This window comes from Humulus lupulus, chromosome 5 (assembly GCF_963169125.1).
Source record: "Humulus lupulus chromosome 5, drHumLupu1.1, whole genome shotgun sequence".
Lineage (NCBI taxonomy): Eukaryota > Viridiplantae > Streptophyta > Magnoliopsida > Rosales > Cannabaceae > Humulus > Humulus lupulus.
The window spans coordinates 14,794,357-14,866,445 of NC_084797.1; the positions used below are offsets into that span (position 1 = coordinate 14,794,357).

General features: G+C 39.1%; 2 protein-coding genes and 1 non-coding gene across 4 annotated transcripts; 1 reads left to right on the forward strand and 2 right to left on the reverse strand.

Annotated features, from left to right (window-relative positions):
• Positions 1-26,639: 26,639 nt before the first annotated feature.
• On the reverse strand, positions 26,640-26,712 carry TRNAA-CGC (transfer RNA alanine (anticodon CGC)). The gene has a single exon. It is a non-coding gene; the product is annotated as a tRNA-Ala (tRNA).
• Positions 26,713-27,332: 620 nt separating this feature from the next.
• LOC133834507 (wax ester synthase/diacylglycerol acyltransferase 5-like) lies at positions 27,333-31,431 on the forward strand. The gene is made up of 7 exons (XM_062264145.1): positions 27,333-27,724; positions 29,103-29,696; positions 29,854-29,920; positions 30,123-30,232; positions 30,323-30,532; positions 30,782-30,919; positions 31,157-31,431. Exons 1-7 carry the CDS (start codon positions 27,521-27,523, stop codon positions 31,322-31,324), a joined length of 1,491 nt encoding a protein of 496 aa, XP_062120129.1. The 5' UTR covers positions 27,333-27,520; the 3' UTR covers positions 31,325-31,431.
• A 28,078-nt stretch (positions 31,432-59,509) lies between these two features.
• LOC133780278 (ABC transporter G family member 39-like) lies at positions 59,510-63,814 on the reverse strand. Of its 2 annotated transcripts, none has more exons than XM_062220112.1 (9): positions 62,389-63,814; positions 62,120-62,204; positions 61,338-61,501; positions 61,128-61,192; positions 60,903-61,051; positions 60,668-60,738; positions 60,317-60,583; positions 60,069-60,179; positions 59,510-59,934 (listed from the first exon to the last, which is right to left on the reverse strand). In XM_062220112.1, the coding sequence occupies exons 2-7, from the start codon at positions 62,201-62,203 to the stop codon at positions 60,580-60,582; spliced, it is 537 nt and encodes a 178-aa protein (XP_062076096.1). In that variant the 5' UTR covers position 62,204; positions 62,389-63,814; the 3' UTR covers positions 59,510-59,934; positions 60,069-60,179; positions 60,317-60,579. The 2 variants fall into 2 exon arrangements, with proteins under 2 accessions (XP_062076096.1, XP_062076095.1); XM_062220111.1 differs by having other exon boundaries at positions 59,511-59,934; positions 60,069-60,211.
• Between the last annotated feature and the right edge of the window lie 8,275 nt (positions 63,815-72,089).

A 72,089-nucleotide genomic window follows, 5' to 3' on the forward strand; every position in this document is an offset into this window, starting at 1 on the left:
ATCGCATATAAAGCCGTAGCATTCTTCTTCGTCCAAGAATTACTCTTCATTCCAATTTCATGCTCTTCCCCTTTCGAAGCACACGAATCTGGGGTTGCTCTTGCTGATTCAATCACATCCCAAACTTTGTGAGCCTCTAGATACGTTTAATGCTCCAATCAACGTAATCTTTCAGACCACAAAGTATTTCAGAAATGATAGGCATATTCATGTTTGATATGATCAATCTGTTTTACACATATATATATGCATCCACTACAACAAAATAGATGTTTTACGACTTTAATTGGGAGACATTGGAAGTCTACAATGTCTCCCACTTAGTGAGACGTTGTTGCTAGGGTCATTGTAGGTATATATCCTACGTCTCCCAATGGGAGACGTGCCTCACTTCCCACGTCTCCCACTGGCAGAGATGGAAAGTCAAATATTGACTTCCCACCTCTCCCATTGGGAGATGTGGGAAGTGACTCACCTCTCTCAATGGGAAACGTGGGAAGTCCCTAGGAGACATCCCACGTCTCCCATTGGGAGAGGTGAGTCACTTCCCACGTCTCCCAATGGGAGACATTGAAAGTCTGTCACATTTAAAAAAAAAAAAAATAATAAATTTATAATTAATATTATTTTAATTTGATTTAATAATTAATTAATTAAATTGAAATTATTTTAATTTAAATTGAAATTATTTTAATTTAAATTGAAATGATTTTAATCTAAATTTAAATTAATTTAATAATCAATTAAATTGAAATAATATTAATTTAAATTTAAATTATTTTAATCTAAATTTAAATTAATTTAATAATCAATTAAATTGAAAGAAAAAAATATATTTGTTAGATATATACAAGAAATACAATATTTGTTAGAAATATTCAAAATGAACAAATATTGCATTGTGTATGAAGAAAGAGTTAAAAAATTAAAAAAAAAAACCTATCAACAAGGTTGGTAACTTTGGATTATCGGCAACATATATGTCACCTATTCTTGTCGCAACTCATCAATTTATGCCTCTGTATATGATGTGATTGTTAGCTGCAAGAAATATAAAGTAAAATATATTAATTAATTATTTGATTACATTTATAGTTTCAAAAATAATTTGTAAATTTTAATTAATAATACCGTTCTCAAGTAATGCCCGGGACTCGCATGTTCAATCAAATCCTTCAACATCCTCATTAAGTAGTATCCACATGCCACATTGTCCGGTTGGTGTGGACACTAATTATTTAAAAATATGAGTAATTTATTATTAAATTGAAACTTTTTAAAAAATGCATACATATTATTCTGCTTAATTATTATAAATGTTCAAAAATTTCTGCTAAAGTTACTTACCTGAGGTTGCTTAATGCGTAGAGTATCAGGGATCTCGACAAGGCTAACACCACTGTTTTGTGTGTTTCTGTTGTTATCGCACTCCCTAGTGTTAAATAGAGTACCGTTAATCATGTATGATGAAAACTTTATGACATTAACCGAAGGTCCTCGAGAAATCCACTTAACAATGTCTGAAACATTATTAGATGTGTTTTGTAATTCTGACACAACCTATCAAATCAACATACCAAAAATGTCATCTTGTAATTAAGTACTAATTAATGACAACTTTCAATAATCAACACAATTGACCTTTTGTTCAATCCAACTACTAAAAGTTCGATAATGTTCGTCTTGTAACCATTTTGAGTTCCTTGACTTGGATGGAAATTTGGTCTTTATCCAATTAAAATGTTCCCTTCAATTATAAATATGCTATTAAACAATTGAATATATGAAATTACACAACTTAAACTTAATGTATTATATGAATATAACTCACTCGATATAAGGTTGAATTTCATTTATATTCTGCAACACAAGACGATGCGCTTCATCTAGAAGATCTCGACTTACTGTGCATACAACGCTACCACGACGATTCTGAATCTCAACATTTTCAACATCATTTAACCCAATTTTCTGTACACCAGTCATGTATTCATAACAAAATTCAACTGCCTCTTCTGCAATATAGCATTCGACGATGCATCCTTCTGGCCGACTTCTATTCCTAACATACCCCTTAAGAATCTTCATATATCGCTCAAATGGATACATCCATCTTAAATAAACTGGACCACAATATCTTAGTTCTCTAACCAAGTGAACTGTCAAATGGATCATTATATCAAAAAATGCCGGCGGGAAATATTTCTCCAACTCACACAATACCTCAACAATTTCATCTCTTAGGTAACTTTAGCGGATCAATCACCTTACAACACAGTGACTTGAAAAACAAGCATAACCTTGTGATTACATCTCGAACTCTCCTAGGCAACACAGATCGAATGACAACTGGTAGCAAATGTTGCATTAGAATATGACAATCGTGAGATTTCATGCTAGTCAAAATACAACTTTTCATGTCTACCAATGACCTTATATTTGAGGAATATCCGTCTGGAACTTTTATATTAAACAAACATCTGCAAATTTCCATTCTTTCCTCTTTAGTAAGAGTGTAAGCTGCAGGAGGTAAATATGTTCGTCTCTTATCTGGTTTTGGAGTTAATTCATCTCTTATACCCATTGCAACCAAGTCTTGTCTAGCCTTAATTCCATCCTTAGTTTTCCCAGGAATATTCAACAAAGTGCCAATCAAACTATCACATACATTTTTCTCTATGTGCATAACATCTAAATTATGACGTATAAGTAAGAAAGGCCAATATTCAAGTTCGAAGAAAACAGATTTCTTTTTATAACACCCTTTTGGCTCCTCCACAACCTTGGCCTTGCGACTACGTTTCATCTTTGTAGGTGTACGAACTTTGGGCTTCCCTAACTTGAACACAATTTTAGACATCTTCTCAAGTACTTGGATCCCATTCAATGGCTCAGGAGCCTCTTCAAACTCTTGTTTACCATTGAATGCCTTCTTCCAAGTCCGAAGTTTATGCGTATTAGGCAAGAACTTCCTATGTCTCATATAACATATTTTCCGAGAGTGTTTCAAGTATTCAGAACATGTTTTTTCTTGACAAACAGGGCAAGCTTTATATCCTTTCACACTAAACCCAGATAAATTTCCATAAGCAGGAAAGTCATTAATTGTCCACAATAAGACCGTTCTAAGATTAAATTCTTCCTGCCTATACGCATCATAAACCTTAACCCCTTCATCCCACAAAGTTTTCAAGTCATCTATAAGAATAGCTAGATAGACGTCAATATCATTACCAGGTTGTTTAGGTCCTGGTATCAACAAGATCAAAATCGTAAACTTTCTCTTCATACACAACCATGGGGGTAGATTGTAAATAACAAGCATAACAGGCCAGCAACTGTACTTACTGCTAAGGGATGCATGTGGATTAAACCCGTCAGTCGAAAGACCTAGACGAATATTACGAGATTCATTTCCAAAAGAAGGCCACTTCAAATCAACTCTCTTCCAAGCAAGGGTGTCAGCTGGATGTCTTAATTTACCATCCTTTATTCTTTCATTAGCATGCCACGACAAACTTTTAGCATGTTCGACATTTCTAAACAATCGAATGAAACGAGGAATTGGCGGAAGGTACCACAAAACTTTGGCAGGTACTCCTTCCTTGACATCATCACCATTTCTTTTCTTTTGCCATCGTAACTCACCACAAGTAGGACACGATTTTGCGTCTGCAAAACTATTTCGATATAATATGCAATCATTAGGACATGCATGAATTTTTTCGTACTGCATGCCTAATGAGCATAACGTCTTCTTTGCCTCATAAAATGAAATTGGAATTTCATTATCTTCAGGCAATAACTCCTTCAAAAAACCAAATAATTCAGTAATGCTTTTATCACTCCAGCCATGTTTAGCTTTTAGATTGTACAACCTAAGAAGCGCAGATAATTTTGTAAATCTTGTACAACCAGGGTAAATTGGTTTCTCGGCATCATTAAGGAGTGTCTCAAACTTATTTGAGTCTACTCCTGATCCATAATGTGCGTCGTCAATCATTTCATCTAATGGATCCCAGTTCTCCTCCACTATATTCCTCCTCACTCCTTTTGGTCTACCTGGCAGAGTTGGAGCAATCGAAGCTATCTCCCCATGGTAATACCAAATTATGTAACTCTTGTCGATCTCATTGAAACATAAGTGTTTAATCTTTTTAAGATCCATCTTTTTAACATTTCCACACTTAAGACATGGACAATAAGTAAAATTTGGGTCTTTCACATTTTCCGAACAAAACCTTAAGAACAAATCGACCTCGTTCCTATATTCCGCAGATAACCTATTCGCTGACATCCACTTTTTATCCATATTGTTATCCCCATTTCCTGCAGGGGCTTTGGGCCTTCGCCCTGGCCCGCGGTCAGAGGGCCAGCTCGGCGCATGGGCCCGGCCCAAGGTCCCTTGGTTTGAAGATTGCCCAAGGGGACTGGTATGGACCAAGGACTCTAGACTGGGCCCATTGGAGGGGTCTGGGACGTCCCTCCGGGTTTTTCCTCAGCAAGAACGGTCCGGACGATGTCCAGAGTGCCCAGACCGTCGCGGCCTACGCGTTCCTGTCCCGGACCCTGGTATGGTCCGGGCCTATGGTAAATGGAGCGGGCCAACGGTAAACGGATCTGGATCACCTCCTCCCCGATCGAAGGGCCAAGCGTCCGGGATCCTGAAGCCGCCTCATTTCGCGTGGGCATTGTCCCCCACTTTTCGCCTGCAGAAAGGGTCGCCTCAAGATTGCACACTGATGTGTCAGGACTGCGCAGCCAAGTACCCTGACCGGTCTTGTCTCCTGAATCAGCCTCGTGACTCGAAGTGGTCAGAGCCAAAGCGCCGTTTTGTCGGGCGAGACTTGCTTCTCAGGTCAACCAATTGGACCTTAGCTGGTTTGAATTTCATGTATTTTATACCTTTTTGTATTGGGCCTCCATTAGAAAGGCCCCTTGTACCCATTTCTCTGATGGGCCCGGGTCGGATCCGGCCCAGACCCGGTATTCCCCTCAGCTTATAAATACAAGCTGTAGAACAATGTAAAGGGGTCTTCGGAGGGAAAAATGGCAGAAACTCTGTTCAGATATTACTAGAAAACTCCATTGTAAAAGCTTCTTCTAGCTCTAATATATATAGACTCGTGGACTAAGGCTAGTTAACGCCCCAACCACGTAAAAACCCCGTGTCGACCTTCTACTTTCATTATTATTACTAGCAAATATTATTCATTAATAGAGTTGCCGAAAATCTCGGTTAACACATATATTCTCCTATGCCTATGAAAAAGAAAAGAAACAACACTAAATAAGCACGTGATAAAGTTGTATGTCTATATAAAACTAATCTTTTATTATCCTAGATAAAATCGGGCAGCATTTCCCCTATAATAGTGACCTAACCATCTGCATGTGAATATCAAAACAAACAATTCAAACAACATACAATAAGTTTCTTCCTTATAGAATGTCTATATAAAACTAATTGTTTATTATCCTAGATAAAATCGGGCAGCATTTCCCCTATAATAGTGACCTAACCATCTGCATGTGAATATCAAAACAAACAATTCAAACAACATACAATAAGTTTCTTCCTTATAGCTCCGCAGCACACAGTCAAATTTCTCAGAACCTACTTCACTAATACACATAAGTTCTCAACCTTCCGTTATCACCGCAGCACACAATTTTAATCTCAGAACCTACTTCACTATGGATGAATATTTAAGATATTCAAACTCCTCTAACATTTGTTTAATAATATTAAAAGTAGAAGTAAGAGAATATATATGTACCTCTTGCAATCTTTAATCCAAAAGCTAGCAAAATTACTTCACTTAGTAATCAAATTCGCTATTAAATCCACAAACCAATAAAATTAAATTAATAAATAATAAATAAAACATCACTAAATATCTAGCAATATATAATGTATTATTGTAATTTTAGAAACTTAATTACCTCAAATGTGTGATTGATATAGGAATTTTGATGCAAAATACTCTCTAAAATCTCACCACAAAAATCACAACCTATATGAAATTAATTTAATTAATATGTTAAACATTACTAAACAAATATCACTAAATATCTAATAATAGTAAATGATATTGGTAAACAAATAAAAAAAATCTCAATGTGCCACTAATTATAACCTCAACCAAAAATCAATATAAAATTTCATAACCTAAAAACTTAATAATAAACAAAAACATAAAAATTTTCATATATTTATATTTTATAAATTATTTAATAAATTTATTTTAACATAACTATATATATAATAAAATAGTTACAATTTAAAAAAAAAAATCAAATATACAAAAATATATCTAAATTTCGAAATAAAAAATGATAAAAATTTAAAAAAATCATGAACATATATACTCTAATGAAATCTATACAATGTGATAGGTTAAATTAAAAAAAAACTAAAAAATCATAAATCCCTAAAAACTTCCATGGAAAAACCACAAAATCCTACAATGTATATAAAAAATGCATAAAAATGTAAAACTAACACAAAATCATGTATAGTACTCATCCTAATACAAAATCTATGATTTATTTGCAAAATAATTAACTAAAAATTAATAAAATAAAATAAAAACTTACCTTAGAACCCTAAAAAACGCAGCCCCAATTTCTCTCTTCTGGTTTGCATGCTCTCGGGTTGGTAGGAAGAGAAAGATTATTTGGTATATATGAAGGAGCACATCCAACGTCTCCCACTGGGAGACGTGGGACACGTGGCACTTCTCCCAGTGGGAGACGTTGGATGTAATCCCATGCACATCCAACATCTCCCACTGAGAGACGTAGGACACGTGGCACGTCTCCCAGTGGGAGACGTTGGATGTAGTCCCATGCACATCCAACGTCTCCCACTGGGAGACGTGCCACGTGTCCCACGTCTCTCAGTGGGAGACGTTGGATGTACCCATAATCACTACCCCAACCTATTTCCAACGTCTTCCACAATTTTTAATGTCTTCTAATTGTAGCCGTTAATATACACTTTCAATGTCTTACACCATTAGACATTTAAAATCCCTGATAAGTTTTAATGTCTTACACCATTGGTGTAAGACATTGTAGGGAGTCATTGTATATCAAATTTGTTGTAGTGATCAGTTTGAAATTCTTTATAAAATTTACTAAAATTGATGAACTTTATACATATCATATATAACTATATCATATATTATAAGAAGTGACATTAGGTTTCGTATATATATATATATATATATATATTAGATACAAGTAACGTACAATATGTATATTTGCTTCGTTTTATTTATATAATTTATTACTTATTTTTATCAAATTTATATTAATATCATATAAATTTGAAATAAATATGCTATTTTAATTAAATAATTTATTTATTTTTGTTTAAGTTTATGTTTGTTATAGTTTGTTCTTGTTTAAGTATATGAGAGTAATAACAATAGATTATATATTATATATTTAATGTAATTATTAAATATTATACGTTAATATTCTGTTAAAGTTAACTTTTAAAAAATAAAAATCGTTAAAACCAAAAGTTAATAAAACCGTTAAAACCAAAAAATTTCCAAATCTACACACTTATTATATATAGAGATATAATAATGGTACATTATTATTCTACTAATACCACGTACGTACTCGTTGCCAAGCAATTTTTTTGGCTGTTGTTATCTCCACTTTCCTTAGTTTCCTTACTCTCACGAATACTGCCCAAGCCCATAATATAGAAGACACTCAAACAATGAAGAAGCGCATATATTTCCGAAGAGTATTTTTTTACTAATTAAATGATTTTTTTCTATTTTAAATTTAATTTTAAAAAACTATTTTTAAATGGGCCAATATGGAGCGTACATGTGGGTCAAGAGTCAGCTTTTAACGGAGTTAATAGATTGAACACCGACGGATACCAACAAAAGTGGACATTAGGTACTTTTTCCCACACAAAAAAAGGGAAAAGTTGAGAACTACCCACTTTTAAGAGTAATCAACTAAAACTAGACATTAAATATATTTAGTTAAACTTTACCTATTATTATTGTGAAACTTCCCAAATTACCCTTATTTGAGCACATGGTTTTAAGTGTTGTTATATTATGTATTATATGTGTCATATTATATTATAGTTAAATTGGAAATGAATTTTAATTGTACTGTGTCATAGTTATGTGTGAAAACTATATTTATAGGATTGTATTTTATATATAAAAAATTATTCTTTAAAATGTAAACATCAAGGCTTAAAATCTAAACAACAATATTTTAAAATTTAAACCACAAAGTTTAAAATGTAAACAACGATCCTTTACAATATAAACCTCAAGATATAAAATCTAAATCAAGACACTTTAAAAGTTCAACTACAAGACTTAAAATCAAAACCACAACTCTTCAAAATGTAAACTACAAAGCTTAAATATAAACCAGGCTTAAAATTCAAGTGTTAAAAAGGTAGAAAGATAGTATCACACCAAGCAGTTTTAAGCATCAACACACATGAAATATAGTTGAGGCATTTTATCAAACATATAAAGGGTATGAAAATCAACTCAAGCAAACCAGTAAACCATTATTGAATCTTTCGTTGTTAAAGATAATATAAACAAGGTTTATATATATAAATATACTTATACTACAAGTAATTTAAACGGGTCATGTATATGAAATAAGTGTATAGTAACAGGTTGAGTGGAACTTGGAGAAGTAGCAGAGTCCACAGCGGAGGTTGGCAACGAGATGGAGGTCCAGTCATAGCTGGGAGATCTCTCAGCTCTTGGAGTTGCTCATGGTTAGGACTCGGAGGAGATGAATATGGAGGGGGCTGCGGCTGCCAATTGTGAGTGAGGATTTCATTATAACTTCTTAGAGCTTGTAATTTCTGAGCCTCGCTTGCATCGGTGAGAGACCATCAGTTTTTGGCGCACGTGGTATCGAAGTCGGACGACAGCTAGACGGAGATCCGCCATAGATGGGTGAAGAAGATGACGTATATGTCCTGTTGGGGAAGATGTGGGTACTGAGTTTCAGTGAGAAAAAGGGTATTATGGGAAGAGACACTAAAAAACTGGGCATAAATGAAAGAGTTTTAAATAACTGGTTAAAAATTGAAGGTGCTCTCTAAAAATGGGTATTCCATTTAATTTTCCCAAAAAAAAAGGGATTAATTCACATGTTTTTCAAAACATTAGGTATTTTTGCACTAATTCCCCTTTATTTACAAAAAACTCACTTTTTAATTCTTCACCAAATTAAAAAAAAACACACTTTTTAAAAAATATATATATATATACATCTCTTCTATATAAAAAGTAGGTAGATAACAAATTTTTTTCGTTTTAACAGTTTGTTTTTTAATTTTATTGGAATATTCTAAATATTTAACGTAATATACATTAAAAATCTAATTAAAAATAAATATTTATTAATTATATTAATATAAATTCAAATTTAAATGTTATAAAATATCAGTATTATAATAATATGTAATACAAGACTTTCTTAATATGAATTTAAATGTTATAAAATATTATTATGTATATAATCCTATTTTTTTTACAAATTATATTAATATGAATTTAAATATTATAAAATATTATTATAATAATATTTAATACAAAAATATTTAATACTTATATTAATATAAATTTAAATATTATAAAATATCATTATAATTATAACATCTAATACATAATCTTAATTTTTATTAAAAAAATTATCATTTATGTTTAAAAATATTATCATATTATATATATATATATTTAAATCATAAAGAATGTTTTGGTTTAAATGTCATAAAGTATCATTATTATAATAATATTTAATATAAGATTAGACATTTAATACTTATATTAATATAAATTTAAATATTATAAAATATTATTATAATACTAATATATAATACATAATAAAAATTATCATTTATGTTTAAAAATGTTATCATATTATATATATTTTAAAAAAATTATAGACAATATTATGGTTTAATTTTTCATTTAATATGTTTATGCCATTTTTTTTATATATAATATTGTTCATTTATTTGAAATGTATATGACAATGATAAAAATTTAAAAAAAATAATTAATAAATTCTATAAATAAATTTAAGTGCATTTTACGTTGGTTGTATCTAGTGTATATATATACTAGGTAGAAGCAACGTACAATGTATATTTACTTAGTTTTAAAGTTGTAAACATTGTCAATAATTTTAATAAAAATTGGTTCATTATTTTTTTTTAAATATATATAATAGAATGAATTATAGTTCTATAATATATATAAATATCTATATCAATAATTTCTACATATATGACATTTAAACATAACGTTGATATATATGTTTACATGGTTAAATGACATATATATAAAATACAATAATATTTAAAAAGAAATTAATAATAAAATAAAATAAGAATAGAAAAAGTCATAGTGTAGACAATAGTACATGTGCATTAACTATTTTTAGTTCCTAATGTATCTCGCAATGTCCTTTGGTGAATTTGATGAATAAAAAAGTTCTAATCACTTGATAAAAAACAAAGTATCACACAAATTTATAAGATAAAAAAATGATATATATGCATTTATTATTTTTTAAATAAATATGATTTAATTATTTAAATTATCATAAAATATCATAAAAATATCCTATATATTTTAATTAATTTATTTTTGTTTAATTTTATGTTTGTTCTAGCTTTTAAATTTGGTAGTGACAACAAAATATTATTTATTATATATTTAATATAATATTAAGTTTAAGTTTAATTAAATTTTATTTAAATTACAAAATACATAGTCTTATTATTTTTAAATAATTATCGTTGTAAAATATCTCAAAAATATCTTATTTTAATTTTCTTAATTATTTATTTAATTTTAAGTTATGTTTACAATTTACCGTTAAATATAAGAATATTACGTTAAAGTTAGCAAAAATAAAAAATAAAAAACCGTTAAAACCAAGAATTTCTATTATCTATACACTTATTATATTAATGAGTAATGACATATATAAATGACAAAATAACTTGATGATACACAAAACAAAATGAACTAACTAAAATATCTTAAATCCACACTCTTTTATAATAGTTATAGATAAAAATGGCTTAATTGTTTTTGTTTTCATGTTTCGGTTCATCATCTCGTATATTTAAAAATGTTTATACATTTTTAGACCCTGTATTTTGTCTCATTACTTGTTTGGATCCTGTGTTTTGACAAATTATTTTTTGGACTATGTGTTTTGTAAAATAGTTCAAATAGGTCCCTAAACCTGATTTTGATGAACAAAAATTGAATATAACAACATAGTTATTAGATAGAATGACTGTATTTTTGTTTTGAGCTGTTCGTTTGATGAATTATTTGTGATTTTAGTTAAAAAAAAAACTTTGATCAAAATCGGGTTTAGAGGTCTATTTGAACTATTTTAGAAAACACATGGTCCAAAAAGTAATTTATTAAAATACAGAGTCCAAATAGATAATGAGGCAAAACACATGATCTAAAAATGCAAAATCCCATGTAAAAAAACAATATGAATCAAATTATTGGGCCCTACCTGAAGCACATCATGTTCACATGCAGCATCATCACCAATCAAAACTCTGCAATTTCATTTATTTGAAACTTTGTTTTTATTAAAGGTTATATGATTTGGATATAGTAAAATATATGTAAATCATTTTTCAAAGTTTTGAAGAATTAAAAAAAATATTTATAATAGAGATATAATTGCAATGATTTTGGTTATAATATTCTAGTCGGATAGAAGTAGAATTTCTTAGTGCCTGATTGATTCGCGATTGAAAAAATATATTTTTAGAAAGTGTGTTCTGTAATGAAAATTTGAATTTAATGATTGAAAACATATTTCTAGAAAAGTAATTGGTTCATTTTTTGTAAATCATTTTTAAATTTTAAAAAATGAAATTTGTGATTGGTAAGAAATTTGAAAATATAACATAATATGTGTTATACCCAGATTTCGAGCCATAGTGAATGTGACCTCGAAAGTTGAGTTCGCAACAAATGGTCTCGCAAGGATTGGGATATGCTCCAGAATGGTATATCGAGTCTGAGAAGTACGATGTATGATCTCGAATGTGGTGACCTCGAAATGATCTCGATCTCGAAAGGTAGCTCTGACAACGCCCTCATCTTCAGGAACAACTTCGGAGCAGGGATCTTGAGCTCGATGTACTATCTCGAAAGAAATGTTAGCTCGGGAGATGTCAGTGGCTCGCACAATGACGTGAAACCTGAGATGCTAAAGTCTTGGAGATACGCTATAACCACCTTGAATATCTACAAGTATTGTAAACATGAGATGTAATCCTCATTTATTGATGTAAATCCCCAAGAATCGTGGGATATTATTTAGTCAGTTATGCGTTTCCTGGTCTTCAGGGACGTTTCCTTTTTTATCCGATTAAAGGCATTTAAAGCCATTTATTTTATTCACAAAAGAGTAACTACCCAAAATATGTGGGATAGTATTCTGCATCCTTCTCTATAAATAGAGAAGCCATGCACCATTGTAATGGACGGAAATTCTGATCCTTGAGAGAAAACTCTGGAGAATTCATGCTAAAGAATTTTTCAGAGATAATCTTAAGATTAATAACAGAGACTCGTGGACTAGGCAGATTTAACTGCTGAACCACGTAAAAAACCGTGTGCTTGATTTGTTTGTTCCATTTGGCCATCGTTATTCATTGTTTTTGTGCTCTTCTTTTATCTGTTGACGAAAAACGGCGTCAACAGTTTGGTGCTTTCATTGAGAGCCTTAAGCATTCATCCCTGAGAGATTCATGGCCGCAAATAATCAGAACACTCCTGAAGAAAATTACCCAAGGCGTCCTGGAAAACAACCAATGGAGAACCCGGATGCTGATGAAAGAAGTGGGTCCTCTGATTCCCGGGGACCACCACCACAACCAAGGGATGAGGACATGTACTACAATCCTGAGCGTTATGTTCCTATTGAAGAACTAGAAAATCGGCAATTGAAACAGCTGCTGGCAGAAGCCAACAAACGGAATGAGGAGTTGACTAGGATGGCCGCAGAGGCGCAGGTGGCTCAGCCCCCGCCTCCGCGCGAAAACCAAGTCCCTCCTCCAAGGGACGTGCATGTTCCTCCCCGGAGGCCCCGTGGACGTCCACGGAAAGATGCTGCCACAAGGAGGCCGACTCAACCTCCGGCACCAGCAGAGCCATCTGCTCCTTCTAGGCCCCAGAAGAGTACCCGAGCTCGGGTCCCGCCTAATCCACCTGTGGAAGTGCCTGCAGGAACTGAGAATAACCGAGCTCCTGCCGAGGCTCGGACTCAGGTTCCCGGTAGTGCACCGAACGCGACTGACCCATCTCGGGCAAATTCTGGACCCTCTAGGCCGAGGCAAGGGCGGCCACCACCGTCGCCTATACGGTTCCCTCCGTCTCCCGTAAGATATCCTTCACCTCCCCGTAGAAACGCTCAACCTGATCGAAATCAGGATCAAGGGCGTACAGGGGAAAGACAAGAAAACAGGGAGACATTCCGGGAGCGGAGAGGCGCGCCATCTGAGAGAAGTCAGACGTCTCGGTCTCGCACTGCGGAGACGAGGCGACGTGGAAAGAATCCACCACGAAATGACCGATCAATGAGTTTCACCAGTGACGAGTCCGGAGAGACCAGGTCTGTCAGTAAACACGACCGAGGTCGCAAAAATACTGGAAGTCGAAAGAATCGTCCTGACCTGCGGAATCATCTAAATCAGAGCAGGGGGAAGGGAGATCAGACAAATCCGGACCTAAGGAATCACCTAAATGGGCGTAGAGATCCCTCACGAAGGCGCGAGCCTGGGATCATGATCAATGACTGTCAATTCCAGACACCACCCAAGGACCCAGTCCAAGAAAGGATTGATCAGCTCGAAAAAGCCTTTAGGCTTTTAAAGAATGAACGAGGGAATGGTCGATGCGAGGACTCTGATGAGGAACTCGAGCCGTTCGCTCCACATATTTCCAACACTCAGTTTCCTCAAGGGTTTCAGATTCCTCACGTCCCAGCGTTTGAAGGAAAAACCGACCCATGTAGCCACCTGAGTACATTCAACACTATTATGAGAGCTAGTAACGTGGGTTACGAGCGCAGGTGCATGTTGTTTCCAACATCATTGGCCGGACCTGCCAAGAGTTGGTTCGAGAAGTACAAGAGACACTCGATAACTTCATGGGATCAGTTGTCTAGAGACTTCAAGAAGCAGTTCCGAAGCTATGATGGGAGTCAGACCAGAGGCATCCACTTTGACTAACGTCCGACAACAGCCGGGCGAAACACTGAAAAGCTACCTGACAAGATTTAATCTAGAGGTCGCCCGAGCTCGAGATGTGGATGACAGTGGGCACCTGATGGCTATCCGAGCTGGTGTGTTACCCGGAAGCACCCTTTGGGATGACATGCAAGGGAAACCGGTGAGGTCAATAACCGAGTTTAACAGACGGGCGCAGAGATTTGTCAATGTAGAGGAGGCGAGGTCAACGCTCAAGGCGACCTCGCAGACCGAAACTACAACGATAAACATTAACTCCGCCTCAACCTCGGCTGACCTAGCAGCTCCACAGCCTACCTCGGAGAATCCCTCCAAGAGGAAGAAGAGCGAGGGAAATAACCCCGAGTCTAAAGGAGGAAAGAAGAAGAAAGGAGAAAGGTATTTCTCCGTATATAAAGTGCACACCGAGCTCAACGAGTCTCGGGAAAACATATACCTGGCCAATGAAAACCAGGTCCCCTTCAGGCGTCCGGACCCAATGAGGAATCAAAAGTCCAAGAGGGATTGCAGCAAATATTGCCAGTTCCACAGAGACACCGGACACACAACTGATGAGTGCCGACAACTGAAGGACGAGATCGAAGGGTTGATCTCGAGAGGTTATTTCAGGCAGTATGTCAAAAACCAGAGTACTGGACAGACTGCTGCAAGCCAGAGAATAGCCGCGCCTTCGGCGACATAGAATAATAACTCTCAATCTCGGGAAGAAGACAGGCCCCCACCAATAGATGGAGAGGACGTAATAACCATCTCGGGAGGTCCTCATCTCGCAGGAGGGGGTAGAAATGCTCAAAAGCGATACGTGAATGAGCTGAAGACAGGGGACGGGTCTCCCTATGAACCCGAACCAAGGGCACCAAAAAGCCAAAGAGTTGAAACTCAACCTATAACCTTCACCGAGGAAGATGCCTCCCATGTCCAGTTCCCTCATCATGATCCACTAGTCACCACCCTGCAGCTTGCCAACAAAAGAGTGCGCCGAGTTCTCATAGATAATGGGAGCTCAGTTAACATTCTTTATAAAGCAACACTAGAGAAAATGGGACTCTCCCTTCGCGACCTGAAGGCTTGTGCAACCACTTTGTACGGCTTTTCTGGGGAAGGAACCGCCTGTATGGGGTCCATCGAAATCCCTGTGACCTTGGGAGACTATCCAGTCTCGGTGACCAAGATGATGGAGTTCGTGGTAGTAGAGTTACCATCTGCCTACAATGTACTGCTCGGGAGACCCGCCCTGGTCGGGCTGGGGGCAGTTTCATCTGTAAGGCATCTAGCCCTTAAGTTCCCAACTCCGAGCGGGGTCGGAACATTAAGGGGAGATCAATTGGCAGGGAGAGAGTGTTACAGCATCTCTTTGAGGGGAAAGAAACAAATGAGCGCTCAAGCACTCGTTATCATACAAAATAAGGATGGGACGGTTTTAGAAATTGACGAGGAAATCGATCCAAGGATTGAGGAGAAAGTTGACCTCGAACCATTGGAAGAGCTCGAAGAAGTTCAGCTCGACGAAGCTGAACCCTCGAAGAAGGTAAAGGTCGGAAAACACCTCCAAGACGAGGCAAAATAGCAATTAATTTGCTTCCTCAAGAAAAACCAGGATGTCTTCGCATGGTCACACTCAGACATGGTGGGGATAAGCCCAAATGTTGCGAGCCACGCATTGAATATAGACAAAAGCTTTCCCCCGAAGCAACAAAAGCGAAGACAGCTGGACGAGGATAGAAAGAAAGCACTAAAGGAGGAAGTTGACAGGCTGAAAGCAAACAATTTCATCAGGGACGCTTTTTACCCTGACTGGGTAGCCAATCCAGTGTTGGTCCCGAAGCCCAATGGGACGTGGAGAACCTGCATTGACTACTCAGACCTCAACAAGGCCTGCCCAAAAGACTGTTTTCCGCTGCCAAGAATTGACCAGCTCGTGGATGCCACGGCGGGGCATGGCCTGATGTCATTCATGGATGCCTATTCTGGATATAACTAGATTACCATGCATGCCCCCGACCAAGAGCATACGAGTTTCATCACAGATAAAGGGCTCTACTGCTACAATGTCATGCCATTCAGACTCAAGAATGCTGGAGCCACGTACCAGCGGCTTGTAAACATGATGTTTTCAGAGCAAATAGGGAACAACATGGAAGTTTACGTTGATGACATGCTTGTAAAGTCTCAACTTAACAAGAACCATGTTGACGATCTCGAAGAGTGCTTTGGCGTACTCAGAAAGTACAACATGAAGCTAAATCCTATGAAGTGCACTTTTGGGGTGTCTTCGGGAAAATTTCTAGGCTTTATTGTCAACTCATGAGGGATCGAGGCTAATCCCGACAAAATAAAGGCCCTGATTGATATGCCTTCACCTCGGAAGCATAAAGATGTCCAAAGCTTGACTGGGAGGATGGCCGCCCTGGGCAGATTCATCTCGAAGTCAACGGATCGTGGCCTTCCATTCTTCAACTTATTGAAAGGAAGTAAGAAGTTTGAATGGACAGAGGAGTGCGAGCTGGCCTTTCAGGAGCTCAAAAAGAACTTGGCCGAACCACCTATCCTTTCGAAGCCTAAGACGGGAGAAGTATTGTTCCTGTACCTCTCAACCACCGAACACGCGATAAGCGTGGTGCTCGTTCGGGAGGAAGAGAGGGTGCAGAAACCCGTCTATTACATCAGTAAAAGATTACTGGGGGCAGAGTCAAGATATCCATTGATGGAGAAGCTTGCCCTCAGCCTAATCCATTCATCTCGCAAGCTCCGCCCTTACTTTCAGGCACATCCCATCCATGTACTGACAGATCAACCACTTAGACAAGTCCTGTCTAAACCAGAGGCGTCAGGTCGGCTCCTTAAATGGGCTGTTGAGCTCGGACAGTTCGAGATCACCTACCATCCGAGAATGACCATTAAGGCACAAGCCTTGGCAGACTTCATAGTGGAGTGCACTGGTATAGCCAACGACGAGGTAATAACCACGGCCCACGAGCTGTGGAAACTTTACGTCGACGGCTCGTCAAATGAAAATGGAGCGGGGGCAGGAGTTATTCTGATCACTCCTGCAGGGAGAAAATTTCACTCTGCTTTAAGATTTGGCTTTAAAGCATCTAATAATGAGGCTGAGTACGAGGCTCTACTTGCGGGACTACGAATAGCAAAAAAGCTCAAGGCCAAAGCTATACATTGCTACAGCGACTCCTAGCTCGTGGTCAATCAAATCTTGGGGGAATACCAGGCTCGTGGCACAAGAATGGCAGCTTATCTGGAGAAGGCAAAATCCGCATTGGAGTATTTCGAATTTTATGCAATCGAACAGGTTCCCCGAGAACAAAACTCAAATGTAGATGCCTTAGCTCGGCTCGCCACTTCCGCCGAAAATGAAGAGCTGGATGTTATACCCGTAGAACACCTATCAGCACCCAGCATTACTGAGCCAGACGAGGAAGATGTGTGTATGATTGAAACAGAACCAACCTGGATGAGTCCGATAGTTGATTAACTCGAAAATGGAATTCTTCCAAGAGATCGAAATCAAGCTCGAAGTTTGATGTATCAACTTCCTCGTTACACCATTCTGGATGGAAAGTTATACAGAAGAGGGTACTCCATGCCGCTGCTTGTTAGGAAAAATAATATTGCCTCAATGGAAATGGTAAGATAATGTTACAACTCTATACAAAATATTACAATGGACAAGATTGATTAAATAAAGTGTTACAACTCTATAACTGAAAATACAAATAAAACAAAGGAAATGAAGAAGATGATGAAGAAGAAGAGAATAGTAAAATACAACTCAAAACAAAAGTTACAAATAAAATAAAGTGTTTGGACCAAATGAAGAGATTACAACTCTTAAACAAAATATACAAGTAAATAAAACAAGAGAATAAGAAGAAGAAGAATAGAATAAAAGGAAGAATATAAACCACAAACAAACTCTCACTTACACAACCTAAGTGAAGAGGATTGGGGATCACCAACTTGAACAAGGTTTAAAACCTTTGTCCAAAAGCTTATTTCCCCCTAACTCAAGCACTAAGGGATCTCTCTCAGATTTTGGAAATGCTTTATGGAATTATCAAGCCTCAAGGTGTTTCTAGCCAAGTGCTTTAGTGGATAGAAATGGTGTGTCTTACAAGTGAGCATTAGGCTCCTATTTATAGAGTTTAGAGACACCCTTTGAATTTCAAATTCCACCAACCCCCATGGCTGTTACCAATGATAAATTGGGTGTTTTATGGAATTAAAATAGAGATTTGGGAGTTACTTGGCTGTTGGAAACGTTCAAAATTGGATAAAAACCGACTTAGTATGAATCTGTCAGCCACTAGCGCCGCGGCTCTTGGTCAGTTTCAGCAACCAATTTTTTAAGTTTTTTCCAAAACGTTCCAATTTATTCCCACTTGATTTTGTAACTTCCATACACAATATGGGAGTTAAAATCACATCTCTATCAGCCATTTCTCATATGGCTTTAAGAAATTCATCTCAATATTGTGTAACAACAAATCAACACAATAATGGGTGATATTTAGGAGTTACAAATTTGTGATGAATTTGTAACACCAAATATGTTACATGTTTGGATATTTCACATATATCCAAATAATGTAACTCTCTATTATATGTTACAATACGTGACACTCCATGTCACATTTATTTAATCTAAAACATTATATTATAAAATAATATAATATTACATTATATTATAAAATAATATAACACTGCTTAGATGTGTAACCCCTCCCGAGGCTAAAAAGATCATTGAAGAAATTCATGAAGGGTTCTGCGGAGACCATACCGGGGGGCATAGCCTGTCCAAGAAGATTATACGCCAAGGATATTTCTGGCCAACCATTAAAACGGACTCTTTCGAGTACGTGAAAAAGTGCGACAAATGCCAGAGATTCGCAACGATACCCCGAGCTCCACCTTCCGAACTGACCATGTTGACATCCCCATGGCCTTTCGCGGTATGGGGCATCGACCTCATAGGCTCACTCCCAACTGGCAAAGGCGGAGTTAAATATGCTGTGGTCGCCGTTGATTACTTCACGAAATGGACGGAGGCTGAACCATTGGCGACCATAACTTCGAAAAAAATCCTTGATTTCGTGGTAAAGAACATCGTATGCCGATATGGAGTACCAAGAAAGATTGTATCTGATAACGGAACCCAGTTCGATTGCGACTTATTCACCAACTTTTGTAACAAGAACGGTATAATAAAGAGTTTTTCATCAGTGGCTCACCCTCAAGCGAATGGTCAGGTCGAAGCCGTTAACAAAACTCTCAAGAGCTCTCTAAAGAAAAAGTTAGAAGAGGCAAAGGGACGATGGCCCGAGGAATTGCCTCAAGTCCTTTGGGGATATAGGACTACAGCTCGGACATCAACAGGACATACTCCGTTCTCTCTAGCGTACGGCTGCGAGGCGATGTTGCCCATCGAGGTCGAAATTCCGACGATCCGAACTCAGATTTACGATCAAAGTTCCAATCATACTCAGCTCGAAGAAACCCTAGATTTGATCGAAGAAAAAAGAGAAGAGGCTCAGCTGAGAAATGCTGCTTACCAGCAACGAACCACGAGATATATCAATAAGAGGGTTCGAGATCGAAAGTTCGGAGTGGGAGACCTGATTTTGAGACGAGTATTCTTAGCAACCCGAGATCCAGCAACTGGGGTGCTCGGGCCGAACTGGGAAGGACCATACCAGATAGAGTCAGTCATCCGACCTGGCGTATACAAACTTGCGAGATTAGATGGAAGCCTGATACCTCGAGCATGGAATGGCGAACACCTTAGACCATATTATCAATAGTGTAGAAAGTGTCGCCTGTAACCATGATTTTCTATCTGTATTTAGTTTGTTTTTGAATTTCATCAAATAAAGGGTCTACTTTGTTTCGCATGTAATTTATTTTTATTTTTGCAATCTCTCTTAATTTAATAACCTATGGTCACACTCATAGGATATTAAGGGGGCATCATTGGTATACATACCACCAGCTTAAAAAATAAAAAATATACATAAAGTATTTGAATATAACCAAGTACGCGAGCTTAGATAGTTCGGACATAACCGAACTACCAAAAAGATAAAAGTATTTGGAGATAACCAAGTACGCGAGCTTAGATAGTTCGGACATAACCGAACTACTAAAAACCTAAAACGTTTGGAGTTAACCAGATGTGCAAACTTAACAAGTCTGGAACAAACCAGCCAAAAAATTAGTCGATGATAAGTAGGAACCTAAACCTATTTCGAGATAAGTCGAGATCGAGGCTGGAATATCTTAAAGAAAAATAGTTTCGAACTCTTAACCTCGGAGCAAGAACTGAGGATGAGGAAAAGTGACTAAACAAAAAAAAAGATATAACCAGATCATTCATATTACACACCATATAAGTACTCTTGAGTTCATGGTAAAAGTAATATCCGACCTTGATAAGTAACGAGGTCGGAAGCGGATAATTCGAATAAACTATTCATAAATGCATCGAATTTCGAGCCTAAAATCCAAACTATGTTTGTATGAATAAATAAACATAACCGGTTCATCAATATAAAGATGTGCAAAATATTTCGAGCCAAGAAATGTAAGCATATAAAAGAATAGTAAAGGGATTTGTATCAGCCCCGTGGGCATAAATTAAAATAATTACAGAAATAAGGGGACGCAGCCCCGATAACTGATCTCCCCGAGGTCAGATTCAAAGAAGAGGAGTCCCCTTGGCCTTCTCAGCATCAGTGGCACCGGACCCCTCAGGACGAATAGCATGACTATCCTCCTGAGCTTCCTCCGAAACAGTGCCCGGAGCAGCCTTTTCCTTCTCGAGCTGCTCAGCCTTCTCCTTCTCAAGCCGTGCAGCCTCTTCCTTCTCGAGCCGAGCATTCCATCGTTCAAGAAACGGCGCCTCGTGGGGACCCAAAAAGCTGGTGTCCAGCTCTTCGTTATAAGCCCACATCCGGTACATGGCTGAGTCGACCGCCGTTTCCTTCTTCTCTTTGTACTCGGCAGTAAGGCGAGCTTTGACATCCTCTATAAGGTCGAAGGTGGCGTTCTTGTCCTCCTCGAGCTTCTTATTGGTCACCCGAAGCTGGGTGTTATCTTTCTTTTGCTCCTCGAGTTCAGTTTTCAGCTTTCCGAGCTCCTTGGCCATATCCTCGAGCTCCTTAACCACTACCTCGAGCTTAGCATTCGCCGCCTTCAGATCATCGTTCGCTCTAAGGTGGAGGTCCTTCGCCTCTTGGGCATGAGTCCTGCTCGAATGGATCTCGTTGTTAAGCTCATAGTTGAGCTGGGCCGTGAAGGCAAGAGCCTGAAAAAAGGAAGAAACCACCATTAGCCTCAAGACAGCATGGATAGAAGCGAAAGAAATATGGAAAAATACTTACTGCAGCGGTGTGCTCGATACTCTTCTCGTAGAGAACAGTGCGATCTCGGGTGCCAGTTAAGCACTGCCACTAGGGAGCTTCGAAACTGCCATAGCTCTGGCCGATCCGGGACATGACGTCTGAAATCAGCGTAGATCCATGAGGTCCGGCAGCGTTGTCCACCACATATGAGTCCATATGGGTGGAGATGGTTAGCTTCTGAGCTCGAGAAGCAGAAGGTCTCTTGGCGAGCTGAGCAGAAGACGTTTGACCCACCACAGGAGTTTGGGACTCAACCACGACAGGGGTACCAGCCAGCGAGGCCGGTGCCACCGCAGAGACGACGGCCTGCGAGGATGGCATCGTCGTGGGGGCGCTAGTCTGGCCAGTCGACGCAACAGCAGAGCTCGAAGCCGGCGGGGGAGGAGGAGGCGTTTTCTTAGGTCTCTTGGAGCCTTTCCCCGGCTGGCTGGTTTTCAGTCCCCCTGCCCTGGGGCGTTTGCTCCTCTTGGCACCCGCATTATCAATAAGGGTGTCAAGGTCGGAGTCCATATCGCCTGCACAAGTCAACACAGTGAGTCAGTAAAAGAGGTGTACAAGTTACTTCAGTATCACAGACGTATGGAGTGATGGTAGAAAAAACATAACTGGAACTTTCCCCCGAGCTCGAGCTTGGGGACCATGAAATTCCCCCGTCTTCAGAAGAGGCGGGGGGAGTGCCTTCCCTATAAGTTGGTGATAACCTCGAGAGGTCCCTATAATCATTGGTCCCATACTGCACAGCTATCCCATTCCACACCTCGTCCGTGGTGTACATAGTGTCGTATTTCCCGAGCCCACTATCAAACCTATGGACACAGTCGTCTACCCAACTCCGTATGTAGAAGTGGTATCTATCCTGTGGGCACGACACTAACCTATTGGGCCTGTGTTTTAGCAAAGTAGGGGACCACATTCTCGAAGTAGGAAGGGTTTTACCTTCATCTGAGTCCGAGCTCGAGGCCTCGTCGTTGGCTTCATTCCCAGATCGCGGACTCCTCAAGCGAACTGGGAGAGATGCCCTCTTTTCTCTCCTCGGAAGAAGGGTGTTTGTGGGCTGTGGTACCTCCTCCCAACGTTCGTATTTTTTGTTAGACCAGTCAGAGGTTGACTGGCCTTCTCCCAACAACCCACAGGCTCGGAGCTGGTCCTCATGAAGAAGATACGAGAGAGACCTCCTGCCATAAGGAAGTCCGAGCAAGGCCTCTCTGTGTTCCCTCATTGTCTTGGAGGGGGAGGGACGCTGAAAATTAGCTGAAAGGCGAAGCACATTTCAGCCAAGTATGGTCTTAAGGGCTAAAACTCCGAGCTCAAAAAAATAAAAGTAACAAGAGTACTTACGAATCCGCCTGAAAGAACGATGTCGAGATGGGGACAGACCGTCTGTCCAGAAAAAAGCCTTTTTGGAGTCAGGAGGGTGGTTTGGAAGATCTTCAAAAATCTTCGTCTCTTTGGGATAGCTCGAGAGGTAGTAAAAACCGTCCCCTCCCCGAGCTCGGGAGGGGTTACTTTTCAAACAAAAGAGATATAGAATCTCTTGAGGAGAGGGTCCTTTCCACTGCAGCTCGTGATACAAGGACCTCAGGGCAGACAGCACCCTGTACGAATTGGTGTTGAGTTGGAATGGAGCCAACCCAACGAAATCAATGAAGTCTCTGAAAAAGGACTTCAAGGGCAGCAGAGCTCCCGTCCTCATATGTTCCTGGCTCCAGGCCGCGTATTTCACACTGGCATCGCGGCCCCCAGGGGCGAAACAGCTCCATTCATGACTAGCCGGAGCTCGACACTTCAGGGTGTCCAACGAACTAAGGCCATGGAGGGCCAGGATGTCAGTTATTTGGTCGGTGGTGGTAACCGAGCTCTGGTAGAACTCGGCTTCGAACATCTCCCTCCTAGGCTGTGAAGACGAAGGCTCCGCCATTAAAGAAAATTGGAGTTCCCCCGGATGATATGCAACCGTGACTTTTAACGCAGGGTCGAGGGGGATTGGCCTAGGTCCTGGGTTGGGCTCCGGATAGATGGCCTCCCGAAGAACTCTTCTCTTCTTTTCAATGACCTCATCTATCTGACGGCGATAGTGGGCTCGAGTGTCCTCTTGCTCGCGCGCAAGCTCGTATTCTTTTATCCGACGCTGATTCCGGGCGAACAGCGATTCTGGGCTCGGAGATTTAGGCTCGTAAGGGATGGCTCGCAATGACCCCCACCGTCTTTCCAGATTCTGTGACATCTAACGAGAAAGAAAAAATGGTGAGGGCCATGCATGCAAGAATCACGAGCTCGATGGTATGAGCTCGGGGATTTAGGAACAAAAAATTAAATATTGAGACCCTTACTAAAGAGTCAGAGCGTGTGTTCCACAGGAAAGAAAAGGAGCGTGGGTGATCTTTTGAAAATCCCGAAATTCAAGGGAAAGAAAGGTGGCGGTTAGCCAGGAAGGGCATTCTTGGGTTTCGCGCATTTGTCAAGGACAAGGGTTTTTACCCGAAAACTTAATGTACAAGAAACATGGCCTAAAATTTTCAAAACCCAGAAAGTTGAAACTTCGCTCAAACGTTAAGACTGGATATAAACCAGTGATGCGAATTCCAGCAGGGGTTTGGGAAACTTGAAAGCCTATCGAAACGAAACGCCCTATCTTATTATGCTAAGAATGTAAACTAGCATACACAGCAAAAACAGTATAAAAAAAAACAACAAAAATGGCATACTTACACAGTGATGGTGATTGCAGCGAAATCGTTGATTGGAGAAGAGGTTGCAAGAAAGAACTCACTGACTCGAACAGACCGGGATTTCTTTGTTTCTTGGGTCGAGAAAACATGCGCGGGACAGAAGCTTTTTAGGAGAGTCTCTGGTTCTCTGGTTGTTTTTCTTTTGTTGTTTATGATGAACAAACGTGAAGAAGAAGACGAAGAGGGGGGTCTTGTATATATAGGTGGGAAAATGGAATTGATCAGGAGCGTCGAGTGAAATTCTCACTAGATCGAACGGATGGGGATTAATGACAAGAAGGCGCCGAAAAGTTGTCAGACGGACGATCGTGGGCGTGTTCCCAAGGTACTCAAGTACCTAAAGTGAGCAATACCCAGCTGACACGTGACCATTTTCGAAAGTGTATGACGGTACGGTTCTCAGAAAAGGTAGTTCAAAAGTTTCCTTCTCTCAGGATTCGAACAAATACTTTTGAGGGGGCAAGATGTTATACCCAGATTTCGAGCCATAGTGAATGTGACCTCGAAAGCTGAGTTCGCAACAAATGGTCTCGCAAGGATTGGGATATGCTCCAGGATGGTATATCGAGTCTGAGAAGTACGATGTATGATCTCGAATGTGGTGACCTCGAAATGATCTCGATCTTGAAAGGTAGCTCTGACAACGCCCTCATCTTCAGGAACAACTTCGGAGCAGGGATCTTGAGCTCGATGTACTATCTCGAAAGAAATGTTAGCTCGGGAGATGTCAGTGGCTCGCACAATGACGTGAAACCTGAGATGCTAAAGTCTTGGAGATACGCTATAACCACCTTGAATATCTACAAGTATTGTAAACATGAGATGTAATCCTCATTTATTGATGTAAATCCCCAAGAATCGTGGTATATTATTTAGTCAGTTATGCGTTTCCTGGTCTTCAGGGACGTTTCCTTTTTTATCCGATTAAAGGCATTTAAAGCCATTTATTTTATTCACAAAAGAGTAACTACCCAAAATATGTGGGATAGTATTCTGCATCCTTCTCTATAAATAGAGAAGCCATGCACCATTGTAATGGACGGAAATTCTGATCCTTGAGAGAAAACTCTAGAGAATTCATGCTAAAGAATTTTTCAGAGATAATCTTAAGATTAATAACAGAGACTCGTGGACTAGGCAGATTTAACTGCTGAACCACGTAAAAAACCGTGTGCTTGATTTGTTTGTTCCGTTTGGCCATCGTTATTCATTGTTTTTGTGCTCTTCTTTTATCTGTTGACGAAAAACGGCGTCAACAATATGTAATTGGTGAAACTCAATCTAAAAGCTATTTTAATTTTTTTTAAACAAATATTGTTTGATAATAAATTTTAATTTATCAATAAATTTAGTTAAATCAAATTTAAACTCTAGTACATTGATTAAATTATTGATAATAATAATTATTCATTTACATAAGTTATTATAATATAAACACATAATATATAGCATATTTAAAGTCATTGAGTATCAAGAATTAATATGTGCTTAATTTTTTTTTGTAATAAATAATAAAAACAATCACCACAACTTTTTTACATTTGATTGTATATATGTATACTTTAACCATAAAGATGAACATATATGTAACGGATAATGCATAGTATTTTTCGAGGGAAGAAAAAAATGTCGAAGATAAAATAAAAAAGCAATAATGCATACATTAGTAGTGCAGTGCACAATTTTAAGAAAATTAGATATAATGATTGGGATATATAAAAAATGTGAAATTTGTGTTTTCTATTTCTTAGAATAAAAATGTGATTTAGTTTTTGAATTTTGTTTTTCAAAATAAATAACCAATCAACTATTATTATGGACCCACAACTTTGATATTTTTGGATTTATAAAGTTGTATCTAAATCCCAATCATAGCCTTAACTTTTTTGAGATTATTTTTTCAGATTTGGTTTATTCTTTTTCTAAATTTATGTTTTAATATTTCTCGTGTCCACTTGTTATGATAAAATTACTTGTGAGAATTATATAAATATGTAAACGGTGTTATGTTTTATTATTTATTTTAAATTGAGTATGCACATGTATGCGTATTGTTTGTAAATTAATGTCGTTTCACTGCTCAAAATTTATTAATCCTTTCAAAGTTGTCGTATTTCACGATCACCATATCCTGTCGTTTTCATTCCAAATTCTAGTGACAAAATTGTACATATTAATTGGAGGTGCGGGGAATCGAACCCCGTGCCTCTCGCATGCGAAGCGAGCGCTCTACCATATGAGCTACACCCCCAATTTGACAATTATAATTATTTCATCATATTAATAAAATATATTTATGCATAGAAGAGTAATTACATGTATTCCAAAACATTGCATCAACAAACATGGCAGTTTCATTTAGCCAAAATAATTTATTTCAACCTGAACTCAATATTTTAAAAAATATTATCACATTAGTTTGTATAATATTTTGGTACACAATTTTGATACACATATCATTATTCTTTATACATATTATACAAGTTATATTATTACAATTCACTGATTTATGCTTGATTTGGATTTTTTCCAATCCTAATATTTCTTCCGAGTAAATAAAATTTGTACAATTTTTTAAGCTTAAAATTAAATATTCAAAATCCGCTCCCACAATTTTTAAGTACACGTGAAAATTGAAAATTGCATTTTGTTTGTCACATATAAAAGGGCTTACGATTTCATTTTCCTTTCACCGATATTTTTTTTGGACTTATTTTATCTTGATAAGTCAAAAGATGGAAACTTCTCAATGAAAAAAATATAACGAACACAAAAGCCATATAATAATTCTTGAGTAGATATTTTTTGTAATCTAATTTTTTTAAAAAGAAAAATATAATAAATTTTTCCAACTACCTGGCTCACGCCAACCATTTGACGAAACCCATGTGTACAGTATAGAAAAAAAGGTGTCTGCTGTATACTTCTATGTTTCTATGTATATTATATTATATTATATAGGGATAAACATAGTGAACAACAAGACAATTTTATATGTATAAAACAAAAAGCTAGAAGAGGGGTGAAGACTGAAGATAGAAAAAGAAAGAAGCACAAATATGAGTGGCGGTGATGAAGAGTGGGCGGCGGCGGCGGCGGAGGAGGAGACTATGCTAAGTCCGGCAGCTCGGTTGTTTCAATCACCAAAATTCAATTGTCACATCGTGACAATCATAGGGTGCAAGACCACCTTTGATCCTGAGGTCATCAAGGCTGGTTTAGCCCAAACTTTGCTTAAACACCCTCGCTTCTCCAGCAAACTGGTATGTACTATGTATGTATGTATGCAACACTACTTGTTAACAATCCCCACAATTCTCTCTTTTTTTTAAGAAAAAAGAAAAGGAGAATCTCGTTCTCTCTCTCTCTATCTTTTACTCTAACATCGTTAAGTACTGTTATTCTAAATATTTTTTTCTTTTCTTTATATTGAATTATAGAATATATTATGGACAAGTGTTGGATTTACAGTACACACCTACATTTAATGTGCTTTTTTTTTTTTAAATGGAAGGCAAATAAGACACGTTTGTCAGTGTATAATGTTCCAACTGAACAAAAACGGTTAAATTTTTGGGAAATTTGCATCATGCTTTTAATTTTGTTAAAAAATATATTTTTATATATAGATAATTTTTTTTAAAATTTTATGATTTTATAGAAAGTTTTACATTTTTACATCTTTACATGTTTTTTCATTTTTTTATTGTTTATGTTTATATATATATATATAGATATTTTCATATTATTTTTTATATGTTTAAATTTATGTATAGTTGTTGTATTTAGTTGTTTTCAGATATATTTTAATTAAAAAAACTTGTTAGTATGTAATAAATTTATTTCTAATTTTTGTTCAATTATTATTTTTTAATTATTTTTTAATTTGTTAATATAAAGTAGGTTGATTTTTAGTTATTATCTAATTATTATTTTTTAGTTTTATTTTACACTATACTTTTATAAATAAAAATTTTTGAGACCGTTAAAAAAAAAAAAAATATATATATAGTTATGAAAAAACACCATAAAATAAATTAATATGTTCATTCTTAGGTAAAAATCTCACTGGCACATTTGAGGAGAATATGGGATGTCCATATCACAATCAATGCATCTTTTAACTCAATCTCATTTGATTTTATATCATAGTACATAATGAGGCGTGAAACAAAAAAAAAAGTTTTGATAAATTTTTAAAAATGATACAAAGAAATTGTGTGTGCTACTTTTTCATTTTTTTTAAATTTAAAAATTATACAACCAGCTCTATAATTTAGTTTTCCTTAGCATTCTGATTGAAAACAAATCAAATTTTTAATATTTTGTTTTGCAAATGCGAGATCAATTAAAGTGTAAGTTCAGTAGTAATAAAAAGAAGCTAAAAAAATATTTGAGTAAAAATATAATCTTTTTAGAGGATAAAAGTATAAATTTATCTCGAATAACTAATCAAACACATTTAAAACTAAACAAATAATTTCCAAAAGAAGATTAATTATGATAATTTATTCATGTATTGTTTATTGTTTAATTAGTTTATACTTGTAGGACATTGACTTACATTATTCTAAATTAAGAAATGTTTTATTTGTGGTAAAAAATTAATCATCTGGATTTGGGTTGAAACGACGAAAAAAGGTAGTAAACGACAACATATTTCGAAGAAGAAGATGGGTTCGAACTCCGGTGAAGCTAGACGAACACGTCTTCGTTCCGAGCTTCGATTCGAAGCCAGAAAATCCAGACCAGTTTCTCGAAGACTACGTTTCCCATCTCACGACCACGCCTATCGATCTCTCCAAACCCTTATGGGAGCTTCACCTCCTGAACCTCCGTACTTCCGACGCCGAGTCGGTCGGAATCTTCCGAATCCACCACTCCGTCGGCGACGGAGCTTCCCTCATGTCCCTGCTCCTCGCCTGCACCCGCCAAACCTCCGACCCTGAGAAGGTACCAACTCTTCCTGCGCCGTTGAAACGGTCGGCGGAGACGGAGTATTCGAGAGGCTGCGGTGGCCAGTTGTTGTGGGTCTTGGCGACCATTTGGTCGGCGATTACCTTGATATGGAACACGTTGGTGGATATAATAATGTTCATAGCGACGATTTTGTTCTTGAAAGATACCAAGACTCCCATTAAAGGGTCGAAAGGGGTTGAGATGAACACCAAGCGGTTCGTACATCGGACCATTAGTCTTGACCACATCAAATTGGTCAAAAACGCCACCAATACGGTATGCTACACTTTTTTATTTAAGTCTATAATAACACTATTAATGTTATCATTTCTCTTTGAACAATTATGTGTTTTTTCTAGACAGAGAGAGCTTATGAAGATGTCGATTTAGTCTTATATTTGTTTTTGGGTTATGTTTGGATGATTTTGAGCAGACTATCAATGATGTTTTGTTGGGAGTAACACAAGCTGGTCTATCAAGGTATTTGAACCGCAGATATGGTAAGTTCTTTTATTAAGAAATGTTTGGTTATTTTCTCATTGAATCATTATGTGGCATTGTGTGCATTGATACTGGTTTTAGCTCAAACTGTCAGTTATCTGGTTTGATCCTACAAAGTCTGAAAAGTTTGAGTTTTTTGGACGCACACTTGTACCAATGGTGGACCATTTTCTTTGTATTAAATGTTGTTGTGTGGAACAGGTCTAAGTGCAAAAGATAAAGGAACAAAGGAGAAGACCAATTATCTTCCTAAACATATCCGGCTAAGTGCAACTATTCTTGTTAACCTAAGACCAACTATTGGGATTGAGGTGAATAATGTGGTCTTTCTTATACTTGACTGCAAAACATCATTGGCGAACACTTTTATGATTTATTGTATGTATTTACTCTTGGAACAGGCTCTAGCAGATATGATGGCCAAGAATTCAAAGACCAAATGGGGTAATTGGATAGGGTATCTACTCCTTCCTTTCAACATTGCTCTACAAGATGATCCATTGGACTATGTTCGTCAAGCCAAAGCCATTGTGGATCGAAAAAAACACTCTTTCGAAGCTATCTGCACATACTTCTGTGCTCAACTTCTTCTCAAAATATTAGGAGCTGAGGTACATATATGCCTCTTTCACTATCTCATTATACACTTTAATAAATGCCACAGTAAATAGCAACATGGATTTTGTTTCTGTAGTGGTTTTGAATGAAAATTAGGAGTTGGACTACATGATGCTCTTTCAAGTTTCAAATAAGATGCAGGATTCAGTAAATGCAAACCAAGTTGAATGTTTAGTATATTTTGCTTGAAATATGAATGTGTGTGTATGTTGTGAAGCTGAAACTTTGGTATGGTCAAACAGTTAACGGCAGCTACTGCACGCAGAGCTATTTCTAGCACTACTCTGGCCTTTTCCAATTTGATCGGACCACTGGAAGAAGTAAGCTTCTATGGCCATCAAATCGCGTACCTTGCTCCGAGTGTTTATGGTCATCCACACGTAAGTACTCATCTACTCAAAATAACAACCTCTCCCCTCTGCAAATATTTGCAAAAGATTCAAAGTTTTAAGGCCACAAATTAGTTTTTGTGTGTGTCTTTTGTTTGAAGAATCCTCCGGGTCCATCTAGTACACTGGATCGAACCTCGAACCACCTATTTTAATGGCAGAAGATGTTCAAATTTGAACATCTTTTTCTTGTGATAACTGAGCCTGAGTGTCCCATTTTGGTTGCAGGCATTAACGATCCATTTTCAGAGCTATGTTGACAAAATGACTATTGTTCTTGCGGTTGACCCTAATGTGATTCCTGATCCACAACAGTTGTTTGATGATCTAGAGGAATCTCTTCAACTCATTAGGGAGGCTATTCTTCAGCAGAGGATGAACAAGGAAATTGTTTAGCTGGATGAAATTTTTGTCACATCGATTATTATAATTTTTTAACTGTACATTAATGTGCACATATGTTGATTCATATCATCTGATTATATTGCTTTGGAGTGATTCAAGATCGTATTCATCATTTATATTCCTACTTCTCGAATATGATTTTACTAGCCATTATTGTTAAAAAATTTCAACCAGCTCCTAAACTAAATCCTAAAATAATTACAAGCACAAGGTTGTTTGAAAACCTATTATGTCTTTAGGACCATTTTGGTACATGATTTTTTTTTCTTTTTCTTTTTTTGAGTCTGAAAACAAACTTTATGAATGAACAATGTTTACCGTTAGTGCAAAAATCAATAATGGTTCACTCAATAGTCAGCAAATTAATTTTTATTTGGAGTTTAGAACTGAGACTCAAAGTTGCATTTTTTTTTCATTATTAATGAAGAAGTTGATAAAACATTCTCTTTATTTATGGAGTTGGGTCATATATACACGAAATAAAACTTGAGGCCGAATCCTATAAAAGTGGGTAAGGAAGTTTAAACAAATAATTATGTTATGTCTAAACTTTAATCGGAATAAGTACAAATTAATGGAGAAATAAATACGAATAAAATATAAAAATTTTGAAAAATTATTACTTGTAGTAGGTTGTTTATTTCTAATAATTGGAAAAGAAATTATAATTATTTTATTTTATTTACATTATAAGTAAAGGTAATTTTAAATGAACTAAATTGTTTTTTTGAAAAAGAAATAGTAAATAATAGCTAAATACACAATATTTTTAAAATGTTACACTTTTATACTTAATTTTTTTTGTGATAAAGATACTGGATGTCTTCAAAATGTTACATTTTTATACCCAAACTTTTTTTTGCTGTAAATTTACTTGATATTTTTAAAATGTTGCACTTTTATACCTATTTTTTTTAAATTATTTTGAAAAATAAGAAGAAAGTGAAGGAAAACTATAAGATTTTAGTTATTTTTGAAATTTTAAATTATTTTCACTTTCAAAATAATAAAAAAAAAATTAAGATTAGTAAAATTAATCAAAATAATTAAATTTATATTTTTCCTTTACTTTTTTTAAAAAAAATTATATTTGAAATTGATAAAAATATATAAGTTTTTAATTATTTTAAATCATTTTTATTAATTTTAATAAAACATTTATTAAAATTTAATTTAAAATGGTTATTTTGAGGAAGAATAAGAAAGAGAAAATAATTTAAAATTTAAAAAATAATTAAAATTCTATATTTTTCCTTCATTTTCTTATTATTTATCAAAATAATAAAAAATAAGTATAAAAGTGTAACATTTTAAAAATATTGAGTATATTTATAGTAAAAAAAATTTATGTATAAAAGTGCAATATTTTAAAGACATTAAATATATTCATTGCAAAAAAATAAGTATAAAAATATAATTTTTTAAAAACATTAAGACTTGTTCAGTAACCATTATTTAAACAGTTTTTTATTTATTTAATTAAAAATCTGACAATAAAATTGGAAAGTTTGTTTGGTAAGTCTATTTTCATTTTTTACTTTTTTTAAATTTTTATTAGATTTTATCAAATTTTGAAAACACAATTTTCTCACTTTTAATTATTTTTTAAACGGTTTCTCATTTCTTTTCCTCTTCACCCGGGTAACTTTGAGCTTCTTTCCTCCTCTGGCATCGATGACTTCCAGAACTATTTACCAAATATATAAGTTACCAAATACATATTTTATTTTTTTGTTTTTAAAAATAAAAAACAAAAATAGTTACCAAACACATTTTTATTTTTAAAAAATCAAAAATAAAAAAACAAAAATAAAACAATATTTCTATTTTCATGTTTAAGAAAATAAAAAATAAAAATTTTACCAAATACAACCTAACCTAAGTATTTTTACCTTCACTTACTCTAAAAATTGCATCCTTACCCGTAAATACTGAACAAATATCAGAGGCTAACTTTTTTAGTAATAAAGTATGCCATCAATGCCTTTAACACATCAGTAGACGCTAACTTTCTAACATTATAACAAAACATTCACACTAATTAAATCACAGATTCTAACTTTGCAATCATAGCTGCTTAGAAAAAGAATTCAGCCAAGAAAGAGATGCAAACTAGTTTTAGATCCACCAATAATAGGGTACTGTGATCATCCAAACAATAGATAATAGTCCTCTATATAATCTATTTAAATCAATTAAAGCAACAAAGAAGAATAATAGAAAAATATGAATTACAAACAAAAACAAGTACATGAGAAAAAGATGGCACACAACTAATAGCAAGAGAAGATATAACAATATATCACTATGGATTAAGTAGAAATTTAGAAAATGATAAAATATGCAGAGGCACTTCCAAGAGAATAAGCAATATATAATAAGTCATAAATCATTCTCTAATGAATGGTGTAAATATTGTACTAAATTTAGCTAAAAAAACGAACTAATACTTTTGTTATACTCAGATTTCGAGCCATGAGAATTGTGACCTCGAAAGCTGGGGTCATAATGAATGAACTCGTAAAGTCTAGAATATGTGCGAAATCTAAACATCGAGCCTGCGAAACAGAGACGACTTCGAAGATGGTAGTCTCGAAATCCTCACAAGCTCGAAAGGTAGACCCCGAGGTGCATCTGTTCTCGAGGATGACCTCAGATCAGGGGCTCCGAGCCTGACGCGCGTACGAGCTCGAAGTCATGTGGCCTCGGGATATGTTATAGCTCGAAAGTCAGTAAGAAACCTGGGAGAATATGGCCTTGGTGATATAGGATAATAACTTTGAATATCCTAATGAGTCATCTATAAGAGACGCGGTCTACATTTATTACTGTAAATCCCCTACAATCAAGGGATATTATTTGATTAGTTATACGCCCCTTGGTCTTCAGGGGACGTTTCCTTTTATATCGGATTGCAGGCATTTAATGTCATTTAATTTATTTACAAATATAGAGTAACTACCCGAAATATGTGGGATAGTATTCTGAAATCTTCTCTATAAATAGAGAGGTCATGCACTATTGTAAAGGGGGAATTTTTGTGATCTTGTGAGAAAACTCTGGAGAATTCATCCTTGAAGAATTTTCAGAGATCATCTTGAGTTTAATAACAAAGACTCGTGGACTAGGCAGATTTAACTGCTGAACCACGTAAAAAATCGTGTTTGTATTATCATATTTTTATTGGCCATTACTGATTATTGTTTACGTGCTCTTCTTTCACTGTTGACGAAAAACGACGTCAACAGTTTGGTGCTTTCATTGAGCGCCTTAAGCATTCATTCCTGAAAAATTCATGGCCACAAATAATCAGAATACACCTGAAGAGAATTACCCAAGACGTACTGGGAAACAGCCAATGGAAAACCCAGATGTCGAAGAAAGGAGTGGATCCTCCGATTCTAGGGGACCACCTCCTCCACCAAGAGATGAGGATATGTACTACAATCCTGAGCGATATGTTCCTATTGTGGAACTCGAGAACCGGCAACTGAAACAGCAGTTGGCAGAGGCCAACAAGCGGAACGAGGAGTTAGCTAGGATAACCGCGGAGGCGCAGGTGGCTCAGCCCCCGCCTCCGCGTGAAAACCAAGCTCCTCCTCCTAGGGATGTACATGTTCCTCCCCGTAGGCCCCGTGGGCGTCCACGGAAAAATGCTGCCCCAAGAAATGCTCGGGCTAGGGCCCCGGCACAACCGCCGGCACTAGCAGAGCCATCCGCTCCTCCTAGGCCCCAGAGAAGTACTCGGGCTAGGGGTCTGGTTAATCCACCTGTGGAAGCACCTGGGGGAATTGAGAACAACCGAGCCCCTGCAGAGGCTCGGACTCAAGCCCCTGGGAATGCACCACACGCAACCAACCCATCTCGGGCAAACTCCGGACCGTCTAGGCCGCGAAATGGGTGGCAGCCACCGTCGCCCATACGGTTCCCTCCATCACCAATAAGATATCCTTTGCCCCCTCGCAGGAATGCTCAACCAGTTCGAGATCAGGGAGAAAGGCGTCCGGGAGAGAGACAAGGAAACGGGGAAGCTTTCCAGGAACGGAGAGGCGCCCCATCAGAAAGAAGTCAAACATCCCGGTCTCGCACGGCGGAGACGAGGCGGCATGGAAGAAATCCATCTCGAAATAACTATAAAGACGAGTTTTACCAGCGACGATTCTGGAGACACCAGGTCGGTCAGCAAGCATGACTGAGGTCGTAAGAATACTGGAAGTCGCAGAAATCGCCCCGACCTGCGAGAACACCTGAATCAGAGTCGAGGTAAGGTTGACCCGATAAATCCGGACCTGAGGGATCGCTTGAATAGGCGTAAAGATCCTTTACGGAGACGTGAGCCTGGAATTGTGATCAACGACAACCAATTCCAAACTTTGCCTCTCACGGACCCAGTCCAAGAGAGAATCGATCAGCTGGAAAAGGCATTCAGGCTTTTGAAAAACGAGCAAGAGCATGATCGATATGAAGATTCTGATGAGGAGCTTGAACCGTTTGCTCCCCATATTTCCAACACTCCATTTCCACAAGGGTTTCGGATCCCTCACGTCCCGACGTTCGAGGGAAAAACCGACCCATATAGTCATCTAAGTATGCTCAATACCATAATGAGAGCCAGTAACGTGGGTTACGAGCTCAGATGCATGTTATTTCCAGCATCATTGACAAGACCAGCTAAAAGCTGGTTCGAAAAATATAAGAGACATTCAATAACCCTGTCTAAAGACTTAAAAAAGCAGTTCAAAGCCATGATGGGGGTTCGACCTGAGGTGTTAACCCTAACTAATGTTCGGCAACAACCAGGCGAAACATTAAAAAGTTACCTTACAAGGTTTAACTTGGAAGTTACCCGAGCTCGGAATGTGGATGACAGTGGACACTTAATGGCTGTCCAGGCCGGAGTAATGCCAGGAAGCGCCCTCTGGGACGATATGCAAAGAAAACCGGTGAGGTCCCTAACCGAGTTTAATAGACGAGCGCAGAGTTTTGTCAATGTAGAGGAAGCGAGGTCGACACTTAATGTGACTTCCCAGCCCGAAACTACAACGATAAACATAAACTCTGCCTTAACCTCGGCGGACCCAGTAGCTTCAAAGCCTGTTGTGGAAAACCCTTCCAAGAGAAAAAAGAACGAAGGAAGTAACCCCGAGGCCGAAGGAGGAAAGAAAAAGAAGGGGGAGAGATATTTCTCCATGTATAGAGTGTACACCGAGCTCAACGAGTCTCGGGAGAACATATACCTGGCTAATGAAAACCAGGTCCCCTTTAGGTGTCCGGACCCGATGAGATATAAAAAGTTCAAGAGGGATTCAAGCAAGTATTGCTGATTTCACAGAGACACCGGGCATACTACCGATGAATGTCGACAGCTGAAAGATGAGATCGAAGGATTGATCTCGAGAGGTTACTTTAGACAATATGTCAAGAACCAGAGTACTAATCAGGCGACCGCGAACCAGAGAGTTGCCGCATCGCAGCCCGCACCAAACAATAATTCCCGAACTCGGGAAGAGGATAGGCCCCCGCCGATTGATGGAGAGGATGTGATAACCATCTCGGGAGGGCCTCACCCCGTAGGAACAGGCAGAAATGCCCAAAAGAGATATATTAACGAGCTGGAGACCGGGGACGGGTCTCCCTATGAACCCGAACCTAGAGCTCCAAAAATTCAGAGGATTGAATCCCAACCAATTACTTTTACTGAGGAAGACGCGTCCCATGCTCAGTTTCCTCACCATTATCCGCTGGTCATTACTCTTCAGCTGGCAAATAAGAGGGTCCACCGAGTTCTTATAGACAATGGGAGCTCAGTTAACATCCTCTATAAAGCAACCCTCGAGAAGATGGGACTCTCCCTTCGTGACCTGAAAGCATGTGCAACTACTTTATACGGCTTTTCAGGAGAAGGAACCGCCTGCATGGGCTCCATCGAGCTCCCCGTAACCTTAGGAGACTACCCAGTCTCAACAACTAAGATGATGGAATTCGTGGTAATGGATCTACCTTCAGCCTACAATGTTCTGCTCGGGAGACCCGCCCTGGTTGGGATGGGGGCAGTCTCATTAGTAAGGCATCTGGCCCTTAAGTTCCCGACCCCAAGCGGCGTTGGAACATTGAAGGGAGATCAATTGGCTGGGAGGGAATGCTACAACATTTCCTTGAGAGGAAAGAAACAGACGAGCGCACAAACATTCGTCATTACTCAAAATAAAGACGGGACAGTCTTAGAGATTGATGAAGAGATCGATCCAAGGGTTGAGGAGAAAGCTGACCTCGAACCCTTAGAAGAGCTCGAATAAATTCAGCTCGAGGAAACCGATCCCTCGAAAAAGGTGAAGGTTGGAAAATACCTCAAAGATGAGACAAAATAGCAACTAATTTGCTTTTTGAAGAAGAACCAAGATGTCTTCGCGTGGTCACACTCGGACATGGTGGGAATAAGTCCGAATATAGCTAGCCACGCGCTGAATATAGACAAAAGCTTCCCTCCGAAGCAACAAAAGTGAAGACAGCTGGACGAAGACAGAAAGAAGGCACTAAAGGAGGAGGTTGACAGGTTAAAGGCAAACCGATTCATTAGGGATGCCTTTTACCCTGACTGGGTAGCCAATCCGGTGTTGGTCCCAAAACCCAATGGGACATGGCGGACCTTGTCATCCAATAAATTAGCATTGATGACGTGGCAAGTAATCCCTGACACGTGGCTGACACCTGGAAGCGTCTGCTAGAGTATCGACCAGAAGACACACTAGAAGCAGGGGTAAGCCCGTCTTACCCGCGACCAGCTGGTCGATGATTCCGTGTACAAGGCAACATTTATGGGAAGATCTTTATGAATCCCAAATTTTTCTCATATAATCTTCTGGGTATCCGATTATTCAGGAGAGAATATCTGTAACAATCTTTTGTAATCTCCCTTGAGCCTATAAATAGCAAGAGATAGCTCAAGGGAGAGGACTTTTGGCTTTTAAATCATTGAAAACTATAGTAATTCTCCTAGTAAACTTGTATTGTTCTTCAGAGGGTAGTGAAACTCATTGAACCCTAGTTATTTGATCACTCTTCTGATTTTCATATCAATATCAGTCTAAGTGGACGTAGGTCATTACCAGATCCTGGGGCCGAACCACTATAAAAATTCTTGTGTGATTTATTGTTTTTGCCATACGTTCTTCTCTATACATTCATTCATATCAATCATATTTTGACTCCGTGTCAGTTGGCCAAATCGTGGGTCAACATTCTGGTGCTTTCATTGAGAGATTGATTTATTGCTGTTAAGAAAACTAATGGCGAAAGCAGGAAAGAAAACTGGGCAGGCGACCGCCGCTGCACAGTCAAACCCGCCACCTCCTCCTCCTCCTGCAAGCATAGCGGAAGATGAGCCGCAACTGGACTTTGAAGAGGAGGAAATGGACGATGCGACGCTGAAGAGTACTCTGGGCGCATTGCAGGAAGAGCTGGCTAATCTGAGGGCCAGTCAGGAGACTGCCGCTGAAGTTATGGCGCGGCAGCAGCAAGAGATTGAAAGGAAGCGTGCAGAATTGAGCGAAAGGCAGGCGGAGGTGGACCGCCACCAGAGCGAAGCCATGGCAGCCCTTGAAGCAGCCTTGCTATTGGCCAGAAATCATAATGCACCTGCCTTGCAGCCTGACCAACCAATGAATGGGCCACCCCAGAGGGGTCCTAATCCGAGCCCACCGATTCAGCCTTCGAGTCCGCAAAGGCCCGAGCAGCCTCAGACGCCCCATGACGATGTCCCACAGGACCCTGAGGCGCAGCCTCCATCCTAAGCTGCTCGGGGTAATTCCCCGCAACAGAGGCAGAATAGGGCTGAGCATCAGCCTCGCATCCCTAGACGCCATAGGGATGATGGGCCGAACCTACCGAACAGAGGTCAGTACCCTCCTGGAAACAGGAGAGACTCAGAGTTAGGCTCTGCGGTCCGGGGCCCCCCACGGCACGGTGGTGCACGGGGACACCACGACCAGCGCAGACCACCCTCTAACGCTCGAGATGGTTCAGCCAGGAATGGGCATTGAGGGAACAGTCGATCTCACCATAGCCAGTCAAGGTTCAGAGATGGCCATGGATACATTGAGGCTGACTCAGGCAAGGGAAATGCCAGTGGGAGGAATGGAGAAAGAGGTAAAAGCAGGAGCCAAGTACCTCAAGATGACCTACCAAATAGACATGATGCTGGGGGGCAACCCAGACAAAATAATGTCTTCAACCGGCTCGGTGGTAGCGAGCAGCGAAGAAGAGAAGAGGACCTGAGAGATGTACTCAATGATCGTCGCGAGAAGCACGGCGAGAACGTCCCCCCAGCAACAGAGGCTACCGCGATTCCTACCGCATTGCAGGCCCAGATAGACGCACTCAACCAGGCTGTTCAGCAGCTGGTCGGAGGAAGGACTTTTTACATCGACCACGATAGGAGGAAAGACACTCCTTTCGTCCAAAGGATAGCTAACGCCGAAACTCCCAGCAAATTCAAGATGCCTACACTCCCAAACTTTGATGGATATGGAGACCCAGTCTCGCATATGAATAAGTTTGAGATTCAGATGGACATTCAGAAAGTGTCCGAAGACGCTCGGTGCAGGATCTTCCCTGCAACACTTTCTGAAGCAGCACAGGAGTAGTTCTTTAAGTTCCCGCTTGCAAGCATAGTTTCCTAGGAAATGTTCATAAGGGAGTTCTACGGACAGTTCTATGCGGGTCGTGTGCACCCAACCAAAGCAAACCAGCTAGTCGAAATTTGCCAGCAGGACGGGGAGTCAGTGAAGGATTACGTCCAGCGCTTTATGCGACCGGCAGCTGGAGCAAAAATAGTAGGAGACGAAGGCAAGATGATGGCCATTACCGCAGGGGTTAAACGTTGCTCTCCCCTCTGGAAAAGTCTCCGAAAGGAAGGAGTTAGAACAACCCAGGAGTTCTTGGACCGAGCTGATTGTTACATCAAGCTCGAAGAGGCCATTGCTGATGATGGAAAACTATCGAACAAGGGTAAGAAGGCCACCGAACCCGCCAAAGCCGCCAATGGTTCCAAACCTAATGGCAACGGCAAAGGCAACGGAAACGGCAACGGTAATGGCAAGAATGGTGGAAAACGGCCGTATAACGAGCCTTCCACCTCCGACAACAAACGAGCTAAGGGTAATCGTTATGAACCTAGGTTCACTAACTACACTGCCCTCGTTGAGTCTCGGGGGGAGGTTTACCAGGCCACAAGCTCCAGTGTGCCTTACAAGAAACCTGGACCCATTCGAAAGGACATTTCGATAAGAGACACTACCAAGTTCTATCGTTACCATAACGACTACGGACATGACACTAATGAATGAAACCAGTTAAAAGACGAAATCGAGTTCCTTATTAGACAAGGAAACTTGAGAAGATACGTACGGGCCTCGGGAAATTCCCAACGAGAAGCTTCAGGTGGCAACGAGCAGGCGTCCACACGCCAACGCTTGCCACCATTACAGCCTGCCCCCGTGGCTGGAACACTCTTAACCATCTGCGGAGGCCCGCACCTCGCGGGAAATAGCGGAAAGGCCAGAGAACGATATGCTCGGACTCTGCGCCACGAACAGGACATCGAGATGATGACTGTGGAGGACCGTGCACCAAAGAAGGCTCTCTCAGAGGAAGGTGAGATATCCTTCTCTGATAGCGATGCCCAACACGTCCGGTTCCCACATTCCGATCCGCTGGTCGTGGATATCCAGATGGCCAATATGATGGTAAAGAGGGTACTGGTTGATACAGGAAGTTTAGTGAACATCCTGTACAAGTCAACACTGGAACGCATGAAATTGTCCGTAAAGGACTTGGAGCCCTGCAATCAAATGATATATGGCTTCTCTGGAGAAGGACTCGCCCCAGCCGGATTGATCAAACTCCCAGTAACGACAGGTACAGCACCTGCAACAAGGACATTACTCGCCACTTTTGTAGTGGTCGATTGTCCTTCGGCGTACAACACCGTTATTGGAAGGCCCATACTGGTTGATTTACGGGCCGTCATCTCTATGTGGCACCTAGCCATGAAGTTCCCAACAGACGCGGGGGTAGGACGCGTTTTGGGAAACCAAAGAGAAGCCAGAGAGTGCTACAATGCCTCGATCACAAAGGCGAAAAGTGGAATGCCGAGGAGCACTGCCCCAGAAAGATTGCAGACGGCAATTGATACGCAAGCCCAATCAGGTGATGAAGTCACCAAATAGGGTGTTGCCCAAAGTGAGGATGGAGATTTGGATCCTCGCTTTGGGGATTTTGAAGAAAATGTTGGACCCGTCGAGGACCTGGAGGAGGTCCAACTCGACAAAGTAGACCCAACCAAAGTCGTAAAGGTTGGGAAAAACTTAGAGCCTACCACGAAGCACGCACTGGTGGAATTCTTGCGAGAGAACCAGGAAGTTTTCGCCTGGTCGCATAAAGACATGGTTGGGATAGATCCTGCAGTAATCAGCCATGTCCTAAATATAGACAAGACCTTTCCACCAGTGCAGCAAAAAAGAAGGCTTCTCGATAAAGATAGATCACGAGCCTTAAAAGAAGAAGTGGAAAGGCTAAAAGAAAATGGATTCATAAGGGTGTCTTTTTATCCGTCGTGGGTCTCAAATCTGGTGCTGGTCCCCAAGCCTAACGGCAAATGGCGGACCTGTGTGGATTTTACCGACCTCAATAAAGCCTGCCCAAAGGATTGCTTCCCACTCCCAAGGATCGACCAGCTGGTCGATGCTACTGCAGGGCATGACATCCTCTCATTCATGGATGCATATTTAGGCTATAACCAGATTAGCATGCATCCCCCAGATGAGGATCACACCAGCTTTCGGACCAATACGGGCTTGTACTGCTAAAAAGTAATGCCCTTCGGACTGAAAAACGCAGGTGCGACTTACCAACGGCTAGTCAACCACATGTTCAAAGAGCAAATCGGTGTAAACATGGAGGTATATGTGGATGACATGCTGGTAAAGTCTAAGAAAGCAGAAGGGCATGTGAGGGATTTACAAGAGTGCTTTAATGTGTTAAACAAATACCAAATGAAATTAAATCCCCTCAAGTGTTCCTTTGGAGTCGGATCAGGAATTTTTTTGGGGTTTATTGTAAATTCGAGAGGAATCGAGGCCAACCCCGACAAAATAAAGGCCCTGATCGACATGAAGCCGCCAGAAAGGATCAAGGATGTACAAAGTTTGATCGGAAGGATCGCTGCCCTAAGTAGATTCATCTCGAAATCAACTGACAAATGTGTCCCTTTCTTCAATCTACTCAGGGGCAATAAGAAGTTTGAATGGACGGGAGACTGCGAGCAAGCATTCCAGGCCTTGAAAGCTCATATGGCGCAACCTCCCATCTTGTCAAAACCGATCGAAGGGGAAACTTTGTTTATTTATCTGGCGATTACTGAAGTTGCTGCTAGTGCGGTACTTGTACGGGAAGAAGAAGGCGTACAGAAAGCAGTCTACTATGTCAGCAAGAGGCTAATCGGTGCAGAATTAAGATATCCGCCAATCGAAAGGTTAGCATATTGCTTAATACTAGCCTCCAGGAAGTTGCGTCCTTACTTCCAAGCCCATCCTATCACAGTTCTAACCGACCAGCCCCTTCGGCAAGTCCTCCAAAAACCTGAGGCGGCTGGGCGATTATTAAAATGGGTAGTCGAACTAGGGCAGTTCGATATAACTTATTCACCGCGAGCAGCAATAAAGGGACAAGTCTTGGCCGATCTTGTTGCGGAGTTCACCGAACTCCCAGACAGTGAGCAGTGCGAACAACCTGAAGCGCCCATGCCTCAAGACAAAACTCCTTCGTGGAAGCTATTCACGGATGGTTCATCCAACGAATCCTACGCTGGAGCGGGAGTGATATTGATAACGCTGGAAGGGCATCGATTTCACTGCGCAATCAGGTTCGACTTCACCGCGTCGAACAATGAAGCAGAATACAAAGCACTCCTTGCTGGATTAAGAATGGCCAAAGATATGAGCATAAAGACGCTTGATATTTACAGTGACTCACAGCTAGTCGTGAATCAAGTCCTGGGAGAATATCAAGCGCGAGGCTTAAAGATGATGGCCTACCTGAATAAAACGAAGGATTTGCTGGCCCAGTTTACGAAGTACACCCTCCAGCAAATTCCGCGAGACCAGAATTCGAATGCAGATGCCCTGGCTAAACTCGCGAGCGTAAAGGATGCAGAAACCTTGAACATAGTTCTAGTAGAAAGACTGAATAAGCCGAGCATAGAAGCGGCCGAAGCCAATATGGAGATTCGTCTAGAAGATACATGGATGGCGCCTTACTTGGAGTATCTGACGAATGGTACACTGCCAGCAGATAGAAACAAAGCCAGAACTCTGCAAAGGCGAGCCACTAGGTACATACTGGTCGATGATGTTATGTACCGAAGAGGATATTCAATGCCACTACTCAGGTGCGTTACACAAGAAAAAGCTAAGGAACTCATGAAGGAGGTGCATGAAGGCTTCTGCGGGGTTCACGCTGGGGGCAAAGTTTGGCGAAAAATATTCTAAGGCAAGGCTACTTCTGGCCAACAATGAACGAGGATTCGATGGAGTATGTACGAAGATGCGACAAATGTCAAAGGTTCTCCAAGATTCCACGAGCAGCTCCAAATGAACTAAAACAGATGCAGAGCCCGTGGCCTTTCGCGGTATGGGGGATAGATTTGATTGGATCCCTACCTACAGGGAAAGGCAGAGTAAAATACGTAGTTGTGGTAGTTGATTACTTCACCAAATGGGCCAAAGCTGAATCACTCGCAACCATCACGACCAAGAAAGTTCTTGACTTCGTCATCAAGAACATTGTATGCCGATATGGTCTGCCCAGGAAGATAGTTTCAGACAACGGGACCCAGTTTGACAGCGACTTATTCACCGATTTCTGCAAAAGGCATGGAGTTATTAAAAGCTTTTCTTCAGTCACACACCCCCAAGCGAATGGGCAAGTCGAAGCCGTGAACAAAACTCTTAAAGACACCCTGAAGAAAAGACTTGAAGAAGCTAAAGGAGCGTGGCTAGAACAGCTGCCTGAAGTCCTATGGTCGTATAGAACGTCCCACCGAACAGCGACAGGACATACTCCACTTTCCCTAGCCTACGGATATGAAGCCATGTTACCTGTCGAGTTAGATCCCCCCTCACATCGGCACTTAACTTACGACCAGGATCAGAACAGCCAGCTAATGATGGACTCCCTAGACTCAATCGACGAGATGCGAGAGAAATCTCAACTCCGAGTTGCTGCTTACCAGCAAAAAGTCGCCCGGTACTTTAACTCCAAAGTTAAAGAAAGAAAATTCAACGTCGGTGACTTAGTGTTACGACGAGTTTTCTTAAATACCCGCGACCCCACCGCTGGAGTGCTCGGACCTAATTGGGAAGGACCTTATCAGATTGAAGAAGTCCTTCACCCAGGCACATACAAACTTGCACGCTTAAACGGAGATCTCGTTCCACGTTACTGGAATGGAGAACACCTGCGCAAGTATTATCACTAAACAGTCCTTTTTAAAGGACTGACTTGTGTAAAGATTTTCAATTTTTTACAAGTTTTGCAAAGAAGGTTAGCCACGCTGTATGGCTAACTGCTCGTATATGTAATGTTCTATTATAAAATCACTCGTAAAGACATGTTTAGTCCATTTTTAATACGAGATTATAAGGGATTGTGCGCAGCCAGTCATTCTTGCCAACCATTGTGAATTTACATTTGCAAGTATTTGTTCATTGCGTGTGTTGTTTTGCTGTATTACAAGTATCATTTTTTGCACGAACAGGAATGTTCGAACAGGCCATGGCCAAGGCAAGTGACCAGGGACCTAAGGCTCCTCGATCACTTGGGGGGCATATAAGGCACATCGATAGCAAAGCATACTCTCAAGGTATGTAAACACATGAACAAAATGAGTGAAAGCATGCTACAATAATTAGAGTATTTTTCAAAATTTAGGTTTTGTTAAATCATGCCAAAGTACTATGCTAAGTTCGGTCATTCGGACAAATGTTATAATAAGTAAAAATATTATAGCATCAAGATTTAAGCTTTTACACCGCAAGCATCGCTGCTTGGATGTAACTGTTCAAGTAAAAAAAAAAAAAATTAGTGTCTTTACATCACGACCCGTGGGTCGTGTATCCAAAAAGAAAGAAAAAATATAAGAGAAAATTTTAAGAGGCATTCGGGGCCGGAGGGTCCTGGGCAGCATCCTGGTTGGTCGCGTCCTCGACAACTTCTTCTTCTTCACCAGCGACGCCTAGAGAGGCGGGGATTGCAGCTCTTGCCTCCTCTTCGGCCAGTTGGGCAGCACATCGAGCCAACTCAGCAGTTCTGACTTCCTCTGAAAGATAACTAAAGTCAGCACCCTGATTATGTTTCCAGAAATTGTAGAAACATCGGAGCGTCGTCCTCTTGTACTTTTCCAGATTCTTGGAGTTGTCAAGCTCCAACTGCTTCACCTTGCCCCCAAGAGTGACAATAGCCTCATCCTTGGACTTGAGTACCTCTCCCAAATGCTTGATTTCGCGAAGATGGGCTTGGTTGAAATCTCGATACTCCTGCCTCAACTTGACTGCTGCATTTTTCGCAGCTTCAGCCTCTGACAGCTTAGTCACCGCCGCATCCCTCTCTCGAGCCATTGCCTCCAACTCCTTGGCATGCCTAGCCTCAGCAGCCGAAAGCTCCTCGGCCGCCTTCACCTGATACCTCTCGATGGCCTTTGCCTTAGCCTGCTCGAGGTAAGCCTGGGCTCGGGTACGAGCAGTAGTGGAAGATAGCAAGGCCTGTAAATAAAGCAAAAAGGAGTTAGAACTTATCATGAGGACTAAAAGACTAAAGCTTGAAATACAAAGAAGTACTTACGCTGGAGATTTCGTTCAGAGTCCTGTTCAGGATCTGGTCGACTGGCATGTCTTCAGCTTCGACCATTGCAGCCTTAACACGGTCGCCTTTGCCGATGCGATCGAGACGATCCTTGGTAGATTGAATGGCATGGCTCATGAGTTTGGCCCCAAGAGCTTCTTCACGAGTAGGCTGCTCTCTGGTAGGCGCGGCTGGAGGATTCGACGTGGCAGGGGTAGTCTGCTGCTCGGAAAGAACTGGAGGAGGGGTAGAAGTTTGCCCTGTTGGCGCAGGATTTTGCCCAGTTGGCGCGTCCTGAGGAAGGTCTTCTGTTCGACCTTTCTTGGCTGGAGGGCCTCGGCTGGATTCACCAGTTCTCTTCTTAGGCTTCCGTTGGAGTTGAGGAACCTCCTCTTCATCCTCGGCCTGGTACATGTCGAAGATGTTGGGAGTAGACATATCTGCATGTAGGTAAACACAGCAAGTTAATGAGAAAGGAGGCAAGTGAAAGTATGTTATACAACTGAAAGGAGGTAACAAAGTAAATACCCGAGCTACAACTACTGGTCGCTACACTATTGACTCTATTAGTCATATACTCATTATCTGGCATGAAGAAGTCTGGCCCTAGATTTGGAGCATATGTAAAGTTACCATCCCCGTCAAACAAGTGACAGGGAATTGACAAACCATTTAAAAGCGAAATAACTTTACCATTATCGTCAGAAGATTCTCCCAAGTCAACAATAGGCTCTTTGGCCTTTTCTTTCCCCTTGCCTTGGGGAGCAGAAGGCCTTTCTGCGGAAGGGCTACCCGTGGGTTCCCTGATTGTAACCCCCGTTGGCCTCCTCCGGAGAGGAGGCACAGGAGGTTGCTGCTCGGGAACCCCCTCGGCAGTGGCTTCGTCCACCACGGACCCTCTATTTTCATGGCGAGGAGCCAGGAGGCCAGACAACCTCAAGTTTGTTTCAGTTATCAGGGTCTTGACACTTTTTGTTGCGTCAGACGTCCTGGCTAGAGTGTTGGACCTCAACACCATGTCTGGTGTTGGGGTCGGACGTAACCAAGGGCCTGAAAAAACAGATTACAGTATGAGAAAAATGAAAGGAGACACCCTAGGTTAAAGTATCGACCAGCCAAAGGCAAGTTCTTACCTCCTCGTGAGAAGGCCAAATTGTTGCTGGTTATGTCTGGAGTAAGGAAATACTCCTTATTGTAGTGTCCCATGTTTGATATATGGGTAGTGCCACTCAAGAACGTCCGGCCGGTCTCCTAGTGGCAGAAGTGGAAGAAGCCCGTCCCGTTGTGCTCCGGGTTAGATTTAAGGTAAAAAAGATAGTTGACCTCGTGGGGCGAAGGTTCTGACCATTTGTTAAGTTTATACAAGATATAGAGTGCGACCAACATCCTATATCCATTTGGAGTTATTTGGAAGGGGGCGACACCAAAATAATTGGCCACCCCCACAAAAAAGGGATGAAGAGGGAGGTAAGCTCCTGCCTCGATGTGATACCGGGACCAGGCGCTGTTTGCTCCTCCTGGGAGGTTAGCCCTCTGGTCTGCGGTAGGACGTATAATAGTAACCCCCGTGAGGGGGAATTTCCTGAAGCAATTAGCGACCATTCGAGGGGTCACTAGACTGGCTGGGGAAGTATACCACTCGACATCAGGCGGATTCCGATGGCGAGGGCGGGCCCTAGTTTGGATATTAGGGTCAGGAACGAGATTTTCTCGACCACTGGTCGAGGGAACCCTAGCCTGTGAATCAGGCTGGGCAGGAGAATTTGGGTTGATTTCGGACTCAGGTCTTTTCTTGCCAGTAGACTTGGAGCAGGCCATTGGAGAGGAAGGATGGGGTCTGGAAGAGGATCGCGAGAAAGGAATCTCATGGACACGGTCAGCTGGTTGTTCTTCTCCCTCGAGCAGCTAGGCGAGAAGGTCGTCGTCGATGGGTCTTTCACCTCCCCACAAATCTGGCATTAAAGTTTGCAAACAGAAGAATGGGGAGGTGAGGATAAAGAACTTTAAAAGGCTTTTTAGAATAACGCTGGTCGAGTATAAAAGTTAGGCTTTTATACAACAGCATTCTAACAAAAAGCTAAATCTTTCTATACAAACAAGTTTGAAAAACAGATCAAAGGGTGAAAGTAAAAAGTTTTTCTGGAAAAGCTTTTTTAACTCCCCTTAGGGCGGGAAAAATTTATTTTTCAACTGGCTTAAAGATCGAAATTTTACTTCGGTTTTATGTCCTAAAAAGCATGATCTTGGATTTTAAACTAACTCGTAACTCTTCTTTGCCTACAAAACATTCTGTCTACAAGTACCTTAAACCAGAAACAGAAAAACTTAAACAGTCCACCATCAGAAGCATGCACCACGAGAAATTAGAAGCATGGGGTTTCGAAAACTTACCAAGAAGAGTGATCGCGGAGGTGGAAGAAAGGTCTTCGGAGATAAAGGAGCTCACGGTCTGAGTCTTGGAAGTGCAGGAAAACGGTCTCCGGAGAAGTCTAAAGCTCTGGTTTTTAGGGTTTTCTGCAAAGACAATGGCGTGCGTAAAAAGAAAAAGGAGGCTTCGACGGTCTTATATAAGTTTGTCTCTGATATTAAAAAAGTGTAATCATTAGTTTTCCCTTTTCAAGGTATGGGGAAACGGGATGGCCGTCAAAATCGTTTCTGGGGGAGCTAAAAAGGCATGATTGGACAGAAGTGGGTTGCTTTTTTCAAGAACACACGAAGGGTTCTGACACGTCAGGTGGGGTTACCGAAGAGTCGTTCGTTCAAAAGTTTATTTACTGTTCGTAGTAAATAAACTTTGGGGGGCAAATGTCATCCAATAAATTAGCATTGATGACGTGGCAAGTAATCCCTGACACGTGGCTGACACCTGGAAGCGTCTGCTAGAGTATCGACCAGAAGACACAGTAGAAGCAGGGGTAAGCCCGTCTTACCCGCAACTAGTCTGGTCAATGATTCCGTGTACAAGGCAACATTTATGGGAAGATCTTTATGAATCCCGAATTTTTCTCATATAATCTTCTCGGTATCCGATTATTCAGGAGAGAATATCTGTAACAATCTTTTGTAATCTTCCTTGAGCCTATAAATAGCAAGAGATAGCTCAAGGGAGAGGACTTTTGGCTTTTAAATCCTTGAAAACTATAGTAATTCTCCTAGTAAACTTGTATTGTTCTTCAGAGGGTAGTGAAACTCATTGAACCCTAGTTCTTTGATCACTCTTCTGATTCTCATATCAATATCAGTCAAAGTGGACGTAGGTCATTACCAGATCCTGGGGCCGAACCACTATAAAAATTCTTGTGTGATTTATTGTTTTTGCCATACGTTCTTCTCTATACATTCATTCATATCAATCATATTTTGACTCCGTGTCAGTTGGCCAAATCGTGGGTCAACAGACCTGTATTGACTATTCAGACCTCAACAAAGCTTGCCCGAAAGACTGTTTCCCATTACCAAGGATTGACCAGCTCGTGGATGCCACGGCGGGGCATGGCCTGATGTCCTTCATGGATGCCTATTCTGGATATAACCAGATACCCATGCATGCCCTCGACCAAGAACATACGAGCTTCATAACGGATAAGGGGCTATACTGTTACAATGTCATGCCATTCGGGCTCAAAAATGCTGGGGCCACATACCAGCAGCTCGTGAACAAGATGTTTTCAGATCAGATAGGCAAAAACATGGAGGTTTATGTTGACGACATGCTTGTCAAATCTCAACTTAACGATAACCATGTTGATGACCTCGAAGAGTGCTTTGGCGTGCTCCGAAAGTATAACATGAAACTGAATCCTCAGAAATGCACTTTCGGGGTATCATCAAGAAAATTCTTGGGCTTTATCGTAAACACTCGTGGAATAGAAGCTAACCCCGACAAGATCAAGGCCCTGATTGACATGCCCTCACCTCGAAGACACAAGGATGTCCAAAGTTTGACCGGCAAGATGGCGGCCCTAAGTAGGTTTATTTTGAAATCTACGGACCGTTGTCTCCCGTTTTTTAACCTTTTGAGAGGTGGAAAGAAATTTGAATGGACAGAGGAGTGCAAGCTGGCATTCCAGGAACTTAAAAAGCACCTCGCCGAACCCCCTATCTTATCAAAACCTGAAACGGGAGAAATACTGTACCTATACCTTTCCACCACCGAACACGCAATAAGCGCAGTACTCGTTCGAGAAGAAGATAAGGTACAAAGACCCGTTTACTACATCAGTAAAAGATTACTGGGGGCAGAGTCGAGATACCCCCTGATGGAGAAGCTAGCGCTTAGTCTAATGCATTCATCTCGTAAACTCCGCCCCTACTTCCAAGCACATCCCATCCACGTGTTGACTGATCAACCACTTAGGCAAGTCTTGTCTGAACCAGAAGCTTCAGGTCGACTTCTTAAATGGGCTGTTGAGCTCGGAAAATTCGAGATCACCTACCACCCGAGGACGACCATTAAGGCGCAGACGTTGGCAGACTTTATAGTGGAATGTACTGGTATGACCAACAACGAAGTCATAACCCCGGCCCACGAGCTGTGGAAACTATACGTCGATGGCTCATCCAATGAAAATGGATTGGGGGCAGGAATCATTTTGATTACCCCCGCAGGAAGCATATTTCATTCTGCCTTGAGATTCAACTTCAAGGCGTCAAATAATGAAGCCGAATTCGAGGCTTTGCTGGCGGGGCTTCGTATAGCCAAGGAGCTCAAAGCTAAAGCAATACATTGCCACAACGATTCCCAGCTCGTTGTTAACCAAATCCTACGAGAATACCAGGCTCGTGGCACGAGAATGGCGGCTTATTTGGAGAAGGCAAAATCCGCATTGGAGTGTTTCGAATTTTATACAATCGAACAGGTTCCCTGAGAACGAAACTCAAATGCAGATGCTTTATCTCGGCTCGCTACCTCCACTGAGAATGATGAACTGAACGTTGTCCCCATAGAACACCTCTCGGCACCTAGCATTAACGAGCCGGAGGAGGAAGACGTATGTATGATTGAGTCCGAGCCAACATGGATGACCCCGATAGTGGAATATCTCGAGACCGGCGTCCTTCCAAAAGACCGGAACCAGGCTCGAAAGTTAATGTATCAGCTTCCCCGATACACCATGATGGACGGAAAGCTATATAGAAGGGGGTATTCCATGCCATTACTACGGTGCATAACTCCACCCGAAGCCAAGAGGATCATCGAAGAAATCCATGAAGGGTTCTGTGGAGACCATACTGGGGGGCATAGCCTGTCCAAGAAAATCATACGCCAAGGATATTTTTGGCCCACCATTAAGTCAGATTCTTTCGAATATGTAAAGAAATGCGACAAATGCCAGAGATTCGCCACGATTCCTCGAGCTCCACCATCCGAGCTGACCATGTTGACATCCCCATGGCCATTCGCGGTATGGGGAATCGACCTCATTGGCTCTCTCCCAACTGGCAAAGGTGGTGTAAAATATGCTGTAGTCGCGGTGGATTACTTCACAAAGTGGACGGAAGCTGAACCGTTGGCAACAATAACTTCCAAAAAAGTCCTTGACTTCGTGGTAAAGAACATTGTATGCCGATATGGGGTGTCGAGGAAGATTGTATCCGATAACGGAACCCAGTTCGATTGCAACTTGTTCACCAACTTTTGTGAAAAGAACGGCATAATAAAGAGTTTCTCGTCAGTAGCTCATCCTCAGGCGAATGGCCAGGTCGAGGCTGTGAACAAAACTCTCAAGAGTTCTCTAAAGAAAAAGTTGGAGGAGGCGAAGGGACGATGGCCCGAAGAATTGGCCCAAGTCCTATGGGGATATAGAACCACAACTCGAACATCAACGGGGCATACCCCGTTCTCTTTAGCGTACGGCTGCGAGGCAATGTTGCCTATTGAGGTCAAAATCCCAACAATCCGAACTCAGATTTACAACCAAAATTCAAACCACACTCAGATCGAGGAAACCTTAGACTTGATTGAAGAAAAGAGAGAAGAAGCTCAGCTGAGAAACGCTGCCTACCAGAAACGAGCTACCAGGTATTTCAATAAGAGGGTTCGAGACCGAAAGTTTGGAATGGGAGACCTGGTGTTGAGATGCGTATTTTTAGCAACACGAGATCCGACAGCTGGTGTGCTCGGGCCTAATTGGGAAGGACCATACCAGATAGAGTCAGTCATCCGACCCGGAGTTTACAAGCTAGCAAGATTGGATGGGAGCCTGGTACCGCGAGCATGGAATAGCGAACACCTAAGACCCTACTACCAATAGTATAGGAAAAGTGTTGCCTGTAACCATGATTTTCTATCTGTATTAATTTGTCTGCTTTTGAATTTCGTCAAATAAAGATCTATTTCGTTCAATATGTTATCTCTTTTTATTTTTGTAATCTCTCTTAATTTAATAACCTATGGTCACACTCATAGGATATTAAGGGGGCATCATTGGTACATATACCATCAGCTTAAAAAATAAAATAACATACACGAAATACATACAAGTGTCTGGATACAACCAGATGCGCGAGCTTAGATAGTTTGGACGCAACCAAATTGTCAAAAAACATACAAGTGTTTGGATATAACCAGATGCGTGAGCTTAGATAGTTTGGACGCAACCAAATTGTCAAAAAACATACAAGTGTTTGGATATAACCAGATGCGCGAACTTAGATAGTTTGGACGTAACCAAATTGTCAACAGATAAAAACGTTTGGATATAACCAAATGTGCGAACCAGATTAAAAATACAAGTGTATGGATTACAAACCAAACACGACCTTAATAGGTTTGGAACAAACTAGCTAAAACTAATCGACGAGTTGAAATTTAAACCTACTTCGAGATAAGTCGAGATCGAGGCTGGAATATCTTATGGGAAAATAGTTTCGAACTCATAACTTCGGAGAAATAACCGAGGACGAGAAAAAGTAACTAAGCAATAGGATATAACTAGACCATTTATATTACACACCATACAAGTACTTTCGAGTTCGTGGTTAAAGTAATATCCAACTTTGATGAATAATGAGATCGGAAGCGGATAATTCGAACAAACTATGCGTGAATGCATCGAATTTCGAGCCTAAATCCAAACTATGTTTGTATGAAGAAATAAGCATAAACAACTCATTAATATAAAATATGCAAAATATTTCGAGCCATGAGATGTAAAGCATATATAAGTTAATATAAAAAGAAATTGTATCAGCCCTACGGGCATAAATTAAAATAGTTACAAAGAATAAAGGGACGCAACCCCGAGGTGAGGATCAGGAAGGAGCAGTTCCCTTGGCTTTTCCAGTGTCAACGGCACTAGACCCCCCAGGACGAATAGCATGACTATCCTTCTGAGCAGTCTCTCGGGTGGCTTCACTCGCCTCAAGACGGGCACTCCACCACTCTACATACTTGGCCTCGAGAGGACCCAGGAAGCTGGTATCGAGGTCAGCATTGTCAACCCAAATTTTGTACATAGCCTAGTCAACCGCCTTCTCCTTCTGCTCTTTGAACTAGTTCAGGAGGCGGGCCTTCTCGCTTTCCATGATGTCGAAAGTAGCAGCTTTCTCCTCTTCGAGCTTAGCATTAGCCTTCTTCAGCTCAGCAAGACGAGTCTTCGCCTGTTCAAACTCGGCTTTCGTCTTCTCCAGCTCCGCAAGATGGGTCTTCACATTCTCGAACTCGGTCTTCGAGTCCTTGAGTTCATCAGCCATCTTAAGCTGGAGATCCCTCGACTCTTGGGTCAGAGACATACTCGTGTGCACCTCGTTGGTCAGCTTATAATTAAGTTGTGCTGAAACGAAAAGGGCCTGAAATACAAAGAATGAATTAGATCACGAGCTGGGACACAAACAATTAAAGGAGAGTTGCAAAGGTTACCGCGGCAGTAAGTTCAATACTCTTATCATAAAGAGTATTACAGTCTGAGGCCTTGTGCACAAGGTCCCAATGGTCGGCGCCGAAGCCTGAAAAACTCTGACCCACTCGAGAGACGACGTCCGAGCTAAGTACAGCCCCTTGGGTCCCAGCAGCACCGTCAAGCACGAACTCCTCAACATGAGGTTGGGCCGTCGGCAGTAGGACCTTGGAGATGGAAGGCTTCTTCGGAGGCCGACCGACTGTTATTTGAGTATCGGTTGGAGGAAGCAAGATGGGCGCGGTTGAACCAGATGCATCAACCTGGACGATCGGCTCCTCAGTTGTGCTCGCAGTAGCCTGAGCCGTTGGGGTCTTCTCGGTGCGTCTGGGGACCTTGGATGGTCGGTCGGACCTCCACGAGGATCTCGGGCACTTACTCTTCTGAGCTCCAGCTCCCTCATCACTAAAGAGCACTGCGTCAAGGTCGGGATCCATGGCACCTGCACAGTTCCAATCAAAGTTAGACATCATGCTAATAAACTTGAAAAAAAAAAAAAACAAAGTAAAGAAAGACCTAACTGGAACTCTCCCCCGAACTAGAGCTCGGGGACCACGAAATTCCCCCATCTTCAGAAGAGGCGGGGGGAGTACCTTCCCTATAGGTGGGCGTCAACCTCGAAAGGTCCCTATAATCATTGGTCCCATATTGGACGGCTATCCCGTTCCACACCTCATTTAGACTGTACATGGTGTCATACTTCCCGAGCCAACTATCAAACCTATGAACTCGGTCGTCTACCCGAGTCCATATGTAGAAGTGGTATCTATCATCCGGGCATAAAACTAACCTATCGGGTTTATGTTTTAATAAGGTGGGGGACCACATTCTCGAGCTAAGGATGACTTTACCTTCTTCATCCGAGTCTGAGCTCGAGGCTTCATCATTAGCCTCATTCCCCGATGGTGGACTCCTTCGGCGAGCTGGAGGTGGAGGCCTCACCTCTCTCCTCGGGGGGAGGATGCCTGTGGGCAAAGGCACCTGCTCCCAATGATCATACTTCTTGTTGGACCAGTCCGAGGTGGACTGGCCATCTCCCAAAAGCCTGCAAGCTCGGAGCTTGCTCTCGTGTAAGAGGTACGAGAGAGACCTCCGGCCGTAAGGGAGTTGGAGCAGAGTCTCTCTATGCTCCTTCATGGCGTCGTCGGGTATAGGGCGGAGAAAATTGGCTGGAAAATAAGGCACATTGCAACTAAGTACGAACCTACAAATAAGAACCCGAGCACAGAGATAAAGAAGGTTGGAATACTTACGAATCCGCCTGAATGAGTAGCATCGAGATGGGGACAGGCCATCTGTCCAGAAGAAGGCTTTTTTGAAATCAGGTGGATGATTAGGGAGATCCTCAAATACCTTTTTTTCTTTGGGATAGCTCGGGAGGGATTACTTTTCAGACAGAAGAGATATAAAATCTCTTGCGATGAAGGTCCTTCCCACTTCAGCTCGTGGTATAATGACCTCAGGGCAGACAGAACCCTGTAAGAATTGGTGTTGAGTTGGAATGGAGCCAACCCAACAAAATCCGTGAAGTCCTTGAAAAAATACTTCAAAGGCAATAGCGCTCCTGCCTTCATGTGTTCCTGACTCCACGCCACGTACCTCAGCCTGTTGTCAGGGTTTCTAGTCCCTGGGGCATAGCAGCTACGTTCGTTAGCGGTCGGAGCTCGACATCTCAAGGAGCTTGACAACTTGAGGCCATGCAAAGCCAGAATATCAGTTACCTGATTTATCGAGGTAACCGAGCTCCAATAGTGCTCTGCCTCGAAGATTTCTCTCCTCGGTTGCGAGGTAGAAGGCTCCCCCATGAGTTAAAATTGGAGCTCTCCCGGGCTATACGCAACGGTCACTGTCAATTTAGGGTCAAGTGGGATCGGCCTGGGCCCTAAGTTGGATTATGGATATATAGCCTCTCGAAGGATCCTCCTTTTCTTCTCTATGACCTCGTCTATTTGGCGGCGATAATGAGCTCGAATATCCTCTTGTTCGCGCGCGAGGTTGTACTCACGAATTCGACGTTGATTCCGAGCAAACAGCGACTCCGGGCTCGGGGTTTTGGGCGAGTAAGGGATTGCCGGCAACGACCCCCACCGTCTTTCCAGATTCTGTGACATCTAGCGAGAAAGAAAAAATAGTGAGGGCCATGCATGCAAGAGTCCAAGAATTACGAGCTCGACAGGACAAGCTCGGAGTTTAAGAACAAAACGAGCTCGATATTAAGACCCTATGAAAGAGTCAAAACGTATATTCTACGGGAAAAAGGAGGAGAGTGGGCATAACCTTTTGAAAATCCTGAATTATCAGGGAAAAAAGGTGGATGTTATTCAGAAAATGTAACATTGGGTATCGTGCATTCTTCAAAACCAAGGTTTTGCACCCAAATATCTTGGTGTGCAAGATACGCCTTTTAAAATTTTAAAACCCAGAAAAAAGAGATCTTGCTCAAACACAAAAACTGGGTATGGAACCAGTGGTTTAAACCTAGTATGGAGACTTAAACGTGAAAGCCTATCGGTCAAAAATTCCCTAACGTATCGTACTAAGAAAATAAACTAGTACATTCACAGAAATAACAAGAACAATATGAACAGAAACTGGCATAAGGGAAAATAAAAATCGGACACTTACACAATAATGGCGATTGCAGAGAAATCGTTGATTGAAGGAGAGGCTGTAGGAATGAGCTTACGATCTCGAACAAACCGGCAGTCCTTTGCTTCTTCGGCTGAGAGAACATGCACAAGCAAGGAGTTTTCAGAGAGAGTTTCTGGTTTTGTTTTTGTTCCTTCTTCTGATGAGCGAAAAAAATAAAAGGAAGATGATGAATGAGGTCTTATATATAGACGGTAAAAGGGGATTAATCTGGGGCGTTGAATAAAATCCTTGTAAGATCCAACGGATAGGGATTACTGATATGATGGTACCATAAAGGTGGCAGACGAATGATCGTGGGCAGATTTCCAAGGTACTCGAGTACCCTGAATAAGCAATACCCAACTGACACGTGTCCATTCTCAAGTATGTGACGGTACGGTTCCCGAAGAAAGTAGTTCAAAAGTTTCCTTCTCATAGGATTCGAACGAATACTTTTGAGGGGGCAAGATGTTATACCCAGATTTCGAGCCATGAGAATTGTGACCTCGAAAGCTGAGGTCATAATGAATGAACTCGTAAAGTCTGGAATATGTGCGAAATCTAAACATCGAGCCTGCGAAACAGAGACGACTTCGAAGATGGTAGCCTCGAAATCCTCACAAGCTCGAAAGGTAGACCCCGAGGTGCATCTGTTCTCGAGGATGACCTCGGATCAGGGGCTCCGAGCCTGACGCGTGTACGAGCTCGAAGTCATGTGGCCTGGGGATATGTTATAGCTCGAAAGTCAGTAAGAAACCTGGGAGAATATGGCCTTGGTGATATAGGATAATAACTTTGAATATCCTAATGAGTCATCTATAAGAGACGCGGTCTACATTTATTACTGTAAATCCCCTACAATCAAGGGATATTATTTGATTAGTTTTACGCCCCCAGGTCTTCAGGGGACGTTTCCTTTTATATCAGATTGCAGGCATTTAATGCCATTTAATTTATTTGCAAATATAGAGTAATTACCCAAAATATGTGGGATAGTATTCTGAAATCTTCTTTATAAATAGAGAGGTCATGCACTATTGTAAAGGGAGAATTTTTGTGATCTTGTGAGAAAACTCTGAAGAATTCATCCTTGAAGAATTTTCAGAGATCATCTTGAGTTTAATAACAAAGACTCGTGAACTAGGCAGATTTAACTGCTGAACCACGTAAAAAATCGTGTTTGTATTATCATATTTTTATTGGCCATTACTGATTATTGTTTACGTGCTCTTCTTTCACTGTTGACGAAAAACAGCGTCAACAACTTTGACTCAATTTTTATAATTATGCTCCAATGCATTCAGCACAAATTAATCTAAAAAGTCAACAAAATTATTTAATTTTTATTAAAAGTACATAAAAAAATGATTACATATTAAAAAGTTTTAAATTAATATAAATAACATTAATTAATGGTAAAAAAAGTAAATAAAAAGTGTAATATTTATTGTGGGCAAAATTTTGCACACAATTTGGTTTCTAACCATTAAGAGAGAAAATGAAGAGTACTAGAAACGAAGGAAAAAGAAAGCCAAAATAGAAATTTACGCATTTTGTGATATACTTAAAATCATTAGATGGTGTTGAAAGTTTCCTTCTAGAGGCAAAGATTAGTTGAACTTATTTCCACACAATATTAGTAACAAGATAACCAATAAGCCAAAAATGTACCAAGTTATTTTATGAAGAAAAAACAAACCAAACCCTTTTTCCACTTCATGAAGTAAAACTAGTTCAGAAACTCCCATCTATAAAAAGATAAGTTCTAGTGCAAGTTTTTATAACAATCTCTCAAGCACAGTTATCAAGCATGAAAGGTGCTCATTTCCTTCTTTCACTTTAGCTTGTTGAAAATCCTAAGTTTCATTAAAATGTCATTCTTTCCTTACCAAAACTACTGTGACAAGCTAGGGTGAGAGATGGGGGCCAATGTTTTATGGTGCCACTACAGAAGAAAAGGTAAAAAAGACCATTTGGGGATGTAATAAGATATTTTTATTTTTGAAAAATAATTTGACTTAAAAGAAGAGAAAGCTGAATGGAGAATAAAAGAACATCAACCATCCAAGAATGAAAACATATACAAGTTAAGCTAAAAATCAGGTCAGATTTTAGATCTCAAAAAATGCTAAGTAATTAGCTATTAAATCAGTTGTATGGCAAACAGATGACATGTTTAACAAGAGTCAATCACAACACAAGACTTCTGTAGTTGCTAAAAGATCATCACACTACCATGCATGTCTTTTGCCAATTATCAAAATCAGTTTCCTTTTCAGTTTTCAATAGCTCTCCTGTAAATATTTGTCTTTGTATGGTTCAGATTAATAAGACAGATTATATTCATTCCTAATGCTCTTTGTAATTAGTTGGTCAATCCACATTTTCCCATTAGTGCCACCTAGAATTGAAACTATGTCATTGATATTACTTTTTGCTAGAGCTAATTTGTACTCAATTTCTCTATCAGTAGTAATTAATGCTCTACTATTTATTTAATTTATAAATCAATTGGTGGTGGGAATTGTGTAAAGCTGAACCACATTTCCCAGCATGATGCATACATTTCACTATATATACTTTAACACTATTATTTGGTCATTAAACTTTGATCACATGATTCACTATCAACTTGCAAGGTAGAAACTAAATTTTAATATAATAGTACAGCAACACTCCATATTGGTTATGATTTTAAATTTTGAAAAAGAAAAATAGAAAAGAATGTGAGATCAAGCTAAATTCTACAATACTACACAGTTGTTTTGGAGATTACTCTGGCCATAGGGACCTTTTGGTGTTTAAGGCTAAATAAATACTTCTTTACAGGTAAAACTGAAGCCTGTAGTATATACTACTATTTATTATCTCAAGAATTCTTTTTATGGTTATTGAACAATATTTTTCTTAAAGTTGAGGACCTTGACTGAGACAGTAAAAAAAGAAATCTGAAGCCAACAAGAACAGGACTGAAACTTCAATCATACCAGGACCATAACCAAGAGACTAACTTCCAAATATTGAGTTTCCTATAAATGTTTTATTCTTTCTCTCTTTCAGGAACATTCTTTCATTCCCTTCTGTTCATATTCGTGACCTTCACTTACTTCACATTCTATGGCCTCAGAACTTTGCAGCAGTAATCTCTTCAGGATTTTCAGGAATTCGCCTAATTCCCTGAACATGAAAGGCCAATCAGTGAGATGAAAGAACTTTATAAGCAACTTTCTCATAACCAATGTTCTTCTTTGATGAAACAATGAAAAGAAGAAAAAAAAAGTTGGCAAAAGTTAAATCCAATGCAATATCACCTGAAAATAGTTTATTGGTCTATGTGTGTAGACCAATCTTCCCTCCAAGTCACAATGTTGTGGATAATCATCTGTAGGTAAGTAATATGAATGGAGAATATCCCAACTGTGCTGTTGACAGAACCGATCTCAGCAAAATATAGCTTTCGAAAGCAGTAGATACATTAGTTCATGATTTAATATGTCAGTTTTAATGTACATGAACTGAAGCAACACTACAAGAACATAAGTCCAAAAAGAGAGCATACCTTCATCCACCTAGAGGCTGCCAGTTCGTTGATGTAAATTGCACGATGTCCATAACAAAAATGCATAAACAAATTGTCCCCTTGTTCAGTCTGGGGCACATAATATTCAATGGATTTTCATGAGAGAGAGGTAGCTCGGATAATCCATTGAATATCATGTGCCTAGACTAAAAAAAAGTCAATCTGAGCTCGTTAAATGTTTCCCTTTGTCTCATCTACGGAGAGTAATCTTGTTTGAAGAAACATTGTGACAGACCTTACCTTTAACTGGTATGAATCAAAGCAAGTCTTAGAATAAACTGTCGAAATTCAAATACACGAAGGATTACATACAATGCGAAATAATTTTACCTGGCATGTCCTGAAAATGTAAAGAAAACGGTGCCTCCTGGTAGAGATTTCATCCATAAATAGCACTTCTCCTGCATTGAAGTCAAGTAATCCAAAATTATTCAATAATAATGAACCAAAAAATACACTCAATGACCTTATTATCATGATTTCATAGCAAAAAAGCTAGTATCATGATTGTTTCTCATAACTATATATCCTGTTACTAGGAAGTGAAAGGCATGGAGAGACAGACCTGTAGTAACTCTTTTTCTCTGTCCACCTGATATGCCTCTAAGCATGTCACTACCAACAAGCATCTCAGAGCATACGTACGTCGATGCCTAGCATTTTCATCACATAATCTGTTGACATGCTCTGCTTTCTCCCACCAACAGATGCTGCCTGTTCAGCAAAGTTTATTTTTGGATATTTTTAGAATAGGAATATGAATCTAAGCATTTACTGTTACAATGATGACCTTCATAAATGCATCTATCTCCGGACTTGGACGAATGTTCCTCTCCTTTTCTAACCGAGCCAAATCTACATTAAATGGAGCGAAGAAAAATCTTAGCAATCAGTGAATTGAAATTGTTTATAGAAGTGTTACAAACTCTATCTACTTTTAAAAGTATAAATTGTTGCATAATATATATTGAACAGAAAAGCTAAGAATGGGAGAAGTAACCTGCAAATCCTGGCACTTGCACCTTGGCACCTAGCCACAAAGTCCAGAGTTTCTGTGACAGTTAGTTCTGCTATGCGGTTATCTGTTTGACCAACATAGGCAGAAGTCCTTTGTACACAGAATTCGTCAGCTTCATGGCCGTTGTATGTTATTTTTCCACTTTTCTATGTTAGATGAAATGACATATAGGCATATAAACAATCTTATATACATGTAGGCGGAATTAATATATAGAATGAACATATACAAAAAGAGGATCGAATATTGTATACCTTCAACTATTGCAAGATATACAAAAGAAAAGAACGAATACACGGGCTTCTAAGTTCTCACTAACTCTAATAGATGGAGTTACTGAAAGTCAGAATGAGCTTGGGGACTATATTTATAGAGTGAGACTTAACATCAGAGTCTCTGACACAGATTGAGATATTTTCTCAATCAGTTAGGATAAGAAAAATCGGGTAACAACAAAATCAAGTAACAAATAATGTTGACCATTAATTAGAATATTTTGTCAATAAATTAAATATTGACTTTAATATATTAAATCAATTAGTTGTAACAAATTGATTTTATATACCAAATCTAAATAAATATTCTAACATTCTAATCATATCAAAAACCAATATGTATTATTTACATGTCTGCAGACAGTCAAATGGAAGTGATGTTATCAATTTAAGGAGCAGTGAAAGAAAGTAAAAAAAGAAAAGTTGACTACTCTAAATGATTAGGAGTATCTAAAGAAAAGTGGTATTGATGCCTGAACAAGTACAAACCTTTAAGTTGCTGTCAAGTCTCCCTGCAACAGCTAAAAGCAAAGTAGATTTGCCTGAGCCAGGAGGTCCCAAGAGCAAGGTCATCCTGCAAAACAATCATGATGATGACCCTCATAATGTTAAGGTGAACCTCTGCTCATTTTATTAGTTAGGAAAAAAAAAACTTGAAACTGAAAAGATCTCAAGAAATACTTAATTGTTTTTTAAATTGTTACACTTAACACTGATAATTCATTGTATATTGTTAAACAAAACAATTCTAGTCATACCTTTTGGAAGGATGACTAAATGTGAAGCTGAAATGAATGAGTATATAAACAATATATATTTATATTTATAGAAGCATTATCCATGACAGTGCCTCCCAGCCTGCTAGCTCGGATAATTGGTTGAATATTATGTGCCCCAGACTGAAAAACAGACAAGCTAGGTAAAGTGAAGAAGAGACTGACTAATTATATTCAAAATAATTGTGCAAACAAAAAATCTCAGAGTAGACAGTTAAAAAAATTCTAGAGACGAAAAGAGCATTAAAAAGAAAAACTGATTTTTATGAACGGATTGAGTTGAAAAAGAAACAAAACAGCAACATGAAACTCCAGAGTAGTAGTACTATAACGACTTATCTATCTTTAATGGTGGAAAGAAGCTTATGATTATAATTATCTTGGTTTTCACATCCTTCACTGTCAAACTTAAAGGGCTCTCTCATCTCTGTCCTCACCAACTAACTCTAGAGTTTTCTTTTATTATTATTTTGCTTTTCCTTCTCAATCTCTGCTGAAATAGTGAAATTTGTTACGAAGAAAGAAATAGCTAAAAAGCCTCTATTTATAGATCATTTTTCAAATTTAATAAAAACAAAAATTAAGTTAAGTAGAGACAGAGTGAAACTTAATTTCACACAAAATACTCTGGCAGTGAGTGAGTTGAGAAACGTAAAACCATTTTTTTGGTTGTATGGAATAAATTAAAAAAAAAAATACTACATCCCTGGTGTACATGCAATGCAACTAGAAAATAGCATAAAATTTCAGAGCACACATCATAGAAGTAAGTAGTACTATAATGGGTTACAAAGCCTTGGTCTTCTACACTAATAAACAGTTCTGTAAATATTGCCTAGATAACAAAGTCATCAGGAAAAGAAGGAGCACCATAGAAATCAAACAGTCTATAAATGATTAAGTGAAAAGGTTTGCAACAAAACAAAAACAGAGACCTCCTCAAAACCACCCTAAAATCCCAAAACACTTCTAAACTTATCAACCGACCCCTAACCATAGTTTCGATCACAAACAAAAGTGAAGGCTTGAAAATACTCATATTTACAAACTCAGAAAGAGCCCAGAAAAAAGCAAAGATTAAAACTACAAAAAAAAAAAAAAAAAAAAATGGGAAGCTTACTTCCGTAAATAATGAAAGAGAGCAGAGGAGAAGACCCAAAGAAATCTTCACAAAATCAAAAGCCAAAGTCAAGAAACAAACCCACCACCACAGACCACAATGCATCACAAGAAAGCAGAATCAAGTAAGTAACAATATATCAGATGAAAATTCAAACAAGTTCATTACCCTACATCAAACCTATTTTCGAACAAAATTCCATAGTCAACCATATTTTTAAAAACCACGTCAACTAATCCACGCTCTCATTTATTTGGGTCTCGATTGTTTTTCTTTTTTGTAATAAAATTAAATTTTTTAATACATGCATATCAAACTGGAAGAGTAAGCCATTGCCCATCTACCAACTCCTTTTACTTTTTCTTTTGGCGCTCACTCACTTACATTTTGACCTTTATCAATTTAGGAAATTTTGAAAATGTGAATCAGAGAGAGCAGGTGTGTTCTTTCAGGGTTTCATTTATTTATAAGCCTGAAAATGCAAATACTTGTTATAAGCTGATTAATGGGATCAGCTGATGATATTGTTGGTCTTCAATAGTAATAAATTGTTCTGTAAATTTTGCCATCTTTGCTATATGCTACAAAACATATGACCTTGAGTTTTCATGCATTTAAAAGGCGTTTAGTGCACACATCAATTTAATTTAATTTGATATACGTACTTTTCATGTCACCCTCACTTTAAATTAAAGAGTGATGTTATTAGTAGTAACTTTAAAGTATCCAACCCGATCGAGTCACTCCCGACGATTAATTAGACATGTTCAGTATTAATTATTAAATTAAATTGTATGTGTTCTAATATTGTATTATATAAAATACGATATATTACTTTCTAATGGTGTTGGATCATATTAGTGCCTCAAATTAATAAAGCGTTGCTAAAATATAACTCATTTTATAGAAAAATTACTCTAATGGTGTGTCAAATTTGACATATACTAAAAATTAAGCTAAATTTAGCACACAATATAGCATAATACATATTTTATATCACCATAAATGCTACATTTTTTATTTAATTTTATGTTATTTTTATAATTTTAGTATTATCCTTATCTATGAGTATTAAATGCTAGACTTTTTACCATATTATTTTAGAGTAATTGGCGGCAAAAATACTTAAGCTTTTCAAAATTAGCAATTTAATACTTAAGTCTTTTTTTTAAGTCATAAATATATTTTGTCAATATTTCTTGACAACCGTAGGTACCTCTGTTTAATATCGATTTTTTATTGGACCGCGTCACTAAGAAAATGCCATGTCACGGCCTAATCATTAAAAATATGTCATGTCATTTAATTTTCTATTTTAAAAAAAAGTATTTTCATAATTTTTAAATTTGATAAAATAAAAAATAAAAATTGCGACTGTAAAATTAAATTTACGAAAATTCTTACATTAAAAATACTAATTCTAAATTAAAAAAACTTAAACTAAATTAAATTAATAAAAGTTAAAACAAAAACAAAAATATAACACATGTTCATTCGTAAACCCATATATCTTCATCCGTGAACCTGAATTTCAATCTACAATCTTTAAATAAACCTTCAAAACTCACCAAAAAAAATGACAAATAACATATTCAAAACTCATGATAGAAGACGAACACTACAAGAAATTCGACATTTACTTACAAACTTTAAGGGTGAGTAAAAAAACATATTGGTAGGTAAAAAGCATTTACCTACGTATTTCTACCAATACATTATTGGTAGATAAATGTTAGTGGATAAATGTTTCTTTACCTATGAATGGCATATTAGAGCATCCACAACGGGATGGCTTATTGCGTAGCCTTTGGACTCTTTTCTGACAAGCACCATGGCTTGTTTTTTTTTATGCATTAGAGAGCTTTGATAGTTAGGCAACGTTGCCTTTATTAGGCAACAGTGGTTTTTTTGTTTGTGTGTGGATTATACATATATATATAAATATATATAAATGTAACTTTTGGGGTAGCTTAACATTGGGGTATTTTTATGAAAAAAGTTGCAAAAATTGATGTAGATGAGAGAGAAAATAAAAAATTATATTTTTAGATAATTTGGAGATGTTAAACAATTAATGGGGTAGCCTACATTGGAGTTGCTCTTAGTAGGTAAAATTAACGTGGACCCCATAAAAATGAGTTGGCACTCTTAACTCAGCTTCTGCCGTGGCGTATTAGAGGGAGGCTGATGTGGTAAGCTAGGTGTCGATTTTTTAGTAGAACACGTGGCACCTATTTATTAGGCCACGTGGCAATAATTTATTGATCACCTATCAACAAGCTTTTTGGTACACGTGTCACCTTTTGATTGGGCCACGTGTCACAAGTAGATTGGACAGCACTTATCCTGTTGATTAGTCCACATGGCACTGAATTATTGGTCCATGCGGCGTACTCTTATTAATAGTACTATTTATTTGAAGAAGCTTTTAAATATATATTAAAATTGAATTTATTATAAATAACATTAAAAAATAATAATACAAAAAGCATAATGCTTGTTGCATAATTATGAACTAAGATCCAAAAACATAGAATATAAAATATTCAATCTAAGATATTTTATAATGTTCAATTCAATAATCATCTCATATGTGCACGAGAATCTTATAATAATACTATATAAATATTGCACGTTTGTTTAGTTTTAATTTTAAAATTGTAAACATTGTCTAGAATTTTAATAAAAATTTGTTCATTATCTTTTTTAAAATATATATAATAGAATAAGTTATAGTTGTACAATATATATAAATATTTATATCAATAATCTCTACATATATGATTTGTAAACACAACGTTGACATATATATATTTACATGACATATATATAAAATATAATAATATTTAAAAATATATTAATAATAGAAATAAAATAAGAATGGAAAAAGTCATAGTGTAGAAAATAGTGTACATGCATTAACTATTTTTAGTTTCTAATGTATCTCACAATGTTATTTGATGAATTTGATGAAGAAAAAGAGCTACAATCACTTGATAAAAAATAAACTATCACACAAATTTATAAGATAAAAAAATGATGTATGTCTTTATTATTTTTAAATAAATATAATTTAATTATTTAAATTATCATAAAATATCTTAAAAATATCATATTTTATTTAATTAATTAATTTATTTTTGTTTAAGTTTATATTTGTTCTAGTTTTTGAATTTGGAAGTGGTAACAAAATATTATATATTATATATTTAATATAATATTAAGTTTAAGTTAAATTAAATTTTATTTAAGTTATAAAATATATGATTTATTAGTTTTAAATAATTATTATTGTAAAATATCTTATTTTAATTTGTATAATTATTTATTTAATTTTATTTAAGTTAAAGTCATGTTTACAATCTACCGTTAAATATAAGAATATTCTGTTAAAGTTAACAAAAAAATAAAAAACCGTTAAAACCAAGAATTACTGTTATCTACATACTTTTTATATAGAAGAGATATCCATTAACATTACTACAATAATTTATACAATTTAATTCTAAGGAAATTTAGAAAGCACATATATATATACACATATATATATAAGACTTCTGAGTGCTTCACCCTATAAGAACTCTGACATATTAGATTTACTTATCATACTTCTAGTCATATCCATCAGAGTATGTTTTTGTCTTTCGGCAACTCCATTTTGTTTAGGAGTACCAGACATAATGTATTATGCAATTATACCACTATCCTGTAAGTACTTAGCAAAATGCTCCATATTTTGTCCAGCCACTGTGTACTTACCATAATACTCACCTCCACGATCCAAACTAGGGTCTAGTGGTTCAAGTCTTCACAACTCGCACAATCTCAATTTGCCAATGCTTGAAACAATTTTGTGCATTCTGCATCTTCATGAACCCCTAATAAAAATATAAGAATAAAACAATAAATTGTGTCAATCATTTTACTCCCAAAAGAAATAGTATGACAGAGTGGTTACAAATCTACAAAAAGATAATAGTATGACAGTCAATAGATATACATTAATATATTCAACATCTAAAACAGTTTTCTCTTTTGCTTTTAAAGCTCTATATCGAACATATCAAGAACCAAAAAAGAGATTGAGTAAATATGAAGAAAAAAAAAAGATGGAAAAGAAAAATTGAGAATTATATGATTAAAGTGAGAAATGAGATTTTGGAAATCAAATAGACGTACGCACACACATAACTTTAGTACTGTAGATCCTTTAGGTACAATATGAGACTCAAAGCATAAATTATATACCCATAATTTCTTATCAAACTAACCAAGTACAAAAACCCATATTACAGGATTTTTGGTTAGAATATCTATATTAGTCTAAAGTTTGGCCTCCTCAAAAATCTTAAAGATAAATAAATAAAGGAATGCCAGATTAACACTGATCATCAAGTGTTAATATATATTAGTCATTTAAATAGTATATCTTTCAAACACATAAAATGACAACTTCCGATTACATAACAATAACCAAACTCAAGGACTCATTAAGATTAGAGAAGTTTTAGGATTCTTTAATTACTTTGTAATAAATAAATGTTTAATAATGCTCATACTAAATCAAAGAAAACACTTTCACATGAGAAACAACTTACAAGTTGTAACGCCCCACGTTACTATGGCTGCTTCCTGGAATGACAATTGATCCTATAAACCAACACGAGTCTTTCCAGCGTGCTTTGTCCTCACTTGCACGCTTCTTGGGAAAACTTCCCAGGAGGTCACCCATCATGAGACTACTCCAGGTCAATCACGCTTAACTTTGGAGTTCTTAAGTGATGGGCTACCAAAAAGAAGATGCATCTTGTTCGCATAGGTAATATCCATCAATCCATTTAAGCCTTCTTCAACTGTGTAGTCTCATACCTACACAATCTTAGAATCATCACACTTGACCTTCCCCAGGCAATGTGGGATTGCACAACTTTTACTCGGTCTTTCCCCTTGCGATCAGGGGATTATGACTATCACATTCACCCCCCCTTAGGGGTCCGACGTCCTCGTCGGCCACACTTCCGGCTGGGTCAAGGCTTTGATACCATTTGTAATGCCCCACGTCACTATAGCTGCTTCTTGGAATGAAGACTACCCTACAAACCAACATGAGTCTTTCCAGCGTGCTTTGTCCTCACTCGCAATTGTAACGTCCCAAATTACCTAATAAGGCTTAGGGCCTTGATTAGGGGGCCAAAATGACAATATATGGAATTATATGCTTATATGATATATTTGTGTATGATTATGTGAGTTATATGATAATATAACTAGTTATGCATGTTTAGGAGTACTAAATCTGCATGTGGACCTGTTTCTTATTAGAAGGGCAATTTTCGTAATTTGGCTCGTTATGGACATAATTGTATATTGTGCATATATGTGATATATGTGAGAGACCACATTATTATGTGGGTTTATTTGGGTTATTCGGCACGAGACGATCCTAGGGAGCAAGTTAGCGGGAAAGCCACAACGGGATCCAATGCCCGACTCGGGGCGAGTCAAGGGGTATTTTAGGTATTTAGCACAGTATCGAGTTATCGGGAAAAGGAAATGAATAATTGAGGATATATTTGGAGTTAGTGAGAATAGGAGGGAATACTGGGGATTTTGACCATTTTTCCCTCGAGGACATTTTTGGTACCCCGAGCCTCGGGATTAGCTTAAGTAACTTAAGCCTTAAGGAAACAAAACATAAAACACAAAAACACTCTACTCACCAACCGACCCTCTCTCTCTCTCCCTCATTCTCTTTTATTTTCTAAGTGAATTGCTTAAGGAAACCAAGGGATTTTAGGCTGAAAACTTGGAGACTGAAGGCTTGAACTTGGGAATTGGATTGGCTACAGCTAGGGGGACCTAAATCACAGTTGGTGTAAGGTTCTAACCTCTGTTTTTACTGAATTCTATTAGAGTTTTTGGTGTTCTTGAGCTTGTAGCTCAAATGTTGGATTAATGAGTTTTGATGAGTTTTTCATCCAGTTTTTAGTTGAGTTTTGTTGCTGGGAAGATATTAAATTTATTATGAGGATTGAATTGTTGTGTTTAGGGTGGATTTGGGGTGGTTTTGATTGAGGTTGGCTGGATAAAAATGGAGGAATTATGGGTTCGCAAGGTCAGGTCGCGGCCTTATTCTTGGGGCGCCGTGACCCAACCGAACCCAGGGCCCTTGGGGGCTTCTGACTTGAGGGGCGCGTCGCGACCCTTAAGGGCAGGTCACGACCTGCCTGGGTTGTTTTGGCCATCGTGAGTTTTTAATGACGGGAATTTATTCCTAAGGGCTCGATATCGATTCTACTACCCGGTTTAGTAGAATTCTAGGTCCCGGAGGCTAGGACTCGGTCCGGAAGCCTTTATTTTCTCGTTATTGACGAAATCCTATATTATGGTTGTGACTAGGTTATCGCTAGGGGGCTCAGAACTGGGATCGTACTCGAGGGTCGTTCTTATTTTACACTATACTCGGACTTGAGGTAAGAAAACTGCACCCAATACGTGATAAATGTATGATTAGGGCTTGGCCCGATTGTTGACTATAATTATGAATAGGGCTTGGGCCCCTGAGAATGAACATGTTTAAGTTATCATTTTGCTTGTTGATTAAACATACTTGGATATTTTGTTCCTAATTAAGTGTTACATGATTGTTCGCATGGTTTGTGTAGCTAGTGCTTGGCCCCGTTAAGGAGCATGGTCATTACTATGTGTTGCAATTACTTGATGATGGTATGTGATTAATATGTATGCATAGTTGTATTGTCTAAAGTACGCTTATCTATATTTGTTTTTGTATTTGTATCTGAATACCTGGTTCAAGACTTGACTTATTAGTCAAGGACGGCAATAGCGCGTTGCGCGCTAGTCGAAAGGCTTAGGCCCAAATCAGCAATGTACTATTACGTTGGTCGACCCAATGGTCATTGGAAAACAAAAGTGTCTAGCTAGCTCTATGGTTAGTTACCCAGAGCTAAGGGCGAGGGCCCTAGGTGACTCTATGGTCACATAGCTAGGGCATAGGGCCTCGGGGTTAACTCTATGGTCAACTATTCAGGGCAGCGGTCCCCGAATGGTCCAATGACCATTTATTTGTAATTTTAGGCTTATATGAGTAGGTTATTACTGCTGGGCATGCTAGATAAGTACCTAGAAATCTGTATTTTCTGTTCATGCACATGTTTAAATTTTCTTGCTGAGCCTTGGCTGTAACGCCCTAGTTACCCCAAGACCGTTACGGTGAACGTTGAACCATGAATTTAACTCGCTAATCGAGTTCTTTGGTTAAAAACGTGCTTCTAAGTGTTATTAATAGGTTAAGGTGGAAAACCAATCAAAAGGAAATGATATATTTTATTTAAAACATAAAACTGTTCATGGGCCCATAAAAACGTTTACAAGTTATTTACAATGCAAAATGGTCACTACATTATAAAATTTACAACCCGTCGATCTAAGCGGAAAAAATAGGGTAAACCCCCTAGTTCCCCTGAGAACTCTTTGGCCGTGGTGGTCAAGCGGCCGCATATGTACACATCTGTAATGCCCCAAATTTCCTAATGAGGTTTAGGACCTTGATTAGGAGGCCGGGAGGGCCATAATTGATTTATTATGGTATTTAATGATTATATGCATGTTTACGTGAATTATATCATTATATGATGGTGGATGCATGCATATGGTTTCATATGTTAAATATGAAGGTAATTTGGTAATTTGGCCACTGTGGGCGTAATTGTGTATGTTGGGTGCATATTGTAATTTGTGAATGAGATTTAATTATTATGGAGATATATTCGAGCTATTCGACATGAGACGGTCATATATAATGGATTAGCGGTTTTGTCATAACGAGGTCAATTTTGGGGTAATAGAAATGTTTATTTGGTGATAGATTGGGAATATTTGAGATCAGGGTGAAATTCTGGAAGTTTTGACTATAGTGTCCCCGGGGGGTGTTTTCGGGACCCCAAGCACTAGGTTTTATTTGAGGTTACTTAAGCTTGAAGTAGCTTGATAGATAAGAATGTACGTTAGAAACTTCTCGTTCTCTCTCAAAACAGTCCGTTTTACCGTTTGAGCCTTATTGAGGAAATCTTGAGCTCTAGGAGTCGGAATCAAGCAAGGGTCGAGGCATAGCGATCCTAGGAAAGATTAGAAGCTTCTTAACTGAAGGATTTGACGAGAAACAACCCAATCGAAGGTAATCTAAGTTTGAAGTTTTAAGTTTTTAAAGTGTTAAAGCTTAGAATTGGACTTTGTGAATTGTTGAGTTTTTGGTTGGTTTGAGCTTTGGGTTTTGAGGGTTTTGGAGTATTGGGAAGCTTGGGAACTTTGATTTGATGATTGGGGAATGTTTGGGTATGTTTTTGGAAGATTTGGAGTGTTTAAAATGCGTTTGGGAATGGCCCAGGGTTTGGGGCCGCGGCCCTGTTCTTGTGCGCCGCGGCCCTAGTTCGAAGAAGCAGGTGTCAGGGAATTAGCCTTGCTGGGTGCCGCGGCCCTTGATGGAGGGCACCGCGGCCCTTGCCTCAGAGAACCCTGGGGGTCGCGGCCCAAGGTGCTAGGG

Coding starts and splice junctions, on each gene's coding strand:
- LOC133834507 (XM_062264145.1), top strand. CDS start 27,521: ATGAGTGGCGGTGATGAAGAGTGGGCGGCGGCGGCGGCGGAGGAGGAG. Junction 29,697..29,853: donor TCAAAAACGCCACCAATACG/GTATGCTACACT, acceptor GATTTTGAGCAG/ACTATCAATGATGTTTTGTT. Junction 29,921..30,122: donor GTATTTGAACCGCAGATATG/GTAAGTTCTTTT, acceptor TGTGTGGAACAG/GTCTAAGTGCAAAAGATAAA.
- LOC133780278 (XM_062220112.1), bottom strand. CDS start 62,203: ATGACCTTGCTCTTGGGACCTCCTGGCTCAGGCAAATCTACTTTGCTT. Junction 61,502..62,119: donor GACTTGACAGCAACTTAAAG/GTTTGTACTTGT, acceptor CATCTAACATAG/AAAAGTGGAAAAATAACATA. Junction 61,052..61,127: donor AGATAGATGCATTTATGAAG/GTCATCATTGTA, acceptor TTTGCTGAACAG/GCAGCATCTGTTGGTGGGAG.